The sequence below is a fragment of the Protopterus annectens genome, chromosome 11.part0 (assembly GCF_019279795.1).
Source record: "Protopterus annectens isolate FY-2018-M chromosome 11.part0, PAN1.0, whole genome shotgun sequence".
NCBI lineage: Eukaryota > Metazoa > Chordata > Ceratodontiformes > Protopteridae > Protopterus > Protopterus annectens.
The window spans coordinates 519,311,258-519,383,346 of NC_056745.1; positions in this window are offsets into that span (position 1 = coordinate 519,311,258).

A 72,089-nucleotide genomic window follows, 5' to 3' on the forward strand; every position below is an offset into this window, starting at 1 on the left:
TGCTGAGGCGGCAGAAACCTCAAACACTTACTCACCTCTGCTCCTAGTGTATTCATTTTCCCACATAATCTTGTTATATGCTATTATTATAAAAGGACCTTCAGGGATTTAAAAGTGTCATGCTTTGTAAAGGAGCATACAGTTCTTTGCACTAGTATTATTGTTGTTAAAATGTGAACGAATGGATTATATTAAAAGCATAAAGTTGGTTGTCCTGCCTTCCACTGTAAACATTTTTTCACTGCTGTAAGTCACACACTTATTATTCATCTAATAACAAATTAATAGTCAAAAAGGTGTTTATATTTAATTTTGTGTAATTGGAAGTCTAATGATTTATAGTAATAAGCATTCACTATGCCAGGAAAATGCAGCTACTCCGCAGCCTAAATAACATTTGAAGTGATTACTGACGCAGTACTGAACAACCCTACTGTTCCAAACTTACAACTATGTTGTAAGAAAAATGACAGACATTAACAGCTGATATACAAGGACATACAACTTGATGCCAGATAAAGGGTGTTTGGTTTATCTAGTAACTTCATTTTCCTATTTTAGATAAGTTGCAGATGCAGCTTAATAAATAGATTTCCTCTTTTTGTTAATTCAACCACATAGAAATTGCTTTCTGTCTGCCCATGCAGTCTTGAATTCTGTTTCAGTATTCCTGTCTTTTCAGGAAGGTTTTTGCAATCTTCTACAACATTTTCTGTGAAATAATATTTTCCTTTTCAGTCTGTATCCCCCTATTTTTTATCTTCAAGTCTTGTTTTCATGTCTGTCTTTTTTGTTTTGAAAGATGATGCTCACTTGAACTTTGTGCCAAGATGTAGGAAGTGTGGCATGAAGTGGATGGCTGCCCTGAATGCAAACTGCAAGATGTAGGAAGTGTGGCATGAAGTGGATGGCTGCCCTGAATGCAAACTGCAAGATGTAGGAAGTATGGTGTGAAGTGGATGGCTGCTCTGAATGCAAACTGCAAGATGTAGGAAGTGTGGCATGATGTGGATGGCTGCCCTGAATGCAAACTGCAAGATGTAGGAAGTGTGGCATGATGTGGATGGCTGCCCTGAATGCAAACTGCAAGATGTAGGAAGTGTGGCATGAAGTGGATGGCTGCTCTGAATGCAAACTGCAAGATGTAGGAAGCGTGGTGTGAAGTGGATGGCTGCTCTGAATGCAAACCTGCAAGATGTAGGAAGTGTGGTGTGAAGTGGATGGCTGCTTTGAATGCAAACTGCAAGATGTAGGAAGTGTGGCATGAAGTGGATGGCTGTCCTGAATGCAAACTGCAAGATGTAGGAAGTGTGGTGTGAAGTGGATGGCTGCTCTGAATGCAAACTGCAGGATGTAGGAAGTGTGGCATGATGTGGATGGCTGCCCTGAATGAAAACTGCAAGATGTAGGAAGTGTGGCATGAAGTGGATGGCTGTTCTGAATGCAAACTGCAAGATGTAAGAAGTGTGGTGTGAAGTGGATGACTGCTCTGAATGCAAACTGCAAGATGTAGGAAGTGTGGTGTAAAGTGGATGGCTGCCCTGAATGCAAACTGCTAGATGTAGGAAGTGTGGCATGAAGTGGATGGCTGCTCTGAATGCAAACTGTAGAGACCATGATCAGTGCTTCACAAATGGTGCCAACTAGTGCCTGAAAACATTCTGCACTATTAGGCAGGTATTTAAGAAATCAGTGTTTCCTTGGTGAATCTAGTTCAACTTGTGGCTTGGGGAGCTTGATGGCAAAGGCAGGGAAGCATTAGTGTGCTTATTGTAGGGAGGGGAGAGTGTGCACTGGTTGGTCTTCTTTTTGGGCCCTACTGGAGGCAGGGCTCAGAGAAATATTGCTTTGCTGTGGTAGGCAGGGAAGGTGAGGAAACTGAGGAAGCATGGCCATTGCAGCTGGACAGACCTTACATTCAGTGTACACCTTATAGCCCACCCAGTACACAATGTAAAAAGACAATTTTCAGCACAAGGGTGTGACACAGGCCCATGTACAGCATTTTGCTTGGCCTCTGTAGTGCCAATAGGTGCATGCCTTACAGCTGGTCTGTGGAGCGGCTGTGGAGTCCATGCCATGTGCATGCATTCTCCTGGTGGGGAGAGCCTCCACGTGCCAAGGCACGGGAGCTGAGAAGACAAGGACCATAGTGTGCAAACACGGAAATATCTGAAGTAATAGTGGGAAAAATAGGCAAAAAATCTCTCTCTCTCTCTCTCTCTCTGTCTCTGTCTGAATACTTTTTTTTTGTTTTGGTTGATGCTCTGTAGGTGTAAGGTGCCAAATGGGCATATTGCTCAGGATCCCAACAGACCTTACTATAGCCATGGCTGTGTATGTCATTTCCTTAATGTATGCTTCTTTCTGCCTTCTTTCATCATGATTGCACATACTACTCTCTTCGAGTCTCTCTCCATATGGCACCCAGTGCAAGACCATTCACTGTTTTTGTTGTCCTTCACTACCTAACTTTTTACTGTACATATCATTATGAAGCTAAAGTTTCCAGAACTGCACACTTACTTCAAATGGAGTTTTACCAACTGCTTTTGTCAGAGAGAAAGTTGTTTCATTGTTTTATCTTGTTGTTACTTCTTTCTGTCTTGTTTTCTCTTGTTGATACTTCTTTCTGTCTTGTTTTCTCTTGTTGTTACTTCTTTCTGTCTTGTTTTCTCTTGTTGTTTCTTGTTGTTACTTCTTTCTGTCTTGTTTTCTCTTGTTGTTACTTCTTTCTGTCTTGTTTTCTCTTGTTGTTACTTCTTTCTGTCTTGTTTTCTCTTGTTGTTACTTCTTTCTGTCTTGTTTTATCTTGTTGTTACTTCTTTCTGTCTTGTTTTCTCTTGTTGATACTTCTTTCTGTCTCTTCTATCACTTTTTTTTCACTCTTCCTTACTGCTGTCTCATAATGCTTGCCTACTTTTAGGTCATTTGATACAATTGGTCTCTTTTCCTATTTATTGTCATTCTTACTTCTACTTTGGTCATGTGTTCTTTTTTCTCCTTTCTTAATTTTTTGCTTCCCAGGCACACTGTTTTGTATTGCTCATGGGTTGAGTCTATGGTGTAGAAACACAAAACACATTCATGGAGACTCTCAGTAAAAACCTGCCCAAGCATCAGGGACCTTCAAAGCAGAAACGCAAGCAAACTCCACCCCCCAACACAACCCAAATGACACATAGCCCACAAACTCAGTGTGCCAGTCAACCACAGCCCATAAGGCATAACAACGTACCCAACACTCTAGTCATAGGTGACTCTATAGTCAGGCACACTGATGTTCCACTCACCAGGCTAAAGAAGGAGAAAGTTACTGTCAGCTGCCTGTCAGGTGCCAGGATCCACCACATAACACACGCACTCAGGTCACTCCACAACAAGTACAATTATGACACTGTCATTGTCCATGTTGGTGTGAATGACCTGAGACTTACCTCCCTGGACTACATGAAAAGAGACAGGGAGGAGCTCTCCGATCTTGTAGCCCAGGTAGGTATGACCCTAGCCCTGAGTAGCATCCTACCTTTACCCAGAATTATACCACAGTACAAGGACAAAATGATTCACTTCAACAATTGGCTAATCTTCTGGTGTCATTCTAAGGGGATCCAGTATTTGTCTGCCTGGGACAACATGATCGACAGACCACAATGCTTTGCCAGAGATGGCCTGCACCTGTCGCCCTTGGGATTCCGGATACTGGCTAAGGCTCTTGCCACCCCTATAGTGCCTTTTTTAGGCAAGGTTCAAATGACAAATTCACCACCATAACAGGTACAAGCAAGCAAAATTTGAAGGTAATGCTACTCAATGCTAGAAGTCTAAACCTCAAAATGCACTCACTCGAGGCACTCCTTAAAATGGAGAACATCGACATCTGTGCAGTGACAGAGACCTGGTTCAAATCTCCAGAGAGCACCCCTGCATTACCAGGCTATAATTCATACCACACCATTTGGCCACTTAACCCGGAATGAAGCACTAAAGGTGGAGGCGTGTCCATATTCATTAAGGATATCCACACCTCCAGGCTAGTTGCACAGCATAATGCATCCGAGATTATCCAAGTTCAACTAACTCTGGGCAAGACCGCAATCCATATTATAGCTTGCTACAGACACCCCACCATGCTCCAGGATTCCCACTCCTCATTTCCTGATTGACTGGAAAGTATTAGGGTACAACTCAACACCCTAATAATGGGTGATTTCAACTACCTCACCATTAACTGAGAAAACTACTCATGTACCAACTCTTTTGCTCAACGTTTTCTGGAATTCATAAATTCCAGTGCCTTGGATCAACTTATTCACACCCCCACCAGGGGGCAGCAATATCCTAGACCTGGTCATTACCAACATGGGCAACAGGTATTCCACACCAGAGGTCAATTCCTCGTTGGTCAGATCCGAACACAAGCTAATCACCCTAGACATCCACATCCCACCCCCACCCCCAATTAGGGAAATCACCGTAAAAAACTTCTCCAAAGCCAACTTCACACTTCTTAAGACAGAAGTGGCAAACTTCATGACACCCATGCAGATGGACAATAGAGGTACAAATGCTGAATCCTACACAAATGCACTTTATAAGCACTTACACGAGTGCATGGATCATGCTATCCCTAATAGAACCAAGATGTATCCTCCAAAAAAAGGAAGCCAAACTGGTGGTCCTCTGCCATAAACAAACTCTACAACAGAAGAAAGAAACTGTTGCAAAAAAGAGTAAAATCGCATGACTGGAGGAACTCCCTGGTCAACCTCAGTAAAAAGCTGAGATCCCTCATAAAATCCTCCAAAGCTAGTTATGAAAACAAAATTGCCACTGACTCTAAAGACAACTACAAAGCATTCTATAGCTATGTCAAGAATCTCAATGGCAACACTCAGATCTGCTCTGAGTTACAGCACAATGGCACTAAATATACAAAACCAACTGATATGGCCAACATCCTGGCAGATAGGTTCAGTGCTAACTTTACCCCTCCTCTCACCCCCTAGAGGACCCATCTCTATACCGGAAGAATGCAAAGTTCCTGTAATCATGGCTGCACAGGTAAAAAACACACTCTCCAAAGCCAAGAACACAGCATCCATGGGACCTGACAATATCCCAGGCTGCATTCTACATGAACTACAGAATGAATTGGCACCCTACCTAAGTACCATGTTTACTCATAGCCTCACCTCAGGTTTTGTGCTCACTGAATAGCGCACCATGACTGTTATCCCACTCCACAAAGGGGGAGCCATGACAGACCCCGGGAACTACCGCCCCATTAGCCTGATGAACCTGGTCTGCAAGGCCATGGAACGTATCATCATGGAACTCATAAACAAAGACATTGGTAATCTCCAAACTCTGGACCCTACCCAGTTCAGGTTTGTAAAAGGCAGATCATGTCTCCTAAACCTGATTGACTTCTTTGAAGCAGTCACCAAAGCTATAGATGAGGGTAAGGTGGTTCACACAGCTTATCTAGATCTCGCCAAGGCTTTCGACACCATCCCCCAGTCTGGAATTATAGATAAGCTCACTAAACTTGGTATAAATCCCTATGTCACAAGATGGGTTGCCAACTGGCTTACAGACAGAACCCACACTGTGAAAGTAGCAGACTCCAAATCCGACTTCGGACCAGTGACAAGTGGAGTACCACAGGGTTCAGTCTTGGGTCCTCTCCTGTTTGGTATCTACTTCTCTGAAGTACAGGCTAACACAAAAGGTCTTTGGCTAACAAAGTTTGCAGATGACTGCAAACTAGGAGCCATAATCGAAACTCCTAACGATGTGGACATACTACAAAAGGGCCTCACTGAGACAGATGCCTGGTGTCAAAGCCATGGCCTGAAGCTCAATGCCAAAAAGTGTATTGTCATCCCCTTTGGTAAAAACTCTGTACCCATGAACTACCACATAAGTAGTAGTCTATTTAATGCTGAAAGTGTGATAAGAGACCTTGGGACACAGGTGGACAGTAGTCCCTCCTTTGATAATCTCATCACCACAGTGGTCAGGAAATCCTTCTACGTGCCTCACCTCATCACAAAAGGTTTTTTATCCAGAAAAAATGAGGTCATTGTTCCCCTCTACTCATCACTCATTAGACCCATTATAGAGTACAATGCCCCTTTTGGTATGTACCTCACCAGACATCTACAACAACTGGAAAGGCCACATAAATACCTCATAAAGAGGATTACTGGCCTCAACCAGAGGCCGTCTCAAAAAACTTCAGCTTTACTCCGTCGCATATCGCCTACTCAGAGGCAATCTCTGCCTAACATACAAAGTATGTCAAACCCAGAGCTGTTGGACATGCTCCACTTAAAGAAATCCCAATCCCTCCTAGCTACATGCTCTAGGGACCTAAACCTTGTCACCACAATAAACAGAACATGCTGGAGGGATAGATTCCTGTCCCAGAGACTTCCCATACTCTGGAACAGACTACCTATCTATATCAAACAGAGCTCCTCATTAGCACTCTTCAAGAAAAATCTTGATGACTGGATGGGAAATAGGAAATTCACCCCAGGGATCACTTCTGTGGCTCTGCTCGACAGGGGCACAGGAAAATAATTTTCTTGGGTGGCGAAAGCCAGGGTACCTTTTTGGCTAGGCTTATATAGGCCCTAGGGCTAATAGCCTAGCACCTACCTATGAACCTATGAACCTATGGTGCTATTTCTTAGACTATTCTTCCAATCCACTTTTTATCCATTCTAAACTGCTTTTTTTAGCAACATTCTTGTGTAATCTTCTAAGATTAACACGAAACTGAAACTTTTCTTTGCATAGCTTCTGCAATGTGACTTAGAAAGGGGTCCTATACTGACTGTGATGGTACTTTAGTGGTAAGGATCCTTCATTTGTTTGAAGTCCTGTAATTATAAGCTTATGTGTGCTATTACTTATTCATTGTTTTATTCAAGAAACCTTCTGAGAAGCCATCCCATACATATTCACTTTCTTTTTGCTGTGTGGTCTCATATGAAATATCTTACTAAATTTAAATTAGCAACGTTCACAGGCACTTTCTTATCTAGTACGCTGAGTACCAAGGAAATTAACTCACTGAAATACACCCTATATTCACAATACGATTCTGAAACTGACTTAAAGATAATGCAGTGAGACACTGCCATTAGCTGAGGTGTCTGGGTATTCATGCATATTGATTGCATAACACTGTGAGGTTCCTTTTGAATGGTATGCAGTCAAACAGCCATGATTTGGTGCAGCTGCTCACAAAAATCAGATCATAATTAGGACTGCAGTTCAATAAGGCACAGTTCCTACTGTACCGCATAAAAAGATAAGAACTTTCCACTATGTTACATAACCACATTCGGGAAAAATGTAAATACTAGTTATAGTTGTAACAATGAACAGAAATAGCATTTAGAAAGTAAAATAATTTTCAACACAGCAAAATTAAAAGCAATCTTAGCACAATTAGATTTTTACACGCTTCGATATTATGTTCCATAATATAAATTATCTAATTCATTGGGTAACTGAAATTATGGTGCAATAATTTATGAAATTACAGTATACCATAATGTTGTAAAGGAAAAGGGAATAGTCAAAGAATTTTTTGAAGCAGATTGTGTTAATGTGTGACATGTTTAATTATTTGTTGATTGGAATTATATTTTACTGAGAACATTATCTGAAGTAACATGTAATATATTCAATGAATTTATATTTGTTTCAGTCATTTTCCAGTAAGGGTCTGGAACAGATGTTAAAAACAAGCTAGTCTCATGGGAAAAAAGAATTAACCAGACTATATTGCTGTAAAAAACTTTCAGTCAGTGCAAAACACACTACAACAGGTTTAGTCTCATGAAAATAAATATGATGCTCAATAACTGTGTAAAACAAATTAAAGTTAGGTTGGGAAATATTCAAGTGTAACTATACAATCAAATTTGTAAGTGATATTTTCTTTTAAATGTAGTGTAAGAGGCAAAGCAGAAGTCAAGCTATATTATTGATAAAAGATAAACCAGAATATGAATCTTCAGTGGTAGCACACCTATTTACTACTTATTTAAAAAAATACCACAGATATGTAATAGCACACAATATCTCCATATTATAGATTTTCAGACGAAATGATTTTTAAAGCTTTGAAAAACAACAGCAGTTCATAAGGCTGACATGGAATGTAGCATATATTCTGTAAAATATGGGAGCATATCTTATAGACCTATTGATATACTTGTTTCAAAAATGTTAAATGAAGGCATTGTTCCACAACAGTGGAAGATAGCTGTAGTTATACTAGTTTCTAGGAACAACAGTGGGAGAGTTATAATTGTGGGTCTACTTCACAATGTCGAAAGCCGACAATATCAAAGCTGATGTTGTCGGCAGAACAACATTAAAAGTGCAGAACATCGTGCAGGTAAACGGAAATCTCCATAGGGGGAGATTTCCATTTACCTCAATGTAGTGTGGTGTCGGAGTTGGAATATTTATGTAGGGGGGTTGTGGGGGTGCAGGGGGGCTTGCCCCCTACCTACGCTAGTTAGTATTTATTTTTGTTTGTTTTTTAACATTATTCGATGTTTTACTACATCGATCACTAGAGGCTAACCTTTAATGATTCAATGTAGTAAAATTTCGATAACGTGATATAGACGCATAATTGTAATAGTTTCTAAGAGCAACAATGGAAGATAGCAGTAATTATACTAGTTTCTAGGAACTACAGTGGGAGATTGCTGTAGTTATACTAGTTTCTAGGAACAACAGTGGGAGATAGCTGTAGTTATACTAGTTTCTAGGAACAACAGTGGGAGAGTTATAACTGTAATAGTTTCTAAGAGCAACAATGGAAGATAGCAGTAATTATACTAGTTTCTAGGAACAACAGTGGGAGATAGCTGTAGTTATGCTAATTTCTAGGAACAACAGTGGGAAATAGCTGTAATTGTACTAGTTTCCAGGAATGGTGAATACATTAACAATGAACGCTACAGGGTAATCAGATTGATTCAAAACTTGGAAAGTGCTACTTCACCTGATGGTGCAGAGGCAAGGCACCTGTCAGTACAATGAGAGACCTGAGTTTGAGGAATGGACTTGAACCATTGGTAGGGCCAGCTGGGGTGATAGGACAAAGTAGTAGATGGCCAGCTCTCCTCTCCTGGGGAAGGGTTTGGAGAGAGGTGACAACATCTGGTGGTGACTAGGAGCCTTGACTTTCATAAAGTTCTGTCAGGGGGAATGTCAGACTTGCTGGCATCATTCCACATTGTTCTTCCTAATGCAGATATTCACTAGCTGGTGCTACAGAATGAGGTCTCCTGCTTCACTGTTTATGGCTCCATATTGATCTTTACTTCCTGTGACTGTGATTGCTGACATAACTCCAACTTCTTAAGAAGTCAGTGGGTCCACCCGAGAAATGGGAACATTCACCAGATTGTCCAGTGGAGCTATGAGGATATCCAGGGAAAGTGGATTGAATGTGCAGGGTAGATAGCTTGAAGACACCAGAAATATGGGGGGCAGTAGCACTCACAAAAAGCTTTGAAAGAATTTTGATAAAGTTCTATCACAAGTAAGTCATATTACAGAGATATTAGCATGCAAGGCTTTATTAAAGGGAAGTCTTGTCATACAAACATAAGGTGGGATTCACAAACCTTGTGCTCCATGAAGTAGGGCTGGTGCACAGTAGAATGACATACCATAGTCCTTTTGAGATTCATAAAGACTTCTGCACAACGGGGTAAAAGTCTGCACTTGGTCTTACCCCATTGTGTTGCTACAGTACTTCATGCACAGAGCACAAATGTAAATGACCCTCCCCAGGACTGAACTGAATTCAGAAACACTACCACAAAAGCATATAGGCTAATCCCTAATACAGAACTTCTAGGACCAGAACCATCTACTGACAATTGCTGTAATGCATCATGACTACATTGGAATGATGTATTAGTGAGAGCATCATCTGAAAAAACTTGGAATATATTCAATGAATGTATATTTGTTTCAGTTATATTCCAATGAAGGGCTAGAAGAGATGTTAAAAACAAACCAGTCTTTTGGGAAAAAATAATTAACCATCTGGGTTCTGAAAGCATTGGTGATAATCTTGTGCATCTGTTCCCATATGTTGGCTAGTCCAAGTGGAGCACACTATCACTTGTCTGCATGAATGACAGCATGAAATGGTCCTGGCTCATCTGATAGAGCTAGTAAAAAAAGAAACGGAAGAAATGGGAAAAGAATTACGAACAAGTAAAAGCACACTAATTTCCTGTACCAGGAACCAATAAAGGTAGTCCCACAAGGCTGCAATATGCACAGTTCTGGATCAAAACTCTGCAGTCCGTAAAGTTAGAAAAACTGTTTTATTCAACAAAATTAATAATAAAATGATAACATCAAAAATTCCAAGGATTAAGCGTTTTCATTTCCTCAGCCAGAAACTTCTTCAGAATGAATGCTATTACTCTGCCCAATCTTTTATACATCCTGTTGTTGGTTAATTGATTAATTTAATTACATGCACTTGAAAGTTTACCTAATCATTTCAAATAAACTCACACAACATAAAATAAACTTTTCAGTTTAACTCATGCAACATAAACATATAAGTGCATTTTAAAAAATGCTTTCTAAAATAGTTGTGGTTGTCAAAACATGACCTGACTTACGAATCTATCCAAGTGGGATGACTTACAAATTTAGTAATTGTGTTTGTAAGCATATATATATATATATATATATATATATATATATGTAAATACATAAAATTATACAATATAAATATAAATAATATGTACAATAGTGTCAAATAACCATCACTAATAACTCTTGATTTTAATTCATATACCCTTACATATACTTCTGTAAATATATAATATATAAATAGTATAAATGCATACATAAACAATAAATATATATATGTATTTTATATTTTATGAGTAAATGAATAAATAAATAAGTAAATAAATAAGTTAACATCAATTTTTAAAAAACTAAATTTAAAATAAAGAACGTTTTGATGCCAAAGGAAGGTTTAGACACAATAATAACCATACTACTGGGTTACATCAAGTGGGGCGGTGGAACAATGAACATCAGACTCAAGGGGATGCCACTAGAGATATGCATGACCATCACGGAGAATACTATAACTCCCACAACTCTGACATCCCTTTAGAACAGGAGGGACCTCAGAGATCCGAACGAATATGGAATCTACCGTCCCACCTCACTTATGCACAAGTGACAGACACAATCAGAGATACCAGGGGAATCATCGATTTTAACAGAACATACTACCTTGATAGAAGACATTATTTTGTCAGAAGACATGACCTTACTAGAAGACATTAATACGTCTAGTGTTAGCGTTAATAATACATCAGGAATATTAAAGGATAATATTATTCTGTGTCAACAAAATGGAGAATTTTCTATTTATAACTATACAGATATTAAAATAGAAGATAGTCACTTCTCTCTATTTAAAAAGGGATTCAATTTTGTATCATCCAAAAAAATGGACCTGGCAGAAACAATTTTAGACATAAAATTATTTACTAGGAAGTTAAATTTAGAAGCTTTAGCTACTTCGAATGAGACACAGACTAATAGTACCTTTATTAACAATAACACTAGTGGCCATCCATCTAGAACACACAATAATTTAGTAAGAAGAAGTATGTATAACCCCCCCTTACAAAATGACATTAGTAACTTTAAAAAAGTAGTGATAAAAGAGCTGAGAACATTTCATAAGCAAAATAAAATTAATTTTTGTACACCAAACTTGGGGGTAGAAGAAAGAAAGACCTTGGAAGATATTAAGCGACTACTCAGATGTTAGAATTATGAAGCCCGATAAGGGCGGAGGGGTTGTGTTAATGCATAATTGGCTATATTTAACCAAAATGATGGACATACTAAATGTGGAGGGAAGATATACCATCATTTCTAAAAATGAGTTAAACATAGCATATCACAAGATTGATTTGACAATAGAAAACAATCTACTACAAGGTCTGATAGATGATAGATTATACAGATTTTTTAAGGTTGAAAAACCTTTTCTATCCACCATGTTTGGAATCCCCAAGGTACACAAAAGTGTTGAAAATCAACCATTAAGGCCTATTATGACATCTGACGGTTCTAAAACTCAACCTTTAGCTATCTATATGGATACTAAGTTAAAACCCTTTTATAAACTATACCCTCACATCTTAATTGACTCATGGGATTTACTTAGTAAAATAAAACAACTACCATTTCAGTTTTACTATTCATTTTTAACTATTGATGTCAGGGATTTATTCTCTGTGATACCGCACAACATAGGACTTGATTGGTTTGAAGCTATGCTCACTGAATTTAAATTCTTGAATGATAATAAGTTTAGGTTAGTGTTAGAAAATATTGAAATAGTTCTTAAAAACAATTTTATTTTCAAGGAGAGATCTTTCATCAACTAAATGGTGTTGCAATGGGGGCAGCATGTGCCCCCATTTTTGCCAGTATTGTTATGCTGTATTGGGAACAACACTTTGTGTTTAATTACCCTTTTATGGAAAATATAGTCAATTATTTCCATTTTTTGGATGACATTTTAATAATATGGAAGGGATCACAAGATGACATACCTATGGTTATGGAACCCTTTAATAACTCTACTACTTTTCTTCAATTTACTTATTAATATAATATGGATGAAGTACATTTTTTGGATGTAACAATTTTAAAAGATTATGTTGACAGGAAATATGTATCCAGAATATTTAGAAAGGCATGTTTTTCAAACTCTTACCTCCACTACCACAGCAACCATCCCCCAATACAAAAAAAGAATATCCTTAAGGGACAAATGGTCAGGGTGGCCAGAATGACTTCAAATTATGTTGATTTTATTAATAAAATGGATTATGTACATAAACTATTTTTAGAGAGAGGCTACCCAGATTCTATTATTATGCCATTAAAAAAAGAGGTAATAAGGGAGTGGGGGAGAAGATTTGTACCCCTACTAAATATTGAAACCAATATTGATCAGAACCCTTTAGACAACATCTTGTAGACTACTGGTCACAATTTCTCCAACTTAAATATATACCAAAATACCCCCTTTTTTGTTATGACATATAATTCCAACACAAATTCAATAAGGAAACTTATAAACAAAACATGGGACATTTTTAAGACTATGCCCAGTAGGCTTGAAATATTTAATAGGCAACTAAGTTATAGTTTTAGGAAGGGTCCTAATCTGAAAACAGTCTTTGAAAGGAACAAGCAGGACACTGACCACAAGAAAAAGGGCACCTTCCGTTGTGGGAGATGTTCCCAATGTACATTCATTGCAAACATGGAGGAATTAAAATTACCTTCTATTACTACAACTTTTAAAGGTAGACAATATTTTATGTGTTATACCAGGGGGGTAGTATATTTAGCTTACTGCACTTTATGTGGGGGATATTATGTAGGTAAAACAGAAAGACATTTACGGCAAAGACTATACGAGCACGTGTATGATATCAATAGGAGAAAGGAAACAAATGCCTTATGCAGACATACACAAACTTGCACAAGAGCTAATTTTAAGTTTTGGATACTGGAAATGGTACCCAGAAATAGTAGAGGGGGGATTGGGAAGATCAACTTATAGAGAACTTGTTTGGCAACTACGCCTGGACTCCAACAGACCTCCAGGGATGAATGATTATGTGTCACTCTTACCAGCCCTAAAACTAATGGCTAATAAGGTAAAAATACACAATAGAAATAGGAACAGCAACAAACATAAAAATAAATGACAACATTTTAAATTTAGTTTTTTAAAAATTGATGTTAACTTATTTATTTACTTATTTATTTATTCATTTGCTCATAAAATATAAAATACATATATATATTTATTGTTTATGTATGCATTTATACTATTTATATATTATATATTTACAGAAGTATATGTAAGGGTATATGAATTAAAATCAAGAGTTATTAGTGATGGTTATTTGACACTATTGTACATATTATTTATATTTATATTGTATAATTTTATGTACTTACATATGTATATGCTTACAAACACAATTACTAAATTTGTAAGTCATCCCACTTGGATAGATTCGTAAGTCAGGTCATGTTTTGACAACCACAACTATTTTAGAAAGCATTTTTTAAAATGCACTTATATGTTTATGTTGCGTGAGCTAAACTGAAAAGTTTATTTTATGTTGTGTGAGTTTATTTGAAATGATTAGGTAAACTTTCAAGTGCATGTAATTAAATTAATCAATTAACCAACAACAGGATGTATAAAAGATTGGGCAGAGTAATAGCATTCATTCTGAAGAAGTTTCCGGCTGAGGAAATGAAAGCGTTTAATCCTTGGAATTTTTGATGTTATCATTTTATTATTAATTTTGTTGAATAAAACAGTTTTTCTAACTTTACGGACTGCAGAGTTTTGATCCAGAACTGTGCGTATTGCAGCCTTGTGGGACTACCTTTATTGGTTCCTGGTACGGGAAATTAGTGTGCTTTCATCTGATAGAGCTGTACACTCCTCCTTGGATTTGGATTCATCTGGTAGGAGGAGTCTGGCATGTATCTTCAAACGTCATCAGTTGACTAATGGACTGTCACATCTTGAAGCCTGATGAGGGGCAATGAATAAAACAAGCAGACAAATTAACATTAAGGACCATGAATTTACTTTATCACTATGTAGTACAACAGTTTAACGCAAGTGTGCCCTCAACTCTGTTTATTATAAGTACACATCTCCGTATCCAGAAGAGATCAATGCAAAGCTGGAAAAGCAATATCCTTACTGAGCAACAACTGCAATGTGTCAACAATAAACACTCGTGAAAGTCAGTGCAGTCATTAGCTGTCACTATGCATCTCATGAAGAATATAATGTATGAGTCGTAAGTGATTAGTATGATGGCCTGACTAAAATTTGAGGTGGATTGGGGGTTGGTGTAATAGGTGTTTACTTCACAGTCAGAAACTATAGGGTTTGATTCTCACATTTGAAAGGGAAACTGCCAGGCTTAAAATGCCCCGCAAGGGCAGCTAGCCTAGTACTTACCTATGAACCTTTGAAGAAATGTCTCACAAACAAAATGCTAAGATAGAGATACAAGAAATATGTTGAATATTGAACATCTACAGACAGTCAGGCTAAAGGTTTATAGCTGACAGTTAAGCACCAACTGCTTCAAATATATATTGATTACATACAAGCAGTGTGCAAAAAACTGAAGGAAGGACATAAATACATCAAAATATATCAAAGCTCAAGTCGTTTATTATTGTGGAGCAATCACATACACTTTATTGGGCCTTCAGGGATATATACAGTCCACATTCAATAAGCAAGTCAGATAGTGAGGCCTGCTAATGCTAATTACACTATGGAGGCAATAGCACTAATATTGATCTACACAACAGAAGTAAAATCATAGGACACACATATGCAGTACAGATCCACACTGGATAGCAACGTGCTCATGTCGCACAGTTATGTGCACACCGGTATGCCCTGTAACTATTCGAGTAACATTGTGTTATGATGTGGTCTATTAAACCAGTTTCAAGTATACATTTCAGTTACAAACCTGATGAATTACTTCTGCAGTTACTTAAGATGTAGCTGGTGATTTAGTATTGCTTTAAAATGTTCTGGAGAAGAATTTGAAACTCCTGAAGCCTGTAATTGGTGCAGAGTTAACTAGAAACAAAGACCACCACTAGATGTGCAAGACCAGGGCATGGAGGGAGGAAGGCTGTCTTGTAGCAATGATTCTGTTAGTTAAACATTTCTTGTTATGGTGTGCATATTTACAGAGATACTGCATATTCACCATAAGGACCATTGCTGTAGGAATTCATTATATGAATATACGTTAACTGAACAATTTACCCTTAGGTCCCAGCAAATGGTGGATGGTCTACAGCATGCATTACAGGAGCTGAAGTAAATCAATTTCTACCTCTAAATTGTGCATACAGTTTTCAGTATTTACAGAATGATTGAATGGATGTCAAAGTAGCATCCTCCCAGATACTTTGGGTAGATAGTGTTTTTATGAACGTGGCATTGATAGTTGTTAGCCTGATGGAGTAATCTTTAATTTCTGTCAAAAATGTTGTTGTATTAGTCAAACAAGTGTGACAATGCATTAGTCAATAACTTGGAAAAGGGCTATTTACTGTCTGAAAAACTCTGCTTTCCCTTTTTAAAAGATACAAGCCTCTGATCAGATTGTCTCAGCAGTTAAGTTATTTCAATTTAATATCTAATAGTCTGTGCACATATCAGACTGCCTCAGTTGTAAAATCATTTCATCTTGCTATCTGACAATTTGCTCACATAAACAGTATATAATACCCTTTCACAATTTTGTTCCCTGTTTAGGAAAGAATCTACAAAAACATGGATTTATTCAAACAATGTTCAGGGCCACTTTCAATATAAATGATGAATCTGCTCTTAAAGATATCCTGTCTGTGAGAAAATCTGTATATGGCACTTTACATATTAATGTCTGGAGTTCCAAAATATTACCACAGTGAATTAACTTCTACAAAGTATTTATTTTCAAGAGATGCACTTTAGGCCTGCTGACAAAATAGGCTCGCAAGGAGGTCAAGTTAACTTTTCAGTTATAAAGTTAAAGTCCAAAACAAGGGCTGCAGAATGTCCTACAGACATCAGATGAAGTATTCCATTGACAATATGTTTTACAGCAACCTGTGAAGCTGTAGGAATCGGAAGGGCATACAGCCACATATGGCAGACAAATGTACTTTAAAACAAGAGCAGGCTTAACCAACATCATGCAAAGCAGTTAGCTGCTGCTAAAAGTTGGAGATGTTGACTTAGATAATGGATGTATTCATTTATCTTTACACTAATTTATATAGATTTTTTAAGTCCCAACAGACCTGAACAGTGTTTAAGTAAAAATCATGCAATGGGTGTCATAATAGATCCCTTCCAAACTGACAGGGGAGCTTATCTTCTGATATCTATAGAACAGTATGCTTTGTTACGGAGATGTATTGTGTTTTGAATGTTGTGGCATTCGGTGAAAAGGTAATAAGAACATATGATGAGGGATGGGTAGTGTATGATGCTTATCTTGGCCTTATTAAAAAAAACATTCAGCACTATTCTTAACAAAGTGCAAACACTATATGTCAATCCATAAATACTTTAATGGCTGAAACGGACGGTGCCGTGGTCCAGCAGTTGCATTTTCCCCTCATAGCAAGAGGTTCTCTGGTTTGATTCTCAGCTGGGGTGCCTTCTCTGTGGAGTCTTCATGTTCTCCCTGTATTTGTGTGGGTTATCTCTGGGTGCTCCAGTTTCTCCCCATATTACAAAGACATGCATTTGGAGTGTTTCTCCCTGGGCCTCCCTTGAAATTTGATTTTTTTCCAAGCCGGAATTTCCTGGTAAACAAATGTTAAATAAAATGAAACAGTGGTTAAATAACATGACATGCTTTGGGGAGGGGGGTAGGTGTTGTTTGCCTGTCTATTTGGGGAGAGGGGGGAGACCACTGGTGTTCTATAGCATTCTGCATTAGGGTCACTTCTTTTCAGCCTATATTCTCAGATACACAGGTAGGAATTGGGCTAACTGGATAACATAATTACTTGAATAAAATATGCCAAAGTTCTTCAAGATGGTCTACAAAAACATATTTGATACAGTAGTAATGACCTCACCTTTAATGTCAGTAAATGTAGTATCATGAGACTTGGGAAAAGAGCATAAATTACGATTACAAAAATAAATTAAGATATCATTAAAAAAAAATCGCACCAGCATCAAAGCTCTAGGGACAATGGCAAACGACAATTTAAACTGTGGCTAGTGGATACCTACCAAAGTCTGAAATGCATATTCTTTAACCCCCATTGTTAAAAGGCATGTCTAGTCACTCCAGAAGACAATTTGTGTCACTTTTCCACCCCACCAAAGTGACACATCATTGAATATAATGATACATTTCATAGTCTTCAAACAAGATACCTGAGATAACCTGGCTCCTTACAAGAAAAATCAGTGTTAGAAAACTTCAGCTATTCAGAACGTCTTCAGTACTTTGTGTGCTGTTTCTCATATGTTAATTAGAGCTTATTTCTCCCTGCACTAAAAGGCAATGTGTGACCTGGTCCAAATTGAAATGGAACATAGAACTAGGGAAATTAACATTAGATAGGGGAACCTAATACTAAAAAATATCAATAATAGAAAAAAATGTGGCATTACACAACACATTTATTTTAGCTTTATATAACATTCCATGGTTATGGAATAGGCTTCCCCTTGCCATCAGACGTCAAACATTACCTTCCTTCAGAAATAACAGTGATATGCAGGGGAGTAGTAAGTGTGAATATGGGGTTAAAATAGAATAGAATTGGCAACTTTACATTTTAACCTATGACTCTAGGCATACTTTCCTGGTCTTAGGCTTTTTAGCTTGCTTAGTATAAATAACAATTGTGCAGAAAAATATGGCTATTTTGTATCAGTCAGAGTTTCCCATAACTGTTAGTTTGAGGCACTTGAGCTCTGGATGTCGAACTCTGTTGTTTTGTTAGATTAGCTTCTTGCTGTGAAAAAGCAAGATTATTGACGTCACCAAAGTGGAATTTAGCCTGGCCCATGTGAACAAGGGACTCTTCTTCTTCCTCAGAACTTAAAGTGGAAGGAGAAGCGGGTGATAGCCTTAGTCTAATTTCAAAAGGAACAGGCCCCAATGAAGAGAGTTTAGAGGAATTGCTGAAGCATGAGCCTTCATTTGAAGTAATGAAAAATAATCTTGGACAAATATTTTGTAATTTGTAGATGCCACAGAAGAAACACTGGATGGCTGGGGAATTGACATTTAGTCCCTATATGGCCTATCCCAGTGTATTAAAATTGTCAGTGATAATAGCCATCTGTCCTACTAATGTTCACCTCTTGGGTGTCTCATCCACAATAGCCAGGAGTCACCCAGTAAAGGAAAAGAGAAACAGAGGAACTGTCCAGAATCAGAGCTGGAAAAAATCCAAATTCTTGTCTACACTAGATACATGAGGACCTATAGCCAGGCTGGGACATTTATTTTTTTAATTTTAGAGAGTTAGAACATTGAGTACCATCTTGATAACCATTGTATGAAATTAAGCAGCATACTGTACAGCCGATTCTTCTCCCGGAATCTCCTTTTAAGGTTATAAGGTGAAAGAGAGGAGTTGGTATAATGGTTAAAAATGTTTACCTCACAGACACAAAGTACAGAGTTTGATTCTCACATTTGAAAGGAAAGTTGGCTAGGCTTAAAATGGCCTACAAGAGCAGCTAGCATAGTACGTATGTATGAACCTATGAGAAAACAGAAAAATGACAGTGAGGACCTGTAGAGCAAACTGCCTATTTTTTCCAGTCCCCATTGCCCACTTCTGCAATGCAGTATCCATTGTTTTTAACATTCTAATTTTGTAACATGGAAACCCCCCTTCTTTTCTGTAGAACATTTTGATTAACTAGACACTAAATCTTAGCCATGAAACTCTAATTGAGAGAGAGAAGAAAATAAATAAGAGCAACAAGATCCTAATGCTTCAAAAAGGCCTGTCATTTCTTATAGGTTCATAGGTTCATAGGTAGGTACTAGGCTATTGGCCCTAGGGCCTATATAAGCCTAGCCAAACAGTACCCTGGCTTTTGCCAACCAAGAAAATTATTTTCCTGTGCCCCTGTCAAGCAGAGCCACAGAAGTGATCCCCGGGGTTAATAGGTTCATAGGTATAGACTAGGCTAATGACCACCAGGGACTTTATAAGCCTAGCTGTGAAACCCAACCCAATTGTGTCCTTGTGTATCATGAGAGTTTATTAGGAGAAGGTATGTTTGAAAATTTTTAGAGGTTATGTGGTGGGGGTATGTTAGTTTGAGCATTACTGTCTGCCTCTGTCTATCCGAGATATGGGGACCAGACTCAGAATGTATTTCCAATTTCCCATCTATTGGTCAAGGTTATGCTTAAATAGGGTTAGGGATGGACTCTGCTTCACATGGATGGGGAGTCTGTTCCAGAACATAGCGATCCTCTGAGACACAAATGCATCTCACCAACATGTCTTATTTATGTCACAAGCAAAATTTAAATTCTGTCTACCTTCTAGTGGTTCTGATGCTGTTCATTTTGCAGATGTGCAGAAGGTCCATCAGAGCTGGATCCGAGGATGGCTTGTATATCAAGCATAGACTTCCTCTCAGTAACCTGTAGAAGACAGAGTATAGAAAAAGAATTTCCACAGAAGCATCCAACAAATCCAACCAATAGCAGAATAATTTCATAAAATCACAATTATTTATTATTTATTAGGTTAGTGCTTTTGTAGTGTAGACACACTACTTCATCAGACCTAAAATGCAACTAAAAACTTCAGTAATATATAGTGAAGCTCATAAATCAACACCAATCACATCTCTATACTCATTAAACACATGATACATTTAAAAGAGCAGTGCATCATTACAAAAATCCTAAGATATTAAATGCACATATCATTGTATATAAATAAATACACATATCATCACATCTGCCTTGATATAAATTTATATGTTAAAAATATATATGCAACCAAAAAAACAAAAAAAAATCTTAAGGCATTTAATATTGTAAAAAAGTGTTTAAAATATCTATTTGAATAGTGGTCTGCATTTTAAAAAGGGTTTGAGGGATACCCTGTCATTTAACCCTCTTCCCTTGTCTGCCTTAGCGTAATAATCCACTTGCTTTCAGATATTTCTGTACAGTTTGCAATATCACCCCCTCTTTCATTCTCATGAACCCCCTTCAACAACCATAAACCTGAACGTATGCGACATATCAGTATTACAGACATGCTTTGCCAAAGCAATGGTACATTCACCTTTCTTAATTTTTAACAAATGTTCCTTAATCCTGAACCTCAGTTTTCTATTAGTTTTGCCGATATAAAAACATGAACAGGTGTTACAGATAGCTAAATAAACCACATTAAAACTGTTACAATCGGCTCTGACATTGAAGGTAAACTCCATACCAGAATCTGGATGTATAAACCGGTTACTGGTATCAATAAACCTACAGTGACACGGAAAAGTCCCTTTTCTAGCACTAATAATTTTCATTTTCTTATCATAACTCGGGCAACACAAGAACCTCTTCAGCGATTTCCTGTTTTTAAATAAGAAATTAGGTTTATCCCCCACAATATTTTGAATCTCAGGATTCTGGGTCAGAACAGCCCAATACTTTCTAATTGTGTCTGTAACCAAGTGCACATCACTCGAAAACTGAGTTAGTACTCATAAATAACTTTTCCCTTTTGCTCTCTTACTAACAATCACAGTCTTATGCGATGTTTCCTGTTCAGTGAAATACGGTCTACCAACATCCGCCCTCAGGCCAACTTTGTCGGTCATCTCCTGAGTCTTTGAATCTGTATAACCTCTCTCTAAAAGTCTATTTTGTAAATCAACTATTTCACCTCATCTTCAGCTGTCAGCCTATCAGTCAAATTGAGATGAATGATTTGATTAAGAATTTAGAACACGTTTTTCATGATTTGTTTTTTAGAAATGTTATTGATCTGAATTTATTCAATTATTTCAAAGTGTAGTAATCCTGAGATTTGAAATATTGTGGGGGATAAACCTAATTTCTTATTTAAAAACAAGAAATCACTAAAGAGGTTCCTGCTTTATCCAAGTTATGATAATAATAGGTGAATTTCCTATTTTCCATCCACTCATCAAGATTTTTCTTAAAGAGTGCTAATGAGGAACTCTACTTGACATAGATAGGTAGCTTGTTCCAGAGTATGGGAAGTCTCTGGGACAGGAATCTATCCCTCCAGCATGTTCTGTTTATTGTGGTGACAAGGTTTAGGTCCCTAGAGTGTGTATCTCAGAGGGATTGGGATTTCTTTAGGTGTAGCATGTCCAACAGCTCTGGGTTTGACATAGCTTTGTATGTTAGGCAGAGATCACCTCAGAGTAAGGCGAGATGCTGTGGAGTAAAGCTAGAGTTTTTTAAGACGGTCAGCGTAGGACATCTGTTTGAGTCCTGTAATCCTCTTTGTGAGGTACGTCTGTGGCCTTTCCAGCTGTTGCGGATGTCTTGTGAGGTACATTCCAAAAGGGGCGTTGTACTCTATAATGGGTCTAATGAGAGCTGAATAGAAGGGAACAATGACCTCTTTTTTTTTTCCTGGATAAGAACCCTTTCGTGATGAGATGTGCCACATAGAAGGATTTCCTGACTACTGTGGTGATGTGATTATCAAAGGAGAAACTACTGTCCACCTGAGTCCCAAGGTCTCTTATCACACCTTTGGTGTTAAGTGGACTGCTGTGTATGTGGTAGTTCATGGGTACAGAGTTTTTACCAAAGGAGATGACAATGCACTTTTTGGCATTGAGCTTGAGGTCATGACTCTGACAACAGGTATCTGTCTCAGTGAGGCCCTTCTGTAGGATGTCCACATTGTTTGGGGACTCGACTATGGCATCTTTTAAATGTATCATGTGTTTAATAAGTATAGAGAGCTTCACTATATATTACTGACATTTTTAGTTGCATTTTAGGTCTGATGAAGTGGTGCGTCTACATTACAGAAGTACTAGCATAATAAATAATTGTGATTTTATGAAATGATTCTGCCATTGGTTGGATTTGTTGGATGCCTCTGTGGAAATTCTGTTGCTTAGTTATTTCTGGCAGTTATTTATTTTATTTTATTTATTTCAGTTTGATTACCGGGGAAATCCACTGGGCCAAGAAGTATCCATTTTCAGTGGAGGCCCAGGGAGAAAAGCTCCAAAGGCAGTACAATCAAAGAATACAATGCATGAGATAAAATACAAAAGAGTGTCCACACTGCAAGTATACATAGTAATAACACTGTAAATGCAATTTTACAAATAGAATGTCCACATAGCAATAATACAAAGAAGAGCACTGCAAAAGCTAAGAAAAACAACAACATTTTTTTTTTGTACTAAAAATTTGCAGTCCTTTTATATTAGCAGTGGCTTGTTTGGTGTTAGAGTATAGAAATAGGGCTTTAAGGCAATCCGTATAGTACAATTTGTTTGTACCCTGGCTGGAGTTCTAGCTGCTACATGTGTCTGGCAAGGTACATGCTGAAGGGGGCATTATACTCAATGGTGGGACTGATAAAGGCCGAATAACATGGCACTGTGACTTCATTGGGCTTGGATGCCAGGCCCAAATTTATAAGTTGGGTGGCAGAAAACAATTTTCTTACTACCACATGTTGATCAAAGGCCAGATTGCTGTCTACATATGTCCCCAGATCCCTGACTACCAAGTCAACTCTTAGAGGTGTATTAATGATGGAGTAATTAGCCTGGGTGGCAGTTTTCCAAAAAGGAACTATAATGCATTTCTTGGCATTGAACTTTCATCTGTGACTTTGGCACCAGTCATTTGCCTGTGTAAGACCCTCTTGTAAAATGTTTTTGTCAATGGGGGAATTTATGATAGCTTCCAGTTTGCAGTCATCTGTGAATTGGGTCAGCCATAGGCCTATGACATTAACCTTTACCTTTAAGAAGTAGTTGCCAAATAGGAACAGTCCCAGCATGCAGCCCTGAGGTACCCCGGTGGTAACTGGTCTCTTAGTGGAGGTGGTCTCACCAATCTTGACTTCCTGGGTCCTGTCTGTGAGCTAGCTGGCTGACGAATAATTTTTTTGTTAAACTTAACACATTGTTCACAATTATCTGTAGGATTTAATCACCCTGAATGTAAGACACTGATAGTGAAAATATCCTTGATGAAAGAGACTCCAGCATGACTTGTTAGCACTTTTCTCCCAGATATCCTTAGAAATAGCAGAAAATCATACATAATATTTTTTATGTTAATAAAGATAAAAGGAAGGCTTGCACTTGATACTGCCAAAGACAGAGGCACAGAAGTGGCCAACAAATTAGATAGAAAAACTGAGTGGCTATTCACTTCAGAAAGAAAAACAATCTCACTGCATTGTATACCTGAATATGGTGGAGTATTTCTGAACAGCTGCGCTGAAACCATCCAGAAGTAATAACTTGCTTTGCATCTATTGTGGTCTAAGAGAAAGGATGTAAGATTTGGAGCTGGGTTTGTAACTAGAGTACCCCAACACTTATTTTCTGAGTTTCAGGGGTATTAAATTATATCTAATTTCACCTTCAGTAACAGTTTGAGCATTGCTATCCCTATAATTACATTTTATCTTTTGCTTGAATCTTCCTGGTTGTGTCTTGTATACATCTTCTTAGTGACAATTGTTTTTTTTCCCCTTCATGATCTGTGAAATTGTAACCATTCAGCCTTATGTAATATCATCAGCTGAATTTCATAGTTGTTTCTGACTAGTGTTATTCAAAGTAATTTTTTGTAGCACAAATCTTTATTGAGTTCCACCTTTCCGTTTTTATGTACTGTGCAATCCCCATGAGTAGTAAAGTCAGAATTATTGTTGTCAAGATACATACGGAATAGTTTACAATAGAAGGGTAATAATAAATCATAATGTAAGTTTCTGAGGAACATTGTTCAGTAAGATAATTAATCCTGCATATATTGCATTAACAAGACTGGCAAGCATATATTAGTGATATTAAACAGAAATATTTCAATTATTTAAAACTGTCATCATTGCTACACATAGTAATATGAGCCAGTTTCAGGAACAGTTTGTTTTCCATTTCAAGTAGATTCACCTTCTTATAGAAAGGAGAATGGATATGTATGATATCATTTTTAATTAAATGACTAATGTTGCCAGATGAAGAATTACTAAAAAAAAAACAGCATATAAGTTTTGTAAACCAAAACACACTGAGAAATCTATGGCTGTTGTACGTAATCAGCTTATTTTACAAGCAACTGAAACTTTGTGATTTATATTGGCCAATCTGATTGCAGTATACAGTTTGGAGTAAATAGCTCTGCTATGGAAACTCAATCCTGCTTTAAATCATGCTTTGCTAAATAGCACAGTCAGATTTTAATAATAGTAAACTGACATTATGCATGACAACATAATGAAAGTGTGCACTATATTCAAAAACAAATGAAAGACAATATTGTCAGTTAAAGGAAAATAAATCAGTTGTAAACAGTGCTGGGGTACTAACTAATGCTGAAGAATGAACGCACGTCAGCTCTCTTCTAATTTTCTGTTTCAAGGGGGCAATGCAAAACACGGAAGTCAAGACAAGAAAAAAATCAAATGCATTTTAATTTTTAAGTAGTACAGAAATCAGTTAGCATGCCATTATTTTAGATGTTGTATACAAGCAAATAGAGGTGAATATAGCCTACAGACTGTGTGATGGATAGCAGGCAGATACGCAGGATACCAGTTTCTATGAATACTTAAGGTCTTTGAAAAATAGTCTTTGAAGCACTGACAAACAAAGGGTTGACGTATGGGAATCAGTCTTAAAAATACTCTGCTTCATAGCAGCTCGGGACACGGGTGGCTGAAGACATTGAAATGAGATGCTTGTTTAAAATCTTAAAACACCAGAATGGGTTCAGCTGACTGGAAACCAATACTGACAAGTTGAGAAAAACAGCCAATATGAAGCAACAGCAACCAAAAGTAAATTATCTTAGTTTCTTAATATTAGCGACCCTGTAGCACAATAAACAATGTGTAAAGATGCTTTTGTCTTTTAAGACTGTCAGATAATGGAGTCATTTCCTCCCTTCATATTATAAAACCTTACAACACATCACGTGACTTAAACCATAACTGGATTTTAAAAAAACAGTAAATAAGAAATTCAGTAAAATACTTGTTACATAATATTAAAACTAACATAAAATGATAAATATTCACTCATATAGATATTATTTCATGTACATATCAAATGTATTATCAGTTATAAATTAACAATAAAATTACTTAATCCTTAAAAAGTTTTGAATAATTTTATAACACTTCACTAATACTAAATAGGTTGCATCTTTAAAACTGGAAAACGGTAGTAGTTAATACCCAGGGTGGGTTGAGGCGTCTAACCTCAATTTTCACATCAGTTTTCTTCTTTCTAAAACAATCTCCCATTGACCCCCCCCCCCCCCCCCGGATCTTTAGCAACCTTTCGATAATAGCAAACATGAACTTTTTAAAAGTAGAGCAAGTTAAAGTGTGCTTATATAATGCATTGTTTGTGTCCTTCTTAAGAATAGTATAATAATGCTGATAAATCCTTTTGTGTAAAGGCCTTTCTGTCTTTCCTATATAAAATGCTTGATATTCTGAACAGGTAGCTAAATAAACTATTCATTTTGTGCCTCAATACCCTGTAACTAGATTTATGTTAATTTTCTAATGTCACCACTGTACCAGTTTTGATAAAGGAACAACAGCCACAAGGAGTTGTACCTTTCAAAGGTACTGCAGACTTTCTCAAGACTCCCACCTTTATCCTCTCAAAATATATTTTTTAAACTGTTCTCATTTTTAAGCACATATTTTGGATCAGGACCCAATACCTGATGTTTAGAACCCGCATAATCTGTTTTCTAATGCATTCAATCTCATAACAAAAAGGGAAAGCTATTTGTAATACTTCAGATGAATCAGTCAGAAAGAAATCAGCAGTGTGATACTTTTTATTGCATCAACCAGCAAGTTGCCAGCAAAAAAAAAAAAAAAAACAAACAAAAACTGCTTCAGCTGTACCTTAGGAGAAAGGAGATGCAGATCTCTAGCTGAATAAGTTATATGTAAACTGGTTATTATATATAGATAGATATAAATATAGATATAGATTAGTGCAGGACCAATTTACCAAAAAATGTAAAAATAAAAGTGATATGCAGAACTATGGCAGAAATGAAATGGTATGGGTATGTATATACTGTATTACACACACACACACACACACACACACACACACACACACACACACACACACACACACACACACACACACACACACACACACACACACACACACACACACACACACACACACACACACACACACACACACACACACACACACACAAACAAATGTATATATGTATATGGGTATGTGTGGGTGCTGAAATGCTGAAGTATCAGCCTGCCAAGCAGGTGCAAAACGTTTTTTTTAAATGGAAGGTGTGGCATTCCATGAATCATCAGTCTATGCGTTGTGCAGATGGTATCATAGCTCATATACCAGCACAGTACCCAGGAGCCATGTATGATGCACATGTGTGGTGAATGCATGTGCTACTCAGATTTGTTTTCTGTAATGTGTGCTTACCTAGTTATATGAATGTGTCAAGGACCAATGCTGAGGCAATATGTGACTATGTAATGTAAATTTGTTTAGACTTACTAGTGACTGTGGCTACTGTCTTGAGACGTGAATGACAATATCTATGACAAATGCATGTAATGCAGTGGAGGAAGCCTGTGATGGAGCATGGAAGCAGATACAGATGGTTATAAAGAGCATGTTATATTTGTAAAGTCCCAGTTCTGATGTTTGGAAATACTTGAGGAGGCCTTCAAATACACATGCAATAAAATATCACAGATGGTCACCATGTGTCACTTACTGCTGAGTATAACAACTACTAAGTATGGTGGCATGGACAGAGACTCTGGCAGTGAAATTCCTATGCTGTAGCTGTGAACCTCTTATCACATTTGTGTTGGGCACACTGTGATTAGATCATGGTGAAATCCCACTGCTGCAATGGTGAACCTCCTATCACACTTATGCAGGCATTCCATGATCAGATTGTGGTGAAGTCCCACTGTTGTAGTCATGAACTTCCTATAACACTTGTGTCAGGCATTGTATGATCATATCATGGTGAAATTCCACTGTTATAGTCATGACCTCCTGTCACACTTGTGTCAGGCAGTGTATGACCACATCATGGTGAAATCCCACTGTTGTAGTCATGAACCTCCTATATAACACTTGTGTCAGGCATTGTATGACCACATCATGGTGAAATCCCACTGCTATAGTCATGACCTCCTGTCACACTTGTGTCAGGCAGTGTATGACCACATCATGGTGAAATCCCACTGTTGTAGTCATGAACCTCCTATATAACACTTGTGTCAGGCATTGTATGACCACATCATGGTGAAATCCCACTGTTGTAGTCATGAACCTCCTATAACACTTGTGCCAGGCATTGTATGACCACATCATGGTGAAATCCCACTGCTGTAGTCATGAACCTCCTATAACACTTGTGTCAGGCATTGTATGACCACATCATGGTGAAATCCCACTTCTGTAGTCATGAACCTCCTATCACACTTATGTCAGGCATTATGTGACTAGATCATGTCTTGAACAACACAAGCCAAGGTTGATAACTGACATTTCTTGGATGTGTTGTCATGTGAAATGTTCTGCATGCCCAGCATCATTTTCTGACAGTGGCATTCTGCATTCTTTTGAATAAGTTGCACCAGGTCTACATAGCATGTTTTGGTCTCATCACACATGGTTGCAAGTATGTGAAACAGTGTTGGAAGCACCACAGTTGTCTGCATAACATATTTTCTGCCTGGGAAAGTGCCTATGGCACTGGATCAACACATGTATATCTGAAGGCAGCAGAAAACCTATCACCAGCAACAGACTGTACAACAATGCATATGTGAAACAAATCAGACTTTGACCTTAAGACTAACTGAATGTGTAGAAAACTTCAGCACAATATGTATGCACTGAAACCCATGGAAGCTGCATTTTTACTTGTATAATTTTGCATAATAAATAAGTATTCTTAGACTATAGTAGTGCTCACAACTCTGATAGCACATTAGCCCATCTGTACACTATTTCTATTTTAAATGCAGCAATGTGTTTGGAATATCATGGGAATAATTCACTTAACAAATGTTAACATGTACTGAATATAGATACATACCACTCATGGGACTGATAGACTCTGTTCGCTCTATGTAGTGACAGTGCATGAGAAAACATGAAGACATTGTATATCTAGTGCAAACACTACAGTGTAAGTAGGTTGCTGAAGAGATATCCCACTGCACACCAATGCAATGCATAGCATGGAGCACACATGCAAATGTGCTAGCCAGCATGACGAAAAGAGTGGGGGCAAATTGCAGACAGCTTAGTTACCTACCACAGCTGTTTGCTATACTGGTGGCACATGATGCTCAGTATGATATTAGCCACAAATATGGTAGGAGAAAATTAGCTTCTGGGGCACTCATCATTATATACAGTAGATTTAAAGACATATTTTAGAGGAATGGAGAAAAATATTCTAGTACCAATGTACAAGAACAAAGCAGACATTCACATCTCTGGGCAATACAGATGTATCAAACTCATGTCACACTTCATGCAAATACTGGAGACAGTGACTAATAAATGAATATGCAGTGTAATAGAAAGTAAGATGGCTGAGGAGCAGTTTATATTTGGATCAGGACAAAGAACAATCTGTCCAGTGTATGTAGTGTTACGGATAGTGGAGGAGAAGCTGGAGATAAGGAACCAGCAGAAAGCATATAACCAGGTCCCAAAAATCAGGGCCATACCTCATCTCACACCCAGTGCCAATTGCTGAGCTGGCACCCCTTCAACTCTAAGTTGATGAGCAAAATAAAAAAGGTCTTTCCTCTGCTCTGGTACTCCTTAACTGTTTCCTACAGAGTGAAATGAAAGGTCTGATACTGATATTATGAGTCTCAACTCAAGAAAAGCACAGAGAAAAAAATGGACTTCTACTATGAAAAACTGTAGCAAACCACTTGCTACAAGTTATACCAAAAACAAAGCACTGAAAAAAATGCTTCACTTTAGTCCTGGTCACAACAGCAATATTTCCATACCAGCATTCAGAAATGCTGGGGTGGGAATGAATAAACTACCAAGAAATCAACATCTGTCAATTGCACCTCCTAACACCTTGTACCAAGGGCATCTGCCCCATCACCATCCAACTACTGTATGCTTTTTCAAAAAAAAAAAAAAAAACAGTTCATTTGGTTAATCCTTTAATAGTTTGAAGTCCCAGAAACACTGGATGAGTTAGTGCAGCCTATGAACAAAGACCCAGGGACACAAGTCTGAACTGTGTTCTGACTTACAGTGGGGCTTTTAATGTGACAAGTATGAACAGTGTTCTGACTTACAGTGGGGCTTTTAATGTGACAAGTATGAACAGTGTTCTGACTTACAGTGGGGCTTTTAATGTGACAAGTATGAACTGTGTTCTGACTTACAGTGGGGCTTTTAATGTGAGTGAGTGTGCATCAGGCTTCAGCTCTGAACTGACTTCTGTTCATATTGGAGATGGACTACATTAGTAAACAGATCAGAAGGGAAAATTATGCAGCATTATGGGCAGACTATTAACAAAAACATCAGAAAACAACAGGGGACTGGAATGCAAAACTGAAATCACATGGGATGAAAGTGAGTATAGACAATACAGTGGGCATGGCAGCAAATAAAATAGAAGATGAAAACTTTGATAGAAAGGAAATGGTGGAACAGGTTAACAGCTTCAAGTATCTAGGAAGTGTTGTTAAGGAGAGAATCAGAGGTACTGCAGCCAACTAGCACAGTGTCGGGGGTAGTGTACAAGGATGCCAAAGAAGCTGAAAAGTAAGGTATACAAAACAGATGTGCATCCAGTGTTTCCGTATGGCACAGAAACCCGGGCAATGAGGGCAGAAATAGCCGAAGAAGCTTGAGGTAATGAAGATGAAGTGCCTGAGCTGAGTAGTAAAATGTGAGACAAAGAAATGAGTGCAACAGGCAGAAGCCAAAGTAGCCTCCATTTATAGAGATGGCCAAGGAGAACAGATGATGGTGGTTTGGTCACATGTAGGAAAGTAGAAGATGAATGGGAAGAAAAGATTTAGAAGAGATAGGAAGGTGGCAAACAGAGATGAGGACATCTTGCCAGGAGATGGAAGGATTGCATGAGGAAAGACATGCAACAGACAAGAGTGACTGTCAAAGAAGGTAGGAGAGTTGCTCTGAATTGAGAGAGGTGGCAACATTTGACACAACTCTCTGACCCCATGTAGAAATGGGTGAAAGGAGGGTTGATGATGATGATGATGATGATGATGATGATGATGATGATGATGATAATGATAGCCACCGTGACAGGAGGCAGTGCAAGTGCACTGGTAATGCAGTGGCTCTAATGTAGTCATCAGTGCCACAGTGGCAGCATGTAATGTACAGAGCAGCCGCTATGCACTCAGGCTCACCTAGACATCCATTATAATTACAGCCCATTAAAGACATCCACAGTCCTGGTGACTGACTCAAAGAAGTCAACCAGGTTGAGAGCAGGTATGATCTTCTCTTCACAAAACCAAACATGTTGCAGGCAAGACACAGTCAAGGATAGTAGAAATAGCGTACAGTCGTTTATTATCCGCTTTCGTCCACAGACTTCATCAGATAAAATACATCTCTAAAAACAAGGTATATAAACACACAGCAAAACTCATCAGATAATCATTAACCAATTAACGTAATTGATAATTAGAAAACTAAACAGACAGTGTTCAAGAAAAAAATGAAATAATGTCTGCTTAAAGAAAATGCTAGAGTTTCATGACAATCATTCGGTTACTGTTCCTACTGTTAAAAAAGGAATGAATATTTGCCAGCAATGCAACATGTGTCGTTACATTTCTGTAGGTCCTTACATTAGTATTGAAACATATCCTAAAACTATAGCAGTGCCATCTTTTGCTAATTGTAATTCAAAAGGTGTTGTATACATTAGTTTATGCTCTGGTTGTTCTGCTTTTTATGTAGGGATGACGACTAGGCATCTCAAACTACGTATTAGGGAACATCTTTATGCCATCCGTCAGAAAGACGCTACTAATGCCTTGTATAGGCATTCAGTTAGTTGTTCTGGTTTTAAGAAATTTGTGTTTTCAGTTTTAGAAATTGTATACCCTGATCTCAGAGGGGGCAATTTTTAAAAATTATATTGAACAACGTGAGACTTTGTGGCAAATCAAACTGAAATCTGATACACCACCGGGTTTGAATGACACAGTCAACGTTAAATGTTTTTTAAAATATAGAGGTTTATCAGTTAATAAAAATGCAGACATTATTTCATTTTTTTCTTGAACACTGTCTGTTTAAATAGTTTTCTAATTATCAATTACGTTAATTGGTTAATGATTATCTGATGAGTTTTGCTGTGTGTTTATATACCTTGTTTTTAGAGATGTATTTTATCTGATGAAGTCTGTGGACGAAAGCGGATAATAAACGACTGTACGCTATTTCTACTATGCTTGACTGTGGTTTGTTTTTGGATTATTCTCTTTTTTTGGTTTTGGATATGTTGCAGGCAAGGTTTAGGTCCCTGGATTGGGTGTTCCTGGTGCTATTATGAATCCTTCCTAATTGATTCTCCGGCTGACACGGACATCCTCCAAAAGGGCCTTACTGAGACAGACACCTGGTGTCAAAGTCATGGCCTCAAGCTAAATGCCAAAAAATGCATAGTCATCCCATTTAGGCAAAACAAAACACCCACGAATTACCACATAGGTGGCAGCCCCCTTAATACAGAAGAGGTAATAAGAGATCTGGGGACCCAGGTGGATAGTAGTCTCTCCTTTGACAGTCATATTGCCAAAGTAGTTAGGAAATCCTTCTATGTGGCCCATCTAATTATGAAAGGGTTCTCATCTAGAAATAAAGAGGTTATAGTGCCCCTCTACTCATCACTCACTAGACCCATCGTGGAGTACAATGCCCCATTTGGGATGTACCTCACAAGACACTTCCAACAGCTGGAAAGACCACAAAAGTACCTCACCAAGAGGATTACTGGTCTCAAACATATGTCCTATGCAGCCCGACTGAAAAAACTCCGGCTGTACTCAGTGGCATATCGCTTACTCAGAGGTGATATCTGCCTGCCTTACAAAGCCATGTCCAACTCAGAACTGATGGACATGCTCCACCTAAAGAAATCCAAGTCACTGCAAGCCACGCGCTCTAGTGAGCTAAACCTCACCACAACAATAAATAGAACATGCTGGAGGGATAGATTCCTGTCACAGTGACTCCCCATGCTTTGGAACAAAATTCCAAATTACATCAGTCAGAGCCCCTCACTAACACTCTTCAAGAGAAACCTTGACGAGTGGATGGGTAACAGAAAATACACCCCTGGGATCACTTCATTGGCTCTGCTTGACAAAGGATTAGTTAATTAATCAATGGGGTGGCGAAAGCCGACATACTCTGGCTAGGCTTATAAATGCCCTTGGGCAGATAGCCTAGTATCTACCTACCTATGAACCTATAAAGATGTGTACAAAATAACACACCCACACAGCCTTGCAGCCAATAAACAAGTGCTTGCAACTTGGGCCCAGCAGTGAGCATGCACCAGCAGTAAACAAGTGTAGGCCATATATCCTTTAGTGTAGCCCAACAGGGGGCAGTGCTGAGCAGCATGGTGATGTCAATTACAAAGTATTAAGCTATGATGAGGTGCATATTAGGGCTGGGATACAGTCATCTGTGGATGAGGGACAACAAGGCAGATATGAATTGTGTTCCCAACAGTAACACACACACGCCCAGTTTACATTATATAAACTGTGCAGCAGGAAGGAATAATATGAAAAATTGTCAGTTCTTCAGCAGTTCTGCCTGTAGCCATTGTCAACACAGATGAGTTTTTACAGTACAGCATTATGTGATGTCCTTGCCATTGTCAGTAATTCAGCCTTAGAGTCAACAGAGAACACTGCTGAGTTCCTTTGATATGTGTGTCATAAAAGACTTACAGAAGAACTGGTAACACTGACCTCTATTGTACAGGCATTTTTCTTTTCTTAATTGTTTAGATCATGTTGCTTATGGACATTGCATATTTTTACATATTAGGGGTCAGGCACATATACATACATATATACAAATATTTCAAGCATGGGCATTAATGCTTTTCTAACCTGCCAATATACCAAAACACTTATTCCCAAAATAAGTGTCCAGGCTGTTCTAAAATATATCTAAACTAGTACTTGTTTTAATGTAATTTGGTAGTCTGTTCCATGCCTCAGCCTCTCACTCAAAGAAACAATTAGTACACTTCTCACTGCTATAGAATCCTCTAGATAGACTGATGATTCTCTAGTACTGTTTGTTAACCCCAGACATTCCCAGAGACAGTTGTCTCTAAATGCCCTATATACCTGAACAAGATCTCATAATAGATATCTATAAGACACTGTAAAAGTTCAGATATTTTAGTCTTTCATAATATGGATGTCACTGGGACAACTTATCAACCCCCTTTGTGGAGACAAACTGTTTTGCATAAAATGTTGTAAATATATCTATAATCTGTTGTGGCTAAGAATAAATTTAGAATCTACACACTGTTTACAATTTGTATGTCTTTAATCCTTCCACATCTTATTTATCTATAAAAAAAGGTTTACTATTATTCTCAATATCTTTATATAAATTTTCTTCAAATCTTTCTTGATTTTGTCTCATACTATGCTTAATTTGTTTGTCCAACTTATTTATTTCAGTTTTCAAAGTTGTAGATGGACCTCTCTTCAGTTTCTTATATTTTTTGTCTCTCACTTATCAGGTATCTTGTTCTTATGGAAATATATCCCCCTGATGTTGTATGCCTAGATCCTGATGTTAAACATTTTTTTGATTTTTTTCACTCAAATAACTTCTATTTCAAAACTTTCCACATTCCATCTGCAGTTTTTCCACTAAACACATCACTCCAGTTAGTTTACATAGTGACAGCTTTGCTTCCATATAATCTGTAATTAATCATCTGTACATGGGTTTAGATTTCAATTTGGTAGAATTATCTAGCAACAAATTAAACTTTCTAACCCTGTGATCACTGCACATCAATGGTGGTAAAACTTGACATGAAGTAACAGTAATTCCTTTAGGAACACAAACAATGTCTAGTATGTTCCGTTCCCTGGTGGCTTTTTTTTTACAATCTGAAGCAATTGTTGTTCCTGAACATATGCTGTGAATAATATCTTTACCAATGTTGTTGAATCAATATTATTCCAGTCTGTTTCTGGCAAATTTAAGTCCCCAGCTAATATTATCCTTCTCTTTTGTGTTTCATGCAAGAAATGTATGAATTTCTCTAGGTCATCAGTGCTTAACTCTGGTGGTCTATGCACTCTAACAATTGTTATATGTTCCAGGGTTGTCTTTATTGTCACAGTTACACAGTCTACAGTATTGGTGTTATCATTGAACATGTAATAATCACAGGTCTCATAAAGTACAGTTGTGTAAATTCTTACCATAACAGTAGATGTCCTTCCCTTCACTGTTGCAGTATTCATTACAATTGGTATTCCCTGCCTAGGGCAGCCTGACATCCAACCAGTATACTAAAGACTTAGGTTGTTTTAAGGTACGCTGTACATCACACGTATGCTCCTTGTGTAGCATAGGGCATAAAGGTGATGTCTAGACGTACCATAATCAGAACTGAAATCCCCAGTAGGAACACCAGTCCAAGGAAAACCAAGAGGTAACCAGTACATCCAGAAGAGAAATGTATCGGGGGAGGAGGGAGAGAGTGAATACTGCAACAGTGAGGGAAAGAGCATCTAATGTTACCATAAGATTCGACACATCATTATTCATTGCAACTAGAAGAGTGCCAAAGGTCAAGAAGGAACTCAGGAGGAGGAAGAACCAGCAGAAGCCTCTAGGAAGCCATGGAGGATGGCCCTGGCAAAACCAGCTCTAGCTCTGGAGATTCCATTCAACTTGTAGTGCTTGGTAAATGTTTGCACAGAAGTCCATGCAGCTGCCTCAAGAATACAGTAAATATCCAAATGCTTGAAAAAAGCACCAGAAGAAGCCACAGCTCTAGTAGAGTGAACCTTAACAGAAGAAGGAAGACTCTTACAATGAAAAGAATAGCAAAAAGAAATAGCTTTTGAAATCGAAGAAGAAATAATCTCCTAATAACAGAATAACAGCTAATCCCAAGGACCTGGGATGAAATGAAACAAAGAGCTGATCAGATTTCCTAATAATCTTAGTCTTATCCAAATAAAATCTGAGTTGTCTATGTACATCGAATGTGTGAAGCACCTTCTCACTAGCAAATTGTTGAGAAGAGAAAAAAGTGGGCAAATGAATAGACTGATTAAGGGATGACTCATTCACCACCTCAGGCATAAAAGAAGGATTAGTACACAAGGATACCCTCTCCTTATGAAACACCAAAAAAGGAGTAACAGCCATAAGGGCTTGTAGCTCGGACACCCGTCTGGCAGAAGTAGCCAACAAAAGAACAGTTTTCCAAGAGCATTGTTGCAAGGAAGCTGAAGCAGCAGGCTCAAAAGGAGCCTGAGTCATTTTTCCAAAGCAAAATTAAGATTCCAGGGTGGAGGAACAGGCTTCCTGGGAGGCCTAATATGAAGGACACCTTTAAGGAATTGCTTAGCTTCAAATGTAGAAGGTAAAGGAGGAGATAAAGGCACACAAGCAGAGACAGATGATAAATGGGCCTTAACAGAAGAATAAGCCAACCCAGCACTGAGCAATTCACACAAATAAGAAAGAACCAAAGGAACATCCACAGAAAGTGGATCCAGGCTACAAGAGAGACACCAAAGAGAAAACATCTTCCATTTGGGCAAGTAAGATTTCCTAGTACTGGGTTTCCTGGCATCCTGCAGAACCCTAACCATGTCCTCAGAAAAAGGTGTCTGTGTGGAATCAAAATCCTATCACCCACAGAGTCAGTTGAAGAGTGGACAGGATGGGATGCATGAGACATCCCTTGTCTTGTGTGAGTAGGTCCACCCTGTGAGGTAACTTGTGATGACCACTCTTGGCTAAATGCAGAAGAAGAGGGAACAAATGCTGTCTTGGCCATAAGGGAGTCACCAGCAAGATTGTTGTATTTTGAACAGGACTTTTGGAATGAGGGGAACGGGGAATATAAAGAAACATCCCCTTTCAAGAAAAAAGAGAGGGCATCCACCTTCCACACCAGAGGACCTGGGACTTTGGCATAAAATAGAGGAAGTTGTCTGTTCAGAGGGAAAGCAAAAAGGTCTACTTGAAGAGTACCCAACTGGTAGACAATGTCCAGAAATACATCCCTGTGAGGCATCTATTCATGGGATTGAGTTAAGAACCTGTTTAGAGGGTCTGTCACAATGCTTTGACCTGAGGGAATGTAAACTGCCTGAAGAGTCACTTGATACTGGACAGGAAGATCCCACACCAGGAGTGTCAGCCAGCAAGAAGATAAGATCTTGCCCCCCCCCGCCCCGTTTGCTTACTTTCCATGCCACTGTGGTGTTGTCTATAAGCACCTTGAAAAGTCCAGGGGAGAAAAGTGGATGAAAAGCCTGAAGAGCCAGCAGAACGGCTCTCATCTCTTTGCCACTGATGTGCTCCTTCTGTTGAAGAAGTGACCACACACCTGCACCTTTAGGGAGCCAAAAGCTGCTCCCCATTTCAGGTCTGAAGCATCTGTGAACAGCTCCTGAGTGGGAAGAGGGGGATGAAAAGGGAGCTCTGGATTTAGAGACAACTGCTGGATCCACCAGTGAAGTTCCTTCTTGAGACAAGGTAGAAGATGCGCATGTTGAAGCCAAACTGACTTCAGGAACCAATGAAAGTGACTCGTGAAATCTGGCCAGAGGAAGCATAGGGATGGTGGATGCCATTAATCCCAGAGCTCTCAGAAACTCCCTGGCTGTAATGGAGGCCAGATGAAGAAGAATTTGAAAGAAGGAAATGAGAGTTAAGGCCTTGGGACGAGGCAGGGATGCCAACATAGGCACCATTTGAATCCTGCAATCCAGAAAAACATGGTCCTGAGAAGGAGTCAGAGGAGACTTTTTGAAGTTTTTTGTAAATTCCAAGCTCTGAAGAAGAGAGATGGCAAAATGGAGATTTCTGGAGAGGATGCCTGAAACAGCAGTTTGTCCAAGTAGGGAAATACTTGGATCCCCTGAAGCCTACAAAAAGCAATCACAGGAGCGAGGAATTTGATGAATACTCTTGAGGCAGTAAAAAGGCCAAAGGGCAAAGCAGAGAACTTAAAATGCCAGGAAGCAACAGAGAAACACAAAACTACCTGAAAAGGGGATGGATCGGAATATGGAGATAAGAATCCTTGAAATCCAGAGACACCATATAAGCCTGAGGAAGCAAAACAAAGAACAGAGTCTGAAGGGACAATGTTCAAAAAGTGGACACCTTTAGAAAAGTGTTTAGATGAGATATGTCTAGACTAGGTCTCCAAGTACCCTCTTTTCTGGGTACTTGAAACATCCTGGAGTAAAACCCCTTCCCCTTCGGGACACAGCTACCTCCTGAATAGTACCCTGAGTCATAAGGTCTCGAAGCACCTCTGGGAAAAAGGGGAGTTTTTCCTGAGGAGGCTGAGGAATGGACATAAAAGGGGGGAAGGGATTTCCACACCATGAAATCCCTCTGGCAAACAATGGACAGAACCCAGGAATCATGAGTAATCTGTAGCCAAAGAGGAAGAGAGGGAGAATCAGAGGTGAACAGAAAGTGGAATGTGGCTGGGAAGAATCAGATAGTCAGACAGCACCTGGTTTATCTGGAAAGGAAGACTAGTGAGTCCCTGAAGTCTGAGTAGCCTTAGCAGGAGGATCCCACTTGCCACCTTTTTTACTCTTCGGAAGAGGGCAAGATTACCTGTGAGCAAAGGCTGGCTTATTGGGGTAGTTTCTCTGAAATTTAGGAACAGGAGAAACAAACACATGTTTGAGTTCCTGTAAAGCCTTTCCCTTATCTTGAAGAGACTTAAACAAATCAGCAGCAGCTTCCCCAAACAAGTGTTTATTATAAACAGGGTCATCCATCAACTTAGCCTTGATATCATCAGGCAATGGTTGAAGCTGAAGCCAAGAATACCTCCTCATAACTGACTCAAAAGCAACAGCCCTAGAAGAAGCATCTGTTGCATCATAACTACACTTGATGGAATGATGAGCTGCCTTGGAGGAGGTCCCTAACAGGGAAAGAGCAGACGTTTTAACCTCAGAGTCTGATGGATCAGATATAACCTGACATGTCTGGTATAGGAAAGCCAACACATACCTAGATATAGGGGTCTGATGTTTAATAATCCCTAAAAGCCAAGGTAGCCTATGTGTACCTAGCTTTTCCATAGTTCTGCAGTCTTTATCACAAGGCTGTCATTTGGGTGAAGGAAACAACTGAGAGGGCTTGTCAGAGGCTACAGAGACCACTGAGGGTTTAGCAGCAGGACACTTATACAAAATGTTACGGTCCTCATACACCCTATAGAACCTATTAAGTTTCTTGGGAGCAGGGGGCTGAGAATCAGGAGGTTTAGAGGCATTGGAAAATGCATCCAACAAAGCAGCCAAAAACAGGAGGAACAGCGGAAGGTTTAGGAGATTCCATGTGCAGCAATTCATAGTACCTCTTATGGATCTCAGAGACCTGAGCACAATCCCATTTAAAAAAACTCCATCATCCTGGTGATTGTGTCCTCAAAAGAAATATCTTTAAAGGGAGTATCAGGACTGGTAGATTCCTCTTCCTCTGACCCACAGTCCAAAGGAGAAGGAATTTGAGAAGAATAAGCATGGGATTCCTTATTCAAATCCAGCTCCTCCTCAGAGGAATCCTGTTCCCTGGGTCTTTTAAGGGGAGTAGAGGACCAAGGAGAAGCTGGAACAGAAACATCCTAAGGAGGTTTTAAAGCCATCAAAGCATTAAACAACCCCAGAGTGAAATTCTACCATTCACTCTGTGAGTCCTTAGCAGCTGAAGTAATATGTTTAGTTTTATACTTTTTCTTTAAGGGGACGTCCGGCCTTATGAAATATAGAAGGCTTTGACCCTGGATCGCATTCAATAATAGTAGTAGGGACTTCTTCCCTGACTAAAACCTGAGGAACACCCCTAGACCCCTTGGAAACAATCAGCAGTGGTTCCCCCTGAACGTCCAAAACAGACATCTGCAAAGCCTCATCAGACGTGCCTAAAGCCAGATCCCTGCCAGCCTCCAGCCCTGTCGTGGCAGAGGAATCTGACAACAAAGCTGGGTGAACCTCTGGGAATCCCTCACCTCAGGAGAAAAGTACTACAGAGGCTAGATAGATGAACATTCCAGCCTAGGCTTCCTAGCCTTCTTCTTCCCTGACGGCTGTCCCTTGAGGTGGGAAGTTCCCTCTATAGTATCTTTAGCAAGAAATTTAAGTCACTGATTCTCCAGATGCAGCACCAAAGAAGAAAGCCTACTACACAGAGTTTTTGGTACAAAAGCCTGACAGACAGAACAGGATGTATGGTCATGCGAGGTGCCAAGGCAAAACAAAACTGTTTGTGGTGGCCTTTATGGGGAATCTGTCTCCCACACTGGCAATTACCCTTCCTGGATGACATAAAGCCCCAAAAGCAACTAAAATGACAAGTAAAAAAGAAACCCCATTGGAGCACTTATCTGCAACAGCTCGGAAACCAGCAATGGAATGTAGGTGTTAAGACCGATGATCAAGAGATGGCATTCAGACTGGCAGCAAAGAAGTTCTTAAAATGGTATGTCCGGACATCACCTTTATGCCCTATGCTAAGCGAGGAATATACGTGTGACATGTGGCATACCTTAAAGCAACCTAAGGATTTGGTATACTGGCCAGCTGTCATGCTGCCCTAGGCAGGGAGTCCCAACTGAAAAGAATCCTGCAACAGTGATATGGAAAGACATCTAGGATGGTGCAGTGGTGCAGTAGTAGCATTGTTGCCTCACAGCAAGAGGTTCTCTGGTTCCATTCTTGGCTGGAGTGCCTTCTGCATGGAGTCTGCATGTTCTCCCTTTGTTCGTGTGAGTTTTTTTCCGGGAACTCCGGTTTCCTCCCACATTACAAAGACATGAATCCGGAGTGTTTCTCCCCAGGCTTCCACTGAAAATTGGCTTCATTCCAAGTCTGAACTTCCTGGTAAACAAATGTTAAATAAAAAAATAAATATAAATAATCTCTATCATAACACCTCCACTTGATTTTTTGTTAGAATGTCTGTTACGGTAAAAACATTTATATTCTGACAGAACTGGTTTCCAATCAATGTTCTTTAACCATGTTTCACAAACAATAACATCAGTCTTGTGGAAACATAGCAAATTTTCCAATTAAAAAAAAAAAACTTTATTATCAATGTCCCTAGCATTAACAACCATCAGAGATGCATCAAATGTTGCTATGTGCGAATTGTTAAATTTTCGACTTGGCAAAAATCCTGCCTAGTGTTTGTCAAATATTGCAAAGTATCTGCTGCAAAAATTATCTTCCTGATCTAAAGAAATGCATGGCATCCTGTCTCAATATGTGTGCCCAAAATTAGGTATGGATGCTCTACACATTTACATTTTTTGAAACAGGACATTTTTCCATGTAGGTATTTACCCCCCAAAAAATATTTTCATTCATGGTGACCTATCCTTTCTATATGTGATTTGTGAAAAAATACATCCTAACATCAGCACAAGCTATACTAAGAGGGCTCTAAGTGCCCTACTAACAGTCAGAGAGTCTTTGCGGATAAGATAATTTGTACCGACATGTATGAAGACAGATCCATACTTCCTTACTAAGGCATTCCAAGGCTTGTCTCACATCTTCTATTTTTACTCCTGGCAAGCATAACACTATTCGATGTTCATTATTTTCTCTGCAAATTCTCTGCAAATATAAATATTAGTTCCTCTAATAACTGAATCCCAATTACAAGAATACCATTTCTGACCAGATCTGAAGAATCTTCAACTTCTAATACAGTAATATCTGCTCTATCAATTGCTACAAAGGAATGATCTTCATCACCATTAATCTTATGAATCCCGTTGTTTTCATTGTGTATTAAATTTGCAAGTGTACAATTCTCATCTAGCTGGTATTGTAAATCCACAGCTTGAGCCATGTTGTCAGCATCTGTCTTTCTCTTCTTTTTCTTACAGTAATGTTCTTCGATCCTTCCACATTCATTTCTGATTTCTTCCTTTTCACCTGCCCCTTGCCTCTTTTTTCTACCTTCTCTTTTGGAAAAATTATGCCTTTTTCTGTAGACTGAAGGATTTCTGATAGAGAAATATTATCATTCCCTCTAATTTGTGTGTTACATAACGAAGCAGTGTCCATTTTAGGATGCATTCTCTTTACTTGACAGACATTCATCAGTTTCTTTTTCTTCCTTGTTATTTGTTGTGAACTTCTTCCTTACTTTATTTTTTGTTTCCTTCTAAACACTCAGAATCCTCAGATTGCTGATGACGTGCATCCAGAATTCCAAAGTTGTCAGGGGAATCGTTTTGTTTCATAGGTGTTGAATGATCTTTACAGACAATAGACAAATCATTTCCTAAAAGTGTTCTATTTGTTCTTTGCCTAACATTTATCTCACCAGTCCAGTCATTAATATATGCAATAACAGTTCTCCAAGTCGTGTCAATTGCACAAGTGCAATCATCATCAGTAATTCTAGATTTAATTCTAATAATGATAAGAAAATCATCCAACTTTTTACATAAGGAACACAGATCACCAGTGTTATCAGGGGTTACATTTAAATATGCATAGCATTTATCACACTGTACAAGATATTTGTGCTTTAACAAATCATTAATTGCATGCTCATTTATGGAATCCATATTCAGCTTCAAGTGAAGAAAATTATAAAAGAAAAGAATAATCAAAATCAGTAATCACAGAATTCAAAGAGAACTTAAATCAAATTCTATGAGAAAAATCGCATGAGCAATATACAACGAAATACTAAAGTAAGTACAGTAACGTTGTTATAATGACCATGCAATATACAACAAAATACTAAAGTAAGTACAGTAAAGTTGTTGTAATGACCATGCAATATACAACAAAATACTAAAGTAAGTACAGTAAAGTTGTTATAATGACCATGCAGTATACAACAAAATACTAAAGTAAGTACAGTAAAGTTGTTATAATGACCATGCAATATACAACAAAATACTAAAGTAAGTACAGTAAAGTTGTTATAATGACCATGCAATATACAACAAAATACTAATGTAAGTACAGTAGAGTTGTTATAATGACCATGCAATATACAACAAAATACTAAAGTAAGTACAGTAAAGTTGTTATAATGACCATGCAATATACAACAAAATACTAAAGTAAGTACAGTAAAATTGTTATAATGACCATACAATATACAACAAAATACTAAAGTAAGTACAGTAACGTTGTTATAATGACCATGCAATATACAACAAAATACTAAAGTAAGTACAGTAACACTGTTATAATGACCATACAATATACAACAAAATACTAAAGTAAGTACAGTAAAATTGTTATAATGACCATGCAATATACAACGAAATACTAAAGTAAGTACAGTAACATTGTTATAATGACCATACAATATACAACGAAATACTAAAGTAAGTACAGTAACATTTTTATAATGACCATGCAATATACAACAAAATACTAAAGTAAGTACAGTAAAGTTGTTATAATGACCATGCAATATACAACGAAATACTAAAGTACAGTAAAGTTGTTATAATGACCATGCAATATACAATGAAATACTAAAGTAAGTACAGTAAAATTGTTATAATGACCATACAATATACAACTAAATACTAAAGTAAGTACAGTAAAGTTGTTATAATGACCATGCAATATACAACGAAATACTAAAGTAAGTACAGTAAAGTTGTTATAATGACCATACAATATACAACTAAATACTAAAGTAAGTACAGTAAAGTTGTTATAATGACCATGCAAGTTCTGAAAGTCAGACAGAAGCTCACTATTGCTTGCAGTCACACTTATTTTTAACAGCAAAGATCAATAAATTGCAAACCAAGACAGGGTTGTTTAGGTAAGCTCTGGATTGTCCTCTCTGTGGTCTGTGTGAATTTATAGATGACTAGGCCCCTTGGGATGGCTAGAGCCTGCCTGTCAAAAACTTATCCCTTTCTAACAACCGACACTGAAAATTAAAGGTAAAACAACAAAGTAAATCAAAGTAAATCTTCATGTCTACAAGCTATCCCTTCATTACCACAAACAGTGAAAAACAGTGGTAAAGAAATATATACGTCTAACACCTGATACACTTGTAATAGGTGACTCTATCGTCAGGCACACTGATGTCCCGCTCACCAGGCTGAACAAGGAGAAGGTCACGTTGAGCTGCCTGTTGGGCGCTAGGATCCGCCACATAACACAAGCACTCAGGTCACTCCAAGACAAGTACAAATATGACTCAGTCATTGTCCATGCTGGTGTGAATGACCTGAGATGTACCTCCCTGAACTACATGAAAAGAGACATAGAGGAAGGAGCTCTCTGAGCATGTAGCCCAGGCCGGTATGACCCTGACCTTGAGTAGCATCTTACCCTTACCAAGAATGATGCCACAATATGAAGACAAGATGATCAATTTCAACAATTGGCTTAAGTATTGGTGTCATTGAAAGGGGATCCAATGCCTGTCAGCCTGGGATGACATGCTCGACAAGCCATGATGCTTCGCTAGGGACAGCTTGCACCTGTCACCCCTGGGCTTTTGGATATTGGCAAAGGCTCTTGCTACCCCCATAGTGCCTTTTTTAGGCAAGGCTCAAAAGACAAACCCACCTCCATAGGTACCACAAGGGATAAGAAACTAAGAGTAATGCTACTCAATGCCAGAAGTCTAAACCTCAAGATGCACGCACTCACAACTCTCCTTAGCATGGAGAACATCGATATCTGTGCAGTAACAGAAACCTGGTTCAAGGCTCCCGAGAGCACCCCAGCACTACCAGGTTATACCTCATACCATGCTTTTCGGCCCCAAAACTTGGACCGAACCACAAAAGGAGGGGGAGTATCAATATTCGTCTCAAAGATACCCACACCTCCAGGTTGGTGGCACAGCACGAAGCATCAGAGACTATCCATGTGCAACTAACAATGGGTAAAACTGCCTTCCAGTTTATAGCCTGCTACAGACCACCCTCCCAAACCCAGGAACCCCACTCGGCCTTCCTGAGAACACTGGGAAATATGAAGGTCTCTCCAAACACCATTATATTGGGTGACTTCAACTACCCAAACATTGACTGGGAGCATTACTCTAGCTCCAACACCCTAGCCCAAAGGTTCCTAGAATTTATAAACTCAAATGCTATGGAACAACTTGTTACCACTCCCACAAGAGGGGAAAACATACTGGACCTGATCATCACCAACATGGGGACTCTATGCTCCAGACCAGAAGTGTATCCCTCACTGGTAAGATCAGACCATAAACTAATCTCACTGGATATTCTCATCCTGACCCCACCCACTGCCCAGAAAACCACAGTGAAAAATTTCTCTAAAGCAAATTTCACACTCCTCAAAACTGAGGTGGAATCCTTCTAAGCCCCTGGGCTTGTGGAAAATATGGCCCAGACCGCAGAATCCTTTATAAACGCATTCTATGAACACCTTCAGGAATGCATGGATCATGCAATCCCAAATAAAACCAAGACCTAATCCTCCAAAGGCAGACATCCTGTCTGGTGGACCCCAGTCATAAACACACTATACAATAGAAGGAGGAAGCTACTACATGATAGAGCAAAATCCCAAAAAGGGAAGGCATCTCTGATCAGTATTAGCAAAAAACTACGGGCAAGCATAAAATCGTCTAAGGCCAGCTTCGAGAGAAAAATTGCACAGGACACTAAGGATAATCACAAGGCTTTCTTTAGTTATGTTAGGAACCTGGGTGGGAATTCCCAGATATGCTCAGAATTAGTACAAAATGACAAAAAATACACCGAACCCACAGACATTGCCAACATCCTAGCTGACAGGTTCAAAGCAAACTCCCCCCCCCCCACCATAAGAGCAAATATCTATCCCAGCAGAGTGCTGCCCCCCTGACATCTCAGATGCTCAGGTAAGAGCTGCCCTCTCCAAAGCAAAAAACACAGCATCAATGGGACCAGACGGTGTCCCGGGCTGCGTCCTACATGAACTCCAAGAAGAGCTAAACCCAAACATAAAACTACTGTTCAATCTCAGCCTTACTACAGGCTATGTACCCAAAAAGTGGTGCACAGCAACAGTGGTCCCTCTCCACAAAGGTGGTGCCTCAACGGATCATGGAAACTATCGCCACATAAGCCTGACTAGCTTGGTATGCAAAGCTATGGAAAGGATCAACATGGACCTCATAAATAAAGATATTGGGGACCTACAGACACTGGATCCTACCCAGTTCGGCTTTGTTAAGGACAGATCCTGCCTTTTAAACCTGGTCGATTTCTTTGAAACAGTCACCAAGGCTATTGACGACGGGAAGGTGGTCCACATAGCCTACCTGGACCTCGCAAAAGCCTTCAATACAATACCCCACTCGGGCATTACAGATAAGCTCAACAGCTTAAATATAAACCCCTATGTCACTAGATCGGTTGCAAACTGGCTCAAGGACAAAACCCACATGGTTAGAATTGCTGGAGCCATGTCAGACTCCAAACCAGTTACAAGTGGAGGACTGTGGCTGACCAAGTTCGCAGATGACTGCAAACTGGGTGCTATAATCGACTCTCCAGCCGACACAAGCATCCTCCAAAAGGGCCTCATAGAAACAGACATCTGGTGCCAGAGCCATGGCCTCAAGCTAAATGCCAAAAAGTGTATAGTCATCCCCTTTGGCAAAAACAAAGTGCCCACAAATTACCACATAGGTGGTAATCCATTAAGTACAGAAGAAGTAATTAGGGACCTGAGGACCCAAGTTGATAGCAATCTCTCATTTGACAACCACGTGGCCAAAGTGGTTAGAAAAACATTTTATATAGCCCACCTAATCATGAAGGGATTCACATCTAGATCAGGGGAGGTCATTGTGCCTCTTTACTCATCCCTCATCACACCCATAATTGAGTACAATGCCCCTTTTGGGATGTACCTTACCAGACACCTGCAGCAACTGGAAAGACCCCAAAAGTACCTCACCAAGAGGATCAAAGGGCTCAAACAGATGCCATATGCTGCCCGGTTAAAGAAACTCCAGCTCTACTCAGTGGCATACCGCCTGCTCAGAGGTGATCTGTGCCTGACGTATAAAGCCATGTCCAGCCCGGAATTAATGGACATGCTCCACCTCAGAAAATCCAAATCCCATCGAGCTACGCGCTCGAGAGACTCAAACCTCGGCACTGAAATAAATAGGACATGCTGGAGGGACAGATTTATAACCCAGAGGCTCCCTTCACTCTGGAATAAAATCCCAGTCCAGGTTAGGCAGAGTCCCTCATTGACTCTCTTCAAGAGGAATCTTGATTAGTGGATGGGAGATCGTAGGTTTACCCCGGGTATCACTTCTGTGTCACTGTTAGACAGAGGCACAGTATACTAACCTTGAAAAAGGGCATAGCAAAATTCATTTAAAATGGGTGGTGAAAGCCAAACACACTCTGGCTAGGCTTATAAATGCCCTAGGGCAGATAGCCTAGTATGAACCTATGAACCTATGAACCTAAATTCAAATAAAACTTCTCATACTAGTCAACTCCACAGTAAATCACAAACCGATAGGATTGCTTAGATAAGTGGCACCCATGTGGTTTATGCTTCCAGATCCCCTTATTGTATACAGTTCATTGACACGTAACACACATTGGACAAGTGCAGCAAAAACACAGAAAAGGAACAAAATAAAAGTAAAGTGACTAGTATGTGGATCAGTCCAATTTCGGTACTTCATCTTACTTCATGGATGAGGGACTGACAAAGCCTACATTTCGGGGTTCCTTTCTGGGGAGCAGCTAACCATTTTCCTTTTTGCTGTATGCAGACGTCAAAACTTTCAGAAAATGTATGTTAAAACAAACCCTGTTACTCTAGCAACTTTCTAAGTTTATAAGAGCAGTATTTAAAAAATGTCCCTATTTTTTGGGTCTTTGTCTCCCCATTTTGTCGGGCTTTGTCCAGATTTCTTGCACTAAGAGGTTGAGAGGTATGCTTGGGGACTGATGCAGGGGAAATGTTTCTGTTGTATACTAGGAATCAAGGAAGAAGGTGTCCTACTTCTAGATAACCTGGTGTGTTTGCTGCTTTCACCATCTCATCTACCATTCATCATGGCACTTTATGACTCCAATCTTTACATTATATTCATGTGTAGTCCTCATGCATGGTGCACCATATTTCATTAGTGGTTGGCCACATCATTTCCTACTCAGTTCCTATTCGTCTAACACCCTGCTTTCTATTTAAGTTCACTCGTTCCTTCCTCCTGGTATTAGTTCACTGTCATACGATTCTAATACTTCTATAAATTGCATTATTCATTTTTCCCCTTTCTTTTGCTATAAATTGCATTTTGATTTTTCCTCCCTTCCTTTCCACATTCTGGTCATTTTTCCATCTTCTTGTTATGACTAGGAACCTGTTGTGTAGTTCATGGTCCTGTACAGATTTTGTTCCCTTCCAGTTTTGATTAATGATGGTTTTAACTTCAGTATTTAGCAGTCTGGCAACGATCATTTCTCTCTCTTTCCGGATGCTGTTCTCTATCTTTATGTCCCATATACACAGTTTCCAAGTACGCTGTGCTTCCTTTTGACTTATGTCTTCCCAAATCCTATGTGTCTGTTTACAAATGTTTTGGACTCACCCACAGTCCTAGAACATGCCTATCATTCCTGCCTTTGGCTAGTGAGACCTTCAGCTTCAACTATCCTCCTTTCTGCCTTCTTTTACTAATCTCATTGGGGTTAGATGACATCTATGCAACATTTAAAGGCTCTGATCACCCACTCTGTGTACATTCTGCATGTGCTTCACTACCTGAATTGTCTTTTACCAGTATCCTGGAACTGCCTTCCATCCTTCTTCTCTTACCCACTTCTTTCTCATTGTCCCTTCTTTGCCTTTGTCCCTTCTTTCCCTTAATGCCTCATAGATATATTTAGTCCTTTGCTTACCTATCCTCTTCCATTTCCCCCAGTGTGTAGTCCTCTCTCCTTTTGCTCTCCCTTCTTATCTGTTCCTTTCTCCTGCTGCCTTCTTTGTATTCTTTTTCCAGGTCTCTCTGAGTACCAAGTAGTTCCACCATTGGTCCTCTGATATTCTGTGCTAACTCCTCCATTGTTTTAAATCTTTCCCCACCATCCTTTGCTCTACATACCAAATATTCATTTTGAGCTATTCTACTTCTCTAGAGTTCCTAATTTTTCTTTCCTATTTTTGGCCCCATCCTTCTGTTCCCCATATTTTTTGAGGTTTTCTTTACTCCACTTCATGCATCCCAGTTCTTAGTGCTGCTTCATTAATGCCCTTTAGTTAGCATCTCCCTTACTCTGTTTTGCTTAACACCCTTCTCTTCCATTTCCATCCAGTGAAGGATATTACATGTCATTACATACATCCCCCAGGTCCTCTGTTTCTATTCATTTACACTTTTTCCTTAATTACTCATTTCCCCTTGACTTTACTGACCCACACCATTTTGTCTTTTTATATTTATTGTAACCTTTTTTTCCCTAGGGTCTGTTTGCATGATGCAGAGTAATTGAAGGATTATTGGTAATATCATCTTTGTCACATTGATTATCCCAAGCAATGTATAAGTCCCCAAACACCCACCCTCACCCAGAACGTATCCCTTACCTTTTTTTGCTTCCAACTTCTTCTAGGTTTTTCTTGATAGTCTCTGAAACTGTGTTCCTAACAAAGAGCTATAAATATTTCTGGAACTCTGTCTGTTTTATCTCAACTACTTCCCCCTTTCCCCTTCCCTTTTTCTAATCTTAGATATCAAATGAAATCCGCAGGTCAAAGAGCACAATCCCACCTTTCCTTTTATGCATCTGTTCCTCCCTGTGTATAAATTCCAGCAGGTGCCAAAAGTTTTTTTCTGCCTTTATTCCTTTCCTTAACAAAGACTATTTGTATTATTTGTGGCTACACTTTATCTAGTCTCCCTGACAATACATCTGCCACACTATTATATCTATATTAATCAAAGAGACAGGCCTAGAATTTCCCACTTCCTTCTTTTCTCCTTCCCTTTTAGGTATCATGGTTATGCAGGCCCTTCTCATAACTTTAGATATTTTGCCCTAGTCCTGTATTCTCTTGTATTGTTCCTTTAGGACCTTCTACATTTACTCCTCTCCCCATCTGTGAAACTCTAGACAGAATCCATCTGGCCATCCAGCTTTCCTCTCCTTCATCTTGTATATTGCTTTCCTTCTCTCATCCTTTGTCACCCCTGCATTCAACTTGTGTTATTTTTTCATCCTCAAGTATTTGTCTTTTTACAAACTTCACCTCATTCTATTCTGGGACTCTTGTCCCTCCCTGTTGTTTGTAAATATCCCTGTAGCATTCCTGAAATCTTTCCGTGATCAGATTAAATATTCTCCATCTCCTCCTCTTATCCTATGCACCTTTGCTTCTCAGCCTGTTTCCTCTTGTATTTCTAGTTGTTTCCCTTGAGCCTCTCCTGCTATCCACCAGTAGTCCCTCCTGTATCACTGCTGAATTTCTTTCTTTGTAATAATTTTATTCTACTATTCCATTCTTGCTGTTTTTTCCTCTGATCTGTAGAGCTTACCTTCTAATTTTGTTTCTTCCAGCTTTCTTCTGTGCCACCTCTAGCTCTCTCTCCAGCTCCTCAGTCTTTCCTTCTCTTCTTTCTTTCGGCACTTATCTGACAGTGACCTTGATCCCATCACACCAACACTGTTTTGTTTTGTCCTTGTATTTCATCTTGTCCTGTATTGACTCCTTTATTACTCCTTGCATTGTTTCCTTGTTCATGGTCTCCTTTCATTTATAGCTAGCTCTCCTACAACCCTTCTCACTGTTTTATGTTCATGCACACTTAACTACGAGTACTGCATGATTTGATATGTGCCTCTCCTGTATCTGGATGTCTTTTATTATTTCCATTAGGTCTTCCTTACCTAAGAACCTGTCCAACCTATTTGCCTGTACCAAAATATTTCTTGAGAAGGTGTATTGTCTTTCATTTGGATACCCTACCCTCTATATTTCAGCCACACTCCCTTTTTCATTACTGGGGATAATGTTAGTGTCATCTTTTTCTTATATTCCGTGCTTCCATACAACCTGTATTTTTCTGGTACTATGGAGACATAGTTGTCTCAGAGTAATCCATACAGAGGTGTAAAACTAGTAACAAACTAAAAAGTACCATTCATTAGTTACAAGAGATAAACGATTTATTAGTTAAGTGCTTTCATCCTACTAATTTGCAGGACTTCATCAGAATGAAAAATGCAAAAAAAAAAAAAAAAAATCATATATATCAATTAAATACATTATATGACAAATTATGTTGCTCAACAAAGCACATGATTAATTACATCATATAAAAAAATTCAATGAAAAATATGCATCTATAAAAATCCATTAGTGATATTATTATTATTGTTAATACTATTGTTACTATTATTTGCTTTAACAAACCTTTGATCTCTCATACAAAAGTAGTATTTGCAGTCTCACTGAGATAGTAACAATGTTTGAAATGTTGGGACCCACTAGAGTGAGACCCAAAATGTGGAGACTAAATGGCTGAAAGGATGAATTTACGTATAATAAGTCCAACATACCATTTCTCAGAATATTTCTTTTTCTCAGAGATATGGTGGTCTTGGCGTTGGTATATATAAGTTCAGGGGATGTGGAGAGGTTTCAAAAGTTAGTTTAAAGGAGAAGAGTGATTTTCTTCTCCTATATTTTTGATCTTTTTTTTGGCTTTTAAGCACTCAGACCCCACTGAAATCGGGTCTATATTAGATGAACGAAAGTTCATCTTAGCGAACGCACACATGAGTGAATATCCAGGTACTCAAAACTGCAATTGTGGGGGGCTGCACTCCAAACACCCCCCCCCAAATATATATTCCAACTCCGAGATCGCACTACAGTGAGGAAAGGGCAAATATTCCCATCTTCACTGTACCGCAATCTCACAATTGCAGTTTTCGAGTCCCACAATATTCGTTCATGTGAGCGTTCGCTAAGATGAACTTTCGTTCATCTAATATAGAGCCCTGAAATCAGGGAACATATCTGCTTGAAGTTTATTCTGCCATAACATCTCTTTAATTTCTAATTCATTTTCATAATCATTATCTTTATAGTCTAAAGCCAAACTTTCTACAATACTAAAAGAAAACTTCCTCTAGTGTGTATACATTCTAGTATGTCTAAACAGGGCATTACTTTCATCTTCTTAATGGAATACAAATGCTTTTCAACTTTTTATATATTTTATACATTATCATGCCCATATAAAAACAGTTCAAGATGAACATGTCAACATATAAATTACACAAGAGGAATTACAAGAATAGTGACAATTGTAAACATCCTTATCACACTGTACTAACTGTACAAATGGTCCTTCCAAAATGTAATTACACACCTTGTAGTGATGACACTTGTACATGCCTTTAGATCTGTTGGTGGTCGGGACACGTACCAAACTATTATCTGACTGCAACAAAATTTTCAAGGTTACAGAATTTTTAAACACAGGGGAAGGTGAACCATTAATAACAGATACTAGATCTGTATTCCCATTGTCAGCAATTATATTTTTATGCTAATGCTGTCAACAGACATAAGTACTGATAAACTTAAAAACAATGACTATGATTATTAAAACAAATAATTGATTTTATATATATTTTTTAGTTTTTCATTGCATTTTATTGCATGTTGTATAACTCATCATGTGTTTTTTTGAGTCACATGATTAATCGTATGATGTATTTGACTAATATATATATATATATATATATATATATATGTTGATTTGGTCTTTTTTGATAGATTATAGTTGATAGATATTGTTGCTCCCCATGCTAGCACTATTTAATGTCTTCTTGTCTGTCCTCATTTAGCAAAAATCTTTATCTAGAATCCTTCTTCATCCCCATTTGGACCAATTGTCTAGTATGCACCTTCCACCCTTCCTTGTCAGATGATCTGACTACATACCTCACTTTTTAGGACTTTGTTGTCTGAAGTCCTCTATGAAATACAACTGCTATTCCCCTTTCCTCCCCTGCCTTAGAGTCAGTTTCTCTCCTTTGTAGTCATAACACAGTATCTTCTCTTCTTCTCTGATTTCCAGTTTTGTTTCTTTTAACAGAACAATGCTCTCCCATCCTTTATAAGTATTAATTTCTTCTCCATCTTTTGATAGGATGTGACAGGGAACCATGCTGCACAAAATTAACTGTATTCCCCCTGTTGCTTTTGCCCACCATTCCACACTTTCCCAGTCAATGCCATCCAGCTTCTTTACTCTCCATGCTGAACATTGTGTTCTTTGGCAGCTACTTATGCTCCCTTCTCCTTATCCCTGGCCTCAGGATCCTTGCCTTTTGGCACTTGTTTGTGTATGGGTATGCCTGGAAATGGGCTTTTTAAGTCCTTCACACTAATACATTGCATGCCAACCCAGTACTGATGCCACGCACTTTTTATATTACAGCATTCCCATTCAATGGTCTCCTATCCCCACTGTTGCTTACTGGTCTGATGCACCAGCTTCATTTGTGTGATAGTACAACATTTCTTTTTAAATTTTTAGTTTTACAGCTCTTTACTGTTGTACTTATAAAGAATTGCTCTGTTATTTCACATCTGTCTGTTAGTTGTTCTTTACCTTGCCTTTTCAATGTTTCCCCCATACACTCCTTTACATGCCATCTCCCAGTTATTACATCCACAGTTATTCATAGGATTATAGGAAGTTACTAGGCTAATGGCCCTGGGCCCTTACAAGCCTAGCCAAGAGTTTATCCCCAAAAAAGAAACCTCAGTCTGTATCTGTTGCCTCTGTCAGTGAGAGACAAAAGTGGAACACCTGGGATAAATTTCTGGTTTCCCATCCACTCATCAAGGTTGCATTTGAAGAGGGTCAGCGAGACACTCTGTTTGACATGTATGGGAAGTCTATTCCAGAGACAGGGCAGCCTTTGGAAGACAAACCTGTCTCTCCAGCAGGTTTTGTTGATATTGCATATTAGATTTAGGTCTTTCGAACGGGTAATGTGTAAGGAGTTAGACTTACGGATATGGAGCATCTCTAGTACGGCAGATTTCAATACTGCCTTGTAGGCAAGACACAGATCACCTCTAAGCAATCTGTACGATACTGAGTAGAGCAATAGTGATGTGAAACTGTCTGCATAGGGCAAGTGTTGGAGGCCATGGATTCTCTTTGTGAGGTATTTCTGTGGACTTTCCAGTTTTTGCAGGTGTTTGGAGAGGTACATAGCAAATAGGGCATTATACTCAATTATAGGCCTAATGAGGGAGGAGTACAGAGAGGTAATAACCTCCTTTTTTCTGGATGCAATCTCTTTACTTATGAGGAGAGCCAAGTAAAAGACTTTTCTGACCACTGCCGCTACATGATGGTCGAATGTGAGATTGTTGTCAACCTGAGTACCCAGGTCTCTCACCATAGGTTGTGTGCTTAGGGGGTTGCTGTCAGTGTGGTAATCAGTATTGCTTATTTTTTCTATGATTTAGACATTAAACTTATGTTTACAGCAGTTTACTGTGCACCAATAATATAGCTATGAAAAAAACATATTGCTTAACTTCATGGTTTGCCCCTGTGCCCCCCTTTACTGTGTTATCCATCATTGCCCTAGAAATGTATTAATTTCCTCCAATGGTTTGTTAAAGTTTGATGTTGCACTCTGTGGGGCATGTTTCAGTCACCTGTCTTTCAGTGCCCATTCCTTCCAGGAGATGGCCTGTAGAAATTTGGATAAAATTAGTGTTCCCAGGGAGACTTTATTTATTGCTTCTCTTTTTCTATTGTCACTTTCAGTTCTTCTCAAGTCTTTCCTTCCTTGTTTTTAACTCTGCCATGCATTATAAATACTTTTGCACAACATGTTTAGTCCTTCATTTGGCCATCAGTTTATTTCAAAGTGACTGATCCATTTAACACAACACCCTCCCATTTCCTTTCAGCTCTCCATTGTCTGTCTCTGCTTATTTTTCTGTTTTTGTTTTGCCTAAATGTCCCTTGGGAGAGGCTTCTTGTTCTGTCCTTTTGATATACTGATATAACACTTGTTTCCCCCTCTGTCTCTTTTGTCATCTCCTTCTGATTGTCTCTTGATTTATTTATTTATTTCCTACTCATTTCTTTCACTGACATGCAGCCTCTCTGTATTTCCTGGTCTTGTTCATGGGGGGGGGGGGGGGGGTCAGCATCTGGAAATACATGTCCTCCGGAGTCCCTGCATCACCTCTCCTATATTTAAGGTTATTATCCCTATAATGCACAACTGCTGCTCCTTATTTGCAGCTTTAAAAGCAGCTGCCTGTCCCTCATTTTGTTCCTGCTCACTCATCGTTCGTTCTTTCTGGGTTGTTTTTTTTTCTCCCTGAGAACACTACTTTTATCCTAATTTCCACAGGCCCTGTCCAGAGTTTTAGACTTAGGGAGCCATCTTATATGGGGTGTCGAGCATCTTCCTTCATTTTCTATCTATATTGTAAAATTCCATTTAAAACATTCTTATCAACAATGAAATTCGTACTTGCACCATTATTAAGTTCCCTCCTTATGCAACCAAACCACATAAGCATTATAAAATCCTTACACTTTCTCACCTGTTTACATGTCTCAAGTGAATAACTAGTTGAATATAATATGCATATTCCTTTTCTGCTCTCTGTGTATTAAAATTTCGTTATGACTTTATATGTAATCAATAAAATAATGCTGAATGTTCTCTAGATATGTGTAACTTTAGCATTCTGTAAATATTGCATCCTCTACACAATATGCTAGTCATCTATTGAAATGCAAATGAATCAGTGTCATGTAGTATATATTTATTGTTAGCTCCTGTTAATTGCCTGTGGAAAGTATGGGGTCTATATTACAACGTTGAACTCACAGGAGTCTGAACGTTGTAATATCAAACCCAAATGTTTGAAATACGAAAATAGCGAAGCCATGGCTCACCGATTGTTTTCCCAGGGAAAAAATCAGTGGTCTGTTTTTGGGGCTTTTCTATTTCCTTCACTGTGTTGCAATCTCGGTGTTGGTATACTTAAGTAGGGAGGGTGTGGGGGCACCCCCCCCACATTGGGGGTGTATGGGGGTCGAAGCCCCCCACATTAGTTTAAGTTTAAAATAATTGTTTTTTTGTTTTGTACCGGAACAGCAATTCTTTTCCCAGGGAAAAAATTGCTGTTCTGTGTTTTCATAATTCTTGGGTTTGAACTTCGTGGTTCGATATTACAACATTCGAACTCCTGGGAATTCGACGATGTAATATTGACCCAAAGTATGCAATGTGGATTGTTTCTCTGGATCCTTCACTGAAAACAACAAATATAAACCAATTTAACAGATAGCCCATTTTCTAATTGCAATAATGCCTTCCAGGGTGGGTGTTATATGACAAATAATGGATCTTTCATGGGAGGAAGATGGCATGATGCCATAAGGTCTGAGCCCTCAATATCCCTAGGTGGTCTGATATTTCCTTAATAATGTCCACCCTGTTGGGAATTATTGTTTGCTTAAACTGTAAATCTGAGTGAAACTCCTAGAAAATGACTGAAATAATTTCCCTTGTATCAGTGTACTACTTTGGTAATCTAAAACAAATTAATAAATAAATGTCTAAAAGTTGTTGGTTTGTTTACTGTTTGTTGCACTGCTGAATTCTAATAGGCCTTTGGCCTGTTTTCAGGAATACCTCAGGTATATTTTATTGATTACATGAGTCGGCTCACATTGGTGGTTGAGAAGACTTTGTACGGTTCCAGACTCAGGTTGGTGAGGGTCGTTAAGTACTGGTGTGCTTCCATGGAGAGCATGTCATGGATGAAACTCTTATAGCCCTTGAAACAGATGCAGTTAGTTCTGATACTGTGCCTTTGCATAATGAAGGAAACCTGTCTTCAGGTACAACTGGCATATTAAAGAATGGAACCTTCTATAGTCAGGTTCTACTATTCAGCTGTATCTGAATAGCTGTATCTGTATTCAGCTGTATCTATATAAACTCTGAATATTTGTTATCTTTCAACATTTTTTACCATCTGTTAACATATCTTACTAATGATCTGACACTGCTTTCTCCAAATTTCTGTATTTCCCAAGCAACCTAATTGTTTACATTTGTCTGCCATAGTTTCAACTTTCTATATTGACTGCATATGTTTAAAACATAGTTCTTCTTTTATGACTAATGTGATACTTTGTTTGCAATACCTGTCCCATTGAACATTTATAATGTTCATACTTGTAAGGTTTTTTTTTTATTTGTAATGTCTTTGTCTTTATATTTTTATTTGTATGGAGCTTTTCTCCCTGGGCCTTCGCTGAAAATGTGTCAATTCTGGCCAGACCTCTCAACCAATCGGGGACAAATTTCAACAGAATCAGGGACAATTCAAGAAAAAATCAGGGACAATCAGGGACACTTTTAAAATATTAGTGCTATTAACTTGAAACATTGACAGAATCAGAGCATATGAATTAATACACATTTTCTGAAGTAAAAGAAGTCTATAACTCTTAATTATTGTCATTATTCATTAAGTGTAATTCACCACCTTTCCTCCAAAAGTCACTAGTTTTAGGAGGGATTAAGAGGGACAGAGCTAAAATTTGAGTCAAAATCAGGAACGTCCCTGAAAATCGCAGACAGTTGAGATGTATGATTCTGGCCCAGTCAGACTTTCTTCGTAAACAAATGTAAAATAAAATAAACTATTTTTGGACATTGAAAAGCTGACTGGGGGATTGGTGGCCCTTTTAGTGTCAAGCCTGGGGAAGTTACAAAGCAGAAGAAAACATCTGCATAGGCTGCAGTGGAGTTATTGAGGATCGCAGTGTTGGAGGAGTAGACATTTATTGTTTAATTTCTTTATCTATAACAGGTTTCCCCATACCAGCTCAGCTCTTTAGTTAATGAGGATTAAAACTATGCATGTGTGTGGTGATACATTTTCCTTCTGAGTCTACACATGATCTTCTTCTTTCAGCTGTTCCTGTTAGGGGTCGCCACATCGGATCATCTGTTTCCATTTCTTCCTCTCCTCTGCATCTTGTTCTGTCACAACAACCACCTGAATGTCCCTCTCGCCACATCCATAAACCTTATCTTAGGCCTTCCTCTTTTCCTCTTACCTGGAAGCTCTATCCTTAGCATCCTTTTCCCAATATACCCAGCATACCTCCTCAGCACAGGTCCAAACCAATGCAATCTTGCCTCTCTGACTTTGTCTCCAATCCGTCCAACCTGAGCTGACCCTCTAATATACTGATTCCTAACCCTGTCCATCCTCATCACACTCAGTGTAAATCTTAACATCTTAAATTCTGCCACCTCCAGCTCTGATTCCTGCCTTTTTGTCAATGCCACTGTCTCCAACCCTTATGACATAGCTGGTCTCACTACCCTCTTGTATACCTTCCCTTTCACTTTTACTGGTACCCATCTATCACAAATTACTCCTGACACTCTTCTCCACCCACTCCACCCTACCTGCACTCTCTTCTTCACCTTTCTTCCATACTCACTATTACTCTGAATTGTTGATTTCAAGTATTTGAACTCATCCACCTTTGCCAACTCTACTCCCTGCATCCTCACCATTCCTCTATCCTTCCTCTCATACACACACATATATTCTGCCTTAGTCCTGATGACCTTCATTCCCCTCCTCTCTAGAGCATATATCCACCTCTCCAGGATCTCCTCAACCTGTTCTCTACTCTCACTTCAGATCACAATGTCATCCGCAAACATCATAGTCCATGGGGACTCCTGTCTGATCTCCTCTGTCAACTGTCCATCACCATTGCAAATAAGAAAGGACTCAGAGCTGATCCTTGATGTAATCCCTCCTCCATCTTAAACGCATCCATCACCCCTACTGCAGACCTCATCACTGTCACACTACCATTATACATATCCTGTACCACTTTTACATACTTCTCTGCCACTTCTGACTTCCTCATACAATACCACAACTCCTCTCTAGGTACCCTGCCATATTCTTTCTCTAGGTCCACAAAGACACAATGCAACTCCTTCTGATCTTCTCTATACTTCCGCATCAACACTCTCAGAGCAAACATCGCATCTGTAGTGCTCTTTCCCGGCATGAAACCATACTGCTGCTCACTAATCATCACCTCCCTTCTTAACCTAGCTTCCCCTACTCTTTCCCATAACTTCATGCTGTGACTGATCAGTTTTATCCCTCTGTAGTTACTACAGCTCTGCACATCACCCTTATTCTTACAAATTGGTACCAAAACACTTCTTCTCCACTCCCCAGGCATCCTCTCACTTTCCAAGATTTCATTAAACAATCTAGTTAAAAACTCCACTGCCATCTCTCCTAACCCCCTCCATGTTTCCACAGGTACTGTATGTCATCTGGACCAGCAGCCTTGCTATTCTTCATCCTCTTCATACCTCTGTCTAGCCAGTTGGTACAGGTCCTTTTCTCCCTCCTCAGTGTCCAACCTTTCATACAACTCTCCATACGCCTTATCCTTAGCCTTTGCCACCTCTCTCTTCACCATACGCCTCATCTCCTTATACTCCTGTCTACTTTCTTCATCTCTCTGACAATCCCACTTCCTTTTTCCCAACCTCTTTCTCTGTATACTCTCCTGTACTTCCTCATTCCACCACCAGGTCACCTTACCCTCCTTCCTCTGTCCAGATGTCACACCAAGCACTTTTCTAGCTGTCTCCCTTACAAGTTCTGTTGTAGTTACCCAGCTATTCGGTAACTCTTCACTGCCACCCAATGCCTGTCTTAACTCTTCCCTGAACTCCACCTTGCAATCACCCTTTTTCAACTTCCACCATTTGATTCTTGACACTGGCCTCACACACTCCTCCTCTTCTTGATCACCAGCGTCATCCTACAGACCACCATCCTATGCTGCCTAACTACACTTTCCCCTGCCACCATTTTACAGTCTCCAATCTCCTTCAGACTGGCCCTCCTACATAGGTTATAATCTACCTGTGTGCATCTTCCTCCACTATTGTATATCACCCTATGCTCTTCCCTGTTCTTAACATACATATTCAACACAGCCATGTCCATCCTTTTTGCAAAATCCACTACCATCAGCCCTTCTGCATTCCTCTTCTTAACACCATACCTACCCATCACTTCCTCATCCCCTCTGTTCCCTTCACCAAGATGCCCATTGAAATCCATTCCAATCACCACTCTGTCACCCTTGGGTATACTCAATACCACTTCATCCAACTCACTCCCAAATTTTACTTTCTCATCCATCACACACCCAACTTGCGGAGCATATGCACTAACAACATTCATCATCACACCATCAGTTTCATAAACATCAGTCTATCTGACAGTCTTGGCATACTGTTCCTTCAGGATAACCTCTACCCCATTTATCCTCCCATTCACACCATGATAGAAAAATTTGAACCCACCTCTGATACACCTGGCCTACAACCTTCCTTCTCTCCATCATATCAGCAAGCTCTCTCCCTATACCAGTCATACTGCTAACATTCAAAGTTCCTACCCTCACTACCACAATCCTGACCTTCCTCCTCTCTTCCTGCCTTTGGGCATGCCTTCCCCCTCTTCTTCTCCTTCAGCCAACAGTACCCCAATTTCACCAACGCCCTGTTGGATAACAGTACTGGTAGCGGTCGTTGTTAACCTGGGCCTTGACCAATCCGCTATGGAAATCTGTATTGTTGTCCGCATATTTCATTTGGCAAAAGTTTTACACCGGATGCCCTTACAGACGTTACCCTCCCCATTTATCTGGGCTTGGGACTGGCACAAAGAAATGCACTGGTTTGTGCATCCCCAGTGGATGGGTTTGAGTTTACACATAGTTGTTGTTGTTGTTTGTCTTTCGGCTTTTCCCGGTTAGGGGTCGCCACAGCAGAACTCCGGTCCACTAATGATTGGCAGTAGATTTTCACGAACAGCGTGGTGCCAGCTCAACGTTCAACCTTCAATGAAGGCACGCCCATTTACGCATGTCTTTCGAACGCCCACCCAACCGCAGGGAGGACATGCAGACTCCACACAGAAGGCACTCCCCGCACTCCAGCCAAGAATCGAACAGGAGAACCTCTTGTTGTGAGGCAACAATGCTACCGCTGCACCACCACGGATTCTTGAGTTTACACATGGTATCCTCTGTGAAATAGAAACAATGTTGATATTTATTAGTATGTTTCTTGTGTGCAGGGTAGCTGTTCCCTGTAAAGACTTTATATAATTTACATGTAAATAGAAAAGGGAGTGAGCACAAGAGTGCACTGCAAGCGAGTTATCAAAATGTTGTAATATACTACCTGAAAATATTGAAGTTAACAGATAATATTAAAGGAATGTTCTGGAGTGCTGGAGTATAAAGACTAATACAAAGTGTTTGAGACTGCAATTCCACAGTCCTGCTCGCCAACAATCTTCTGGCCTAGAAGAACAAATAAACAAAACTTTGTAAAGGTCTGTGAACAGACTAATTTAATGTGGCTAATGTGGCTGAATGCTTTGTCTTTGGATTTAATGAGCACTCAACAAAAAAAAAAACTTTGATCTCTACCAGAAAGCCAAGTCCTCTCATGCTTCTGAAAGTCAGGCCCATAAGTGTGTCCTTGTCCCCAGTAAGTTCACATGTGAAACTTTCCGTAACTACGGATGTATTGCTTTCTTACTGTTTAAAATTTGTTTTCATTTTAAAAACTTTTTTATCCCTTCCAAATCCACTTAAGTCATACTAGCATGATCTAAGTTGAATCCTTCTAACAAAGTCCAATGTCAGTTCAAAGGGAAAGGGACCATTTCAAAATTTGTTGAAAACCTAAACTGTTCATTGTACTGGTCTGCCAAGCTTGATGCATGCAACAGGTTGCCAAAAGTCTTGTCGAGTGATGGCTGCAGATTTATCATATATGTTTTTTGTCTGAAACTTATCCAATATATATGAAGTCAAATTAAGCAATTTGAACCCAAGCACACATGGTGGTCATATAGGAAATCTTCTCTGCCTGTTCGCTGTATCCAGATCATTCAAACATGCAAAGGTATTATGTCTGACTTTCTGAGTGTTGGATGGCAAAAAATACATAAATAAATATTCCTAAAGTAAATCGTATATAAGCAAACTGGAATTATTGTACTTACTAAGAACATTTCAGTAGTCGTAGAGGTAAATTAGTACCACTGGTGACAGTAGCCAGTAATAGTGTTCAGAATACCAGATGTTGTCTCCCAAACTGAAAATAAGTACAGTGTTCTAATCTAACCAATAGAAATGCCAGTAGGCCCACAACTAGCATATTTAACAGATTGAAAATATAACATAAAGCATCTGCCACTATGCTAAAAGGAACATATGTAGTTTATATGCAATGTTAGTTTTTTTTTTTCAGTTCACAGTGACACAGTATATATTAAAGATCTTAATGTGGAAGTCTCTTCTGGGCTGGCTGAATAAAAATCATTATAAACCACTGACTTATTTCCAATATACAAAAAGTATCATATTTCATCTGGACAAAAAACAAACATTTCAAGATACAGCACTACAACAATTCATTCACTCCTTTATAATCTTCCTTGAATGCTGGCACACTTTTCTGAAAACAAAAGACATAGTTACATATAATAATCACACAGTGTTCAAGAAAGTAATTCGACAAAGCTTACAAGCTATACAGTTCCAGTTTTCATATAAAGCCTGCACACACAAGTAATTATGATCTTCTGTGTATCATCTGAATGCTATGGATTTAATTAGAAACGAGAAAAAAGTAATTACAATGGAATTTTCTCACCCAGCAAAGTCACTGCCTAACATTAAATGACAGAGAACATATTCTCTTTAAACCGATATGTACACTGATTTTTTTGCATAATTATTTATATACATTCCATGAACCTCTTTTTAGTTGTAATCTTCAGTTCTATTGTACAATGAATTATTATTACCTCTGATTATGCAGTCATAATATTTTCTGATCAAGTACATCTATATATTTTATTGTCCTTGTATTACACTATGCATATTATATATATATATATATATATATATATATATATATATATATCTTTATATATATATAGATAGATATACGCACATACATATGTACTCACTGGCGTTTGCATCATGCCTTCCTTTATACTTTGTGTATGATTAATACAAATTATTTGAACTTTAATCCAAATAGTTATGTATTGGTCTGAGCTTTGTATCTGCCTGAAATTGGTCCTTTGAGATGTTACATTGCAGTGATTACCAAAATTTAAATTAATTAATTAATATAAATACTACACAAAAAATTGCTGGAAATTAGGAAAAAATCAAAATTTGACACTCATGCCACTCCAAAGTTCATCTTAACAATCCCTCCATTAAATGCTACAGAACATGACACACTACATGAACACGAATCACTTAATGGGATTTTTCTTTAATTAACTATATTCATCAGCAAACAGCTGGGACTCAGATAAGGTAAGAATTCCTAACTAGTTATAAGCATGTCAATGTGACCTCAAAAATGAAAGAAAAACATTGGAAGAAAACTAGATAAATGGCTTACACAAACTACAGCTGCAATAGGTCAGAATAACAAACCTAAAACCTGACAGAGGCAGCCTGCTGGTGCAGAGAACTCAGCAAAGTCGTCTGCGTTCAGGAATGAACTGAGGCAACTGGAATGGTTGGACATGGGGGAGAGGAAGATGCACCTGTTGGCCAGCTATCCTATCATAAATGATGTGGGATTTACCGGTCCTTGTGTGATCAATGGTGGAAGTTGGGTATCTCAAAGGCAGCAAATGAGGTAAGCAAGGGCGATTGACAGGGCATGTAGCTAATTAAGGGTGAGTGTACAAATATGCATGTTTATGTCACTGCCCATTGTTCTTCTAGCTATGGATACTGGCTAGCCACTGAAAAGTGATGGATCCTTGCTCCTGGCTGAGGAGCCTCACTTCCCAGTTCTAGGAATTGGTAGCTGATAGATTCTGATCTCCAAGGAACATGGAGACCTGGCTGGTGAAGGAATACATCCAGGATTACCTGCAAAGAACCATAGAGGATGAAAGGATGGCATGGATACAGGGGAACAAGCCTACTGGTAACAGTCGCTAAGTGGGAGCATAAAAATAAAACCAGGCACACAACAAGACAGTGCAACACAATTTACTATACTCTGAGCAAGAGGTACATAGACTGGTGTTACTTGACAACTGCCACTCCTATGAAATTCACTGCAGAGTTGGTTGTGTTTATGGTAGTTGATGTCATGACCACAGCATGACTGACATTGCTGTGATGTTTGACTTAAATTGCGCACTATAAATCAGTACAGTTTTGCTTTTATGTTGCCAGATTTTGACTTCAGTCTGTGCCATACTGCACATAAATATTTTTATTTTTGTCTTTTTTAATTTCTCCAAGTCTTTTTGGTTTTTAATACCATGACAGGAAGGGACCCCATTCCTAAGTCAAAGTACGATTAAAGTTCATGAAATTAGTATTGCTTCACTCTTTGGCATTAGCCAAAAGTGCTCTTCGGAGCACCCACAATGTGCCTAATAATGACTCATTCTGCAATTCATACGGTGTTACGTGAATTGGTAACATATCTAAATACCATTGTAAATTCTTTTTTATAAGACCAGTTGCTCCTACTACTACTGGAACTGTCTGGGTATCTTTCTTCCACATGGCTCTCATTTCTGCCTGCAGATCAATGCTACTTTTGTCTTCTTTCCTTGGACCACTATGTCCGGTTTTCTAGCATCTATCTTTTGAACTGTTGGTATTGGGTGATCCCTGTGATGACCATGTCCTGGTCCAGCAATCAAGGAACCTCGATCCTCACCACTATCCCCAGGGAGGGCGTCTCATATAAGAGGAAAGAATAACAGATACACACAGTAAAGTACAATTTCCCTTAAAAGGGTGTCCAGTTATTACTGTGCAATATTATTATCCAATTGGTGATGCGACTATTCAGTCTAAGGCTTATTAGAGTGGCTTATTACAATAAACTCTATAAATATGCAATGTACTCTAGAGCTTTCTTATCTCTACACAAACCAGCCACAGGTAGTTTTTTAAAATATTTAATAATAAATAATTAAAACACAAGACAATACTACTACACCACAGTGATATCTAAAAGTTCAGAGATCACACAAAAACTTAAACCAATACAGTAGGAAAGTTCTGATATAACAGAAAAACACTTGTCTAACTTTCTTCTAAGTTCCGAGCTATTACTGTAAGAAAACATACTTCTAAGATACTACTTACATAAAACAACAGGCACAGCACTGATAAGTGGGATATCAAGATCAAAATGCTCACAGTCTCTCTCTGAACAATAGTTTTTAAACTCACTAACATCTTTGCTAGGCCCTCCCAAATTACATAATTTTGAGACATAGGTTTTCCCAGTATACACATTACATCATTTTGACACTTAGTCTGGAGTTCCCAGGCCAACAAACTGCATAATTTAGCAATCTAACACCTGCTCACGAAACTACAATAATAAAAGACATTTCACATGTACAGTCTAGCAATTATTCCTTAAGCTAAAACAATAGAAAGAATGTGTTCAGCCAGCCGCTTCAGCACCACTATTTAGATAATTTTACTTTAAAGAACATTTGAAATGCTTGGCTTAATTTTCCTTACAGCAGATGGCACTGTTGCTACAATCTTGAAGTTCACATTTTACAGTGTTTCTTTCATTTAAGAACCAAGGCTGCATTTTACATTTATATTTACAAATGATAGAATTATGTATCAAATTCTGTTTGACCAGGCTGGCAGCCTTTGCCCATCTCCCCCGAATCTTCACAATCCCATGTGATATTAACTTCATAATTTTCTATGATTCTTTGTGGCTCATATTCCCAGTGTTTTTCAGCCACTTCAATACCATAATATTAGCACAATCTCCAGTGTAACAGTCTCACCACATTATTATGCCTTTCAGTATACAGTCCCTCTGCCATTAGTGCATCACAACCAGCAACAAGGCGTTTAACTGTTTCCAATTCAGTTTTACAATACCTACATATGTCTGTTTCTCCCACATGTTCAATGGACTTTGTTAGCCAGCATGTATGTAGCCCACTATCTTGGGCTGCCAATATTAACCTTTCATTTCTTGATGTGAATTCATCTCTCCTTAACCATTCCTGTGTTCGTTCTTGATCAACATAAGGCTCTTCCAGAAGTTTTCTATACTTGCAACTATATTTATGTTTTTTCCACATTTCTTGCCTTCTCATCTGGTCCTTCACCTTATAGTCTTTCTTTTGTTTTTCAGCACATTCAGTTGCTGCCTAATTTTTATCTACTTCTGGTATGATTTCCATTCCTGCTTGCTGTCTATATGCTTCTGCTAAATTAAGCAGAGATGTCATCTTAGATTTATTCTCCTCATGTTTCAAAACTTTCACTACATTTGGATCCTGTGAGGTCAGCAGATATGTTTGGAGTCCCATGATTGTAGATCTATACATGTAATCAATTTCAAGGAGGCCCATCCCTCCTTCGGAGTGGGAAATATATAATCTTGGTATACACTGATTTTTATAAATCTTTTGGTAAGCATGAAGCATCCTTCTTGTTTTAATATCCAATCTATCCAACACTTTTTGGGGACAGTCAATCACTCCAAAACTATAAGTTAGGACAGGAAGAGCAAATTGATTTATGGCTTGGATCTTGTTCCTAGATGTCAATGCTGTTTTCAGGATTAATTTAAGTCTTCTAAAGTATTCCTTACTGAGCTTTATTCACATTTGTTCATCTTTTATTGATGACCCTTCATCAATTCCCAAGTATTTATATACTCCCTTTTGCTCAAGTTCTTTTATATCACATTCTTGACCCAAACCTATGTTTTCCTAGTTTTGCAGTTTTCCTTTTTTAAAGGTTGCTTTTGCATATTTATCAAGACCAAATGACATTCCAATATCATCTGAAAAAGTTTTGACAACCTGCAGCTGTGCTTTCAGTTCCTCATCTGATGAGCTATACAGTTTTAAATCATAAACAAAGAGAAGATGAGAAGTCATTAGACTTTGTTATTTTCTAGAAGCCAAATTGTAGCCATGGCCTAAGCTGTTAAGTAAACAGCTTAATGAATTCATGGCAAGGCAGAACAGCAATGGTGATAGTCACCCTAGAATACCCCCCTTTGAATTTTATCCATGGGATAATAGTCTGTCCTTTATCATGGCTTAATTGCAAAGTGGTCTGCCACTGTTTCGTAGTTACTGTAATGTAGTCAGTCAGTGTAGGGTGTATATTATACATTTTAAGCACTCTTTTATCCATGAATGTGGAATACTATCAAATGCTTTTTTGTAGTCAATCCATGCCATACTTAGATTATTCCCCTTCTTACAGTTCTCCACTATAACTTTGTTTAACAACAGATGATCCTTTGTTCTATATGACTTTCTTTTATTGCCCTTTTGTTCTACTGCCATAATTTGTTTTCTTCTAAATGACTATAAACTCTGTCTGCGTCAGTTCCCATGTATAGTTTGTACATCGTTGAAAGACAAGTTATTGGTCTATAATTTTTAGGGTAGCTTTCAGGTTCACTCTTAAGTAAGAGCATTGTTTTTCCTGTTGTTAACCAGTGCGGTGTGTGTTCGGGTGCACATATAAATAGTTCTTACTCATGGCTAAGTCCTCGTGTAAAGAAGTTAATACTTTAAGCCAAAAGTTAGGTACTGCATCCGTGCCTGGAGTTTTCCAGTTAGAGGCTTTTCTCAACTTTGTTTCAATCTCTCTGGCTGTTATTTTATCCCATTTCATATCCTGTACCTTTAAGCTTCTTATTCTTTCTTTTACTTCTTCTATCCATTTAGCATCTTTGTTATGTTATACAGGATCTTCATAGATACTTCTCCAAAATGTATCTACTTCCTCTTTTTTTGGCGGTCTTTAAATTCCTTTTACCTTATTTCCCAGTTCTCTATAAAACTTTTTTGGGTCATCAATAAATTGCTTATTTTGTGCTTTTCCCTTGTATTTATCTTTGTATCTTCGAAGTCTTTCTGCCTGTTTTGAAATTTTTAGTTTGTTATCTCCAATAGTACATAATAGATCCTGGTCTGTTTGTTAGAGTGGGAAAGGCAATGGAAGTTGATATGTGAAAATGGTAAATGCATGCACTACACTGTTGCATGGATAAAACTTTTTTTTATTTACATTCAGTGTTTTTTGATCTTTTTGTAATACAATATAAAATAACAGTGAAGCCATTAACACTTTAAAACAAATTAGTATAATACATCTTAAGTAGGAGTTATCACCACAAAAATAAATATTAGTTTGATTAAGGATTAGTAAATGCATGCATACTTTCCAGGTTTTATAAATAGTTTTGAATAGATGATCCTTGGGATTCAGAAAAGTCTGCTAACAGCAGTAAGCCTTTTTTTCTATTTTCCCATTGGCAATAGCTTTTTCTGAATCAGAAACAAGATCTTCCCAGTAATTCTACAAGGTCTATAGAATCACCTTGGTGGGCTGTCTCCTCAGCCAAGTTGCATGCTAAAGTGGCATTACAGGAAGTGGCCTATTCTAATTGGCCATGTGCACTCCATCAGAAATACTTGTGGCAAGGCATTTATGTAGCCAAGTGATTCAGCCAATGTTACTCTCACAAGCACTCAAGCTGAGCTGTACACTCTGCATACGCCCCCTGAGGAAGGAAGGAGGGTTTCTGGCCAATCCAATCAACAGCAGTCGGCTCAAGGGCAGGACTTCGGTGAATGGCTTAGGTTGTCCACAGCAAGTTTCTCGGACTTGAATGAGGAGAGAAATGAGCAGCCCACTTTGAACAAACAGTTGGATTCTTTTGAGAAAACAGTAAAAAACTTTAAAAGTTGTCTGCTGGATAATGCCTTTCTGAACAAATCCACATCATTAAAGCAGGTTCCTAAAGGTCTTCAGATATGGAAGCTGCCCACGGGAATTGAGGTTAGTTCCCCTGCTTACAGTGAACTTGTTGAACTTTTCAACAATACAGGCTTGGACATGTTAAAATTATCATAAAGCATAATACTTCCAGGTTGGCAGTCCTGGAGGATGAACTGAATGCTATACATCAGAACATTGCCAAAGATTTGTTGTTTAGCGAATATCTTAATAAATACAATCAGATTTTAAAGGATGCTGATAACTTTGTGAAAAACAGTATGAACACTAAACGGAAAAAATTGATTAGGGACATGAATGACTATCAAAATTATTGTGCATACCCTATTGGTGCAAAGGACCCTAAGAGGGGTGTGGGTTTCTCTGTAGGTCCAATTCAGACCTGGTCTATTGACAATTATGAGGTGTCTGAATTAAACAATGAGCATTTTTTGGAGGAGAACGACGGGCTGAGAAGGTCTGAGAGGTTGAGGAACAGACGGAAGGGGGGTTGATTGTGATGTACCTGTTGAACCATCACATTGTGATATATTTAAGAAAGATGACTTTACTATCTACAATTATACTGCAATGACTTAACAATGTTCATCACAGCTTATTGAGCAAAGCTACAACTTTTGTTCCTGAGTTTTCCTTGGATATTGCTGATGTGTTGATCAATTTGAAATTGTACACTAGACAGCTTAATCTAAAATTATTTTTTAATGGTAATTCTTTAAGCAAGGACAAAGTTTCATTACACAGAAGTAGCTTATTCATAGCACCTCCAAATGTAGACCTATTAGTTTTTGAGAGGCTCTGTAAAGTCGAAATGAGAAGGATTTTGAATTCTAACAAAAACAAAATGGTTCAAGATAACTTGGCCACTGATGAGAGAAAAATACTATTTAGTTTATCCAATAATCATGAGTTATGTTTGATGAAACCTGACAAAGGTGAGGGCATGGTCATTATGTCACAGTATGACTATGCCTTCAGGATATCTGAAATTTTAAACGACCAGTCTACTTGTATGGGAGCCAATATCAATGAGGTTAACAGGGCCTATTCGAAAATTTATTTATTTTTGTTAGATGCACTATTTCAGGGTATGTTAGATGAGGAAGAACACAAGTATCTGTCGGTTCCACATACTGTTATTCTGGTAATTTTCGGCATACCGAAGACACACAAGTCTATTTCTAACTCCCCTTTTAGACCCATTGTGGCTGCTAAGGGGTCTAAATCTGAGCCATTGGCAGCTTTTGTGGATTATTTTACCAAAATAGTTTTGCGGGAATCTGAACATATTTTAAGGGACTCATGGCATTGTTTAGAAAGACTTAGGGGTGTTGATTTATCTGAGCCCTTCACATTTCTTACCATAGATGTGATAAATTTATTTACCACCATACCCCATGAGGAGGGCCTTGATTTCTTTAGAGAAAGCTTAGTCAACAGCAAAACTTGCAAAAAGAATAGGATTAACTTGCTGGTTGATCTAATGGAATTGGTCCTTAAGAATAATTTTTTGCTCTTAGAAGGGGAAATTTACCAACAAATTGCAGGAGTGGCCATGGGAGCCAAATGTGATCCCGTGTTTGCCAACTTGGTACTTCTATACTGGGAAGTAAATTATATCTTCACATCTTGATTTATGTCCAAGATCCTGTTATATAACAGATTCTTGGATGATATTCTGATTCTATGGAAAGGGACTGAACAGGAGGCCAATGAGTTCCTTGAATTTTTAAATAACACCACTACTTTTTTCAGGTTCACCAACTTTTGGCATGTGTGTGAGATAAATTATTTAGACATCCATTTGAATTTTGATGGGGGGATTCTTGAAAGTGGTATCCATAGGAAGGAAACTTTTTCGAATTCCATGCTCCATTTTAGTAGTTGTCACCCTTATCACCAGAAGAAGGGAATCATCAAGGGACAGATGGTCAGACTGTCGAGATTGGTGAGCAAATCTGATACTTTTAAATGTGAGTTGTTTCAACTTGTAGGGATGTTTTTAGATAGGGGATACCCCTTAAAATTAATTTTGATGGTCAAACATAAGGTTTTAAAGAAGAGAGATACCCTTTACCAACCTATACTTCATGCTGGGTTACCAGTAAAACCACCCCAACAACAGTCTGATGGTTCATCTACAATGGTCCTTAGGTACAATCACCTCTCCCAAGATATTGTTTCAGCCATTAACTATGCATGGCACTTTGGTCTTAAGGATGCAAGTAAGGAAATTCTTGGCCCGGGACCTAGGATAGTTTACAGTCGAGGGAGAAATGTTAAGGACATTATGGAGAATTCTAGTTGCAAGTCTTTTATATCTAGAATGTACAAATGTGGGACATGTAGGGTATGTAAGTATATCAATGATGGCCCATATGTGTCCATACCTGGTTACAGCCATTCTTTGAGCTGCCCAGGAAGGTGCAGCTGTAACTAACATGTTAGTATATGTTGCCACCTGTATCAGCTGCACATATTTTTATGTGGGCAAAACTGCACAAAGACTTAAGGATAGAATTATTGAACATGTTAGGGCCATCAGAAATAGAGATGCTCACAATGCACTCTATAGGCATAGTACATGTTGTACTAATTTTTAAAAAATTATTTACTTTGTCATTGACAAGTTGAAAAGTAGTGAAAGAGGAGGTGACTTGAAACTAAAGGTGGAAAATTTGGAGACCATGTGGCAACTTAGGCTAAATGCTATGCATCCACTTGGCCTGAACGACAGTATTGCTATTCTTCATACACTTAAGGCTAAAGCAAATGTGATTAAATAAAATTTCTTTTTTTTATATATTTAACAACGTATATCAGCATCACAACATTTTATATCTTTAAGCATATTGTATGAGTGCATTTTTATCTTGTATTTTGGTTCAATTATGTTTTTATA